Raw genomic sequence first — 56,145 nt, forward strand, 5'->3', positions numbered from 1 at the left:
TCAATGTCCTTTATGAATAGACAAACACGTCTTACAACATGATCAATATCAGATTTCCACACTGAGCAAGTTAGTTTACATACCAGCTCTAAAGAGTAAACCAGGAGCAGCATTTGGGACCACAGGGTAAAAACACATCACTCATTTTGGATACTTACCAATCAGGAATTCTGAATTACATGAAATAAAAAAAGCAACATCCCAAAACTACGTCTGCTGGGGGCAGGAGCTCAGAGCACTTCCCATGCGGGGACTTGGGTCCTAACTTGAAGGCCACACAAGCATTACCCACTAGGGCTTTGTCCACAGAGGCCTGAGCCTCAGAACAGGAACACGCCTGTTCCAGTCCCCGGGACATTGGCCCAGCAGGGCTGACAAAAGCACTGGGGGTGTTAAAGGTGGGAATGAAGGAAGCAAAAGAACTCATTCAAACTCTGCCCAGCAGTGCTCGGAGAGGCTGCTGCCTGACGGTCCACACTAGGAACCATCCCAGCTCAGGATTCCCTCTTCACTAAGGTGCGAGGTTTCTGCAACTCCCAAAGGGCATCTGCAATCACAAATCAAATCCCGAGGATGACACTGAGCAGGACGGCCACTGCAGACCTTACGGGGGAAGGTGGGTGGGCACGGGGAGACACGGACAGAGGGAGCTTAGCAGATCATCTTCAAAATATTTTATTACAAAATACAGTACAGGGTTCGTAGAAGGTTTCCCAATGTTCTCTAATACATACACTGCTGAATGAAGCACTGCAAAATACCTGGCAGTTGCCCACATGGATCTAAGAACTTCTATAATAATTTCAATCCCCTTAGAGTTACAGATGACATCTGTAACCGGCAGTGGAATGGACAGACGGAGTCACTGTGGCCGTGGGGCTCCTGACTGCTGAACAATGACATGGTTTTCTCCGGGGGTTGAAATCCACATCCATGGCTGACAACCCACCAAAAGCTGAGACCCAAATTCGTGCAGAGACGAGGCAGAGTGGAGAGAGGACCCCGGACAAGCCCCGGGCCTCCAGCCACTACTTCTTATTCCTGGGCTTTAGCTCCTCGGCTGCATTACGCAGGAAAATGTAATTTTTCTTTTGGGGATTATAAAATTCATGTCCCTAAAGGGGAAAAAGAACAGGATCTTAAAAAGTGATTAAAAACCAAGTTCGCATCCTGTGGCCACTTTGAATACGGCCAGTCTTGTGCTCTGCTGCCCGACAGCGTCCAGCGGGGCTGGGGAACCCTTACCTTTGACCAATCATAGCTGGACGCATATGCAAATATGTTCCCATTGTGATTGAAGCAGCAAGCCGATATCGGCTGATCTAACTGTTCTGAAGTTTTTAGTTTTGTCCTGGCATCTTTGTCCCAAAAGCTGAATCTACCATCAGATCCTACAGTTGCAAGGGTGCCATGAACTGGATGGAACGCAATTCCATTCACCTGCAAGGATGGACACACACAATGAGAAGCAGAGGCAGGGGAGGGAGGAGAAAGCAGGTTTTTGACAACGCTGACATCCTGGTGGAGTCAGGAAACAAAACATACAGTTATCATTTCACCAGAGCTGGCCGCCCGCCGGTCACAGAAGCTGGCCAGGCTTCCTGAGTCAATCAGCAGCCCGGGACCCAATCTTGCCTCGTTAAGAACACAAGTCAGCAGAAGTTAACAAGTATGTAGCTAGTAACACCAAGAAGCAAACCTCAGGAAAATGCCTTTTTCTTTTTCAGCAAACAGCAATTTCTCGGTTTTAGCAAAGTGTATCAACCGTCTGCCAGCACTCATGAAGGTGGAAGACACTCCCCCAAAACTCCTAAGCTCGCGTTCCGAAGCAGAGAGAACGAAGACAGTCAACATGTTCATAAAAACAGAAAACTGAAACCTCCTGCGTAAGCTGTTTATCTCCGCACATGACCACACACAATGACAGCAATCGTTTCTGATCCCACAATGACTCAGCCATCCACCACCGAGCCTCGTTTCTAGACACATTCTCAGGGTTAAAGTTTCTAAAAACGTACCGCGTAGATGTCTTGAGGAGCTGAAGTGTTGGTTCCGTTAGATCGATGACATTTAAAGGTGAAGTTATCTTTGGCACTGAAAACACAAAGGCCCAACTTAGTTTTCCTTTTAAAAACACAAAGTGTCCTGTGAGAATCACAGGCAGGCTGCTGGGGCGGCACTTACGGGTTTGGGGGGTTGATGTAGTGAATGGCAACTCTCCCCTCGATGCTTCCCAGGGCAAAACCCGTCGGCTTGTTCTGCTTGTCTTTAAAAATAGCCACACATCGATGCTATAGTTTGGGGGAGAAAAGTGTTATCATCACACTGTAAAATATAACATTCCATAATGAATGTGAAGGTAAACAGCTTTTACCCCATTTTGGGTCTTAAAAGAATCAGAAACATATTTCTGAAATATGGTGAAGTAGATATTTCCATTCCTCCAGTAAACATTTTCTTCCTCCTTGTATTGTGCCGCGTACCGCAGACCGGGCGCTTCCATCCAGGGGCTGTTCCTCCTCTGCCGCCCTGACGGCCTGCTGTCACCGCAGCAGGGCACAGGGCTTTCAGAGCCCCACCAGGTCCTATTCAGGTGCTGGCCCTTGGTGGGGCGGGAGGAGGACATGTCACTGATTTGCAGCCCATCATCGACTAGGCGGGTGCCCTCCAGCAAGTCACACCATGTTCCCAAGCCGCTGCTTCCCCAGCCGGAAAGGGGAAGTCGTGTCTGCCCGGCGAGCACAGAGGAACACTAATGTGGCAGTACCTTCTAAGCTATGAACATGCCACACAAAAGCCAGACACTGCACTTGATCCAACAGAGTCTGAGGGGCCCAAAGGAGGGTCTCCTGGGCTCTACAGAAAGTCCCGTGGGAACAGCCCACGGCCCAGCCTCCAGGGACGGAGCAGCAAGGACTGGGGCCCATCTGGGTCTTCACTTCCTCCTTCCGGTGTGACAGCTTGGCCTGACCCAGGGGACCACCCACCCTGCCCAAACTGGACATCTTAGCTCCTGGGAGTTCAGGAGGTGCTGGGAAGGGGTCAGGCCCAGGGCTAAGCCACACAAGATGAAGAAAAAGAGCAGCTTGTTATCATGGTATTTGCTAGAGCATGCAAGTTTCCTAAGTAAGTCGAAAGGCATAGGCTAGTTCTATTTCTGTATCATTTGCCACCTCTGCCCTTTTAAAAAATAGCACATCTGTTACTTTTCTGAATAGAAAAAAAATACAGAGACAAAAGTCTGTAAGTCCTTAAAGGACAGGAGGGACCATGGCTGGTCAAGCTGTCCACCTTCCTGCCCTGCTCAGCACAGGGTCTAGTATACAGCACAGACCAGGAGCCACACAGCCTCAAGGGGCGCCATTTACGAGAACACACCCGCACAGGGGCCTTACGCCAAGGCTAGTGGCATCCTTCAACAAACAAAAAGCCAGGTACATGGCGCAAGGTGGGAGAGGCAAAACCAGACGAGGTTTTGTCAAGAAGTTTGGGGCTGATCCAAGGGGAACTGAGGAGTCACTGCCGGGTCATAAGCAGGGATATGGCAGGGTTGTACATGCCATCTCAAGGAAGAGCCCCTGACTCATGTATGGAGAATGGACTGAAGAGGGCACAGAGCTACACTTGTGTTGTCATTCAAGACTCGGGTCAGATGTAGAAGGCAGGAGGAGAGAATCACGTACAGAGCAGAAGTGAGATGAGAGAGGAGGGAGAGTGAGTGAGGATGATGCCCAGAGTTCTGGCTTAGACAACTAGGCGCTGGAGGGCCAATGAGGGAGAGGCAGAGCACATGGGAAGAGCAGGCCGGGGGCAGGGGGCAGGTGACTATGTCTATTCACTCAGCAAGCAATACAGAGTACGTCTGTGAAAGGCCTGGCTCCAGGTGCCAGGAATAACCACGACAAACACAAAAATCTCTCAGTTTACATTCTAGTTGGAAAACAAGACCTATATGTATGTGAATGTCCAACTGACGCACAAATCTATATACACACAGCATGCAGAGAGTGACCAGAGAGAACCCTGACAAGAGGTAACAACTCAATAAAGATCTGCAGAAAGCAGCCCCGGGCCTGGCGTGGGATACCGCTGGGCTGAGACATCGGGAGTCATGCAGAACAGCGTCACTGTGGGTGTCCTTGTCAGAAGCACAGGGGCAAGGTCTGTCGGGACCCAAGTCTCCAGCCCACAGGTGTGACTGAGCAACAGCAATGGATGGCAGACGGGATTCTGCTCAGGTAGAGAAGGCATGGCCAAGGGCAGACGCCTGCAGAACCTCCACGTGCAGCAAGAACCAGCAAGGAAGACTAAGCAGCAACCAGAGGGGCAGGAGGCAAAAGGCAGCGCGACAGAAACCAGGGGCACAGTTTTAAGACCATGTAAGGACAGTGGTGAATGATGCTAAGATGAGCGCTGATCAGTATCTGCCAGAATTACTGACCAGGAAGCCGTCAGTGGCCATGCCAAAAAGTTTCAGTGGAGAAACAGGGGCAGAAGTATCAAAGAAGCAGGGTGAGAAATGAGTGGGAGGTAAGGCAACCGAGAAAGCTCACGAAAGACACCTGTCTTCAAAGGGAAAAAGGGACCTAGCTGGCAGAGGATGTGGGGGTGAAGAGGTGTGTTTCTAGGATGAATGAGACTTGAGCTCGGTTCAGTGCCACCGAGCAGTACTCAGAAGTCAGGAGATGAGATGGAAAAGGGAGGTGGGCGCCTGATTGCCTGAGGTTCCTGAGCAGGCTGGAGGGCATGGAGCCCAACCGTAAAACTGGTCTTTGGAGAGCACAGACTCCACCTAACAGGTGGGAAAAGGCACGGAGAGATGCAGGTGTCACCAGAGTTCTAGACTCAGGAGGAGGAAGATGAGGAAGTTCCCGACCGTTAGCTGCTATGTTCTCAGATCAGAGGCTGATCTGATCTGCTGAGACAAAGGCTAGAGGAGGGAGAGTCTTGGGGTTTGAAGAGAGAGAAGATCTAGGAATCCATGGCAAGTGAAGACTGAGCTAAAAACAGAAGCTATAAATTCATGATGGAACCAATCCACTGAGACGTGCATCCACTTGGCTCTCAGTGGGGATGTTCGGAGAGGACAGTCTCTACTCACTAAGTGTTTTTGTTTATATACTTAAATTCGCTCCCTTCTGATGTCTGAAAGTACAATGATTTCCATATATGGGCACTGACTACCCATGACAGGTGCTAAATACAAGCTTCTTGATTTGACTTATGACTCACCTGGTGTTTCAGGGGAGATTCTATCCTCCTGAATTCAGAAGGTTGATTCTCTAACTGATAGACGATCAGTCCCCTCTCTGCAGTGGCCACCACAGCCATAGGATAGATCTGGGAAAAGAGGAAAGCAGAGACATGCTTAAACCAGAGTGTGCTCTTTTTTATGCCGAAGAGTTAAATCGATTTTTTTGTCACAAAAATAAGACTGAATTTTTAAAAGTTTAACAATCCAATGATATGAACATGTTTCAAGAAAACCTAGAGAAATCATATTTGAAAGTAGAGCATTTGTATCTTTTTTAAAGACTTGTTTTTTAAAACTATAAAATACATGACTATTTAGAAGATATACTGAGGGATAGAGAAGAAATTAAAATCACCTTTACCACCCCTTCAAAGGATAACTGTTGTTAACATTACAGTATGTTTACTCCTGTCTTTTTTCTGAACATTATACAGGTATACGTGTATGTACATTTCTATGTAATTCACATCCATCCTTTAATCAAAGCGTGTTTAGTGAGCACCACTCCATACATTTCCCCAAGAACACTAGCAGTGGCCACCTAACATCCCCAGATGGACCTCCCACAGGGTTCACTTAACCATGTCTGCCTTACTGGCCCACTGGGTCACTTCCAGTGTTTCACTATAGTATACTGAACAAAGAACACGTGCATCTTTACTCTTCTCATGATAAATGCCTAAGAGTGGAATTACCGGGGCAGCTAGAACAAAACTTTAAGACTTATTGCTAAACCAATGGAGAAAGTTCTTCAGCTTCTATCCCATTCAGAGTCACCAAAGATCTCGCACCACATCACAAAGTTATTGCCAGTTTTCCTACTGCCACAAAGTGTTATGTCACACTGGTGACAACACGGCATGCGGCTATCTGCGAATGTTCACGTAACAAGTGACTAAAAAAGGCACACCCAGTTTTTAGTAATTCTAGAACAAATGCAGCATGAAACTCTCCAGACTTAAGATGACTGAGGCAGTCCAAACTACACCCCACGTCTAGTTTGAGAGATTTTTGGGTTACTGTCTAATTGCAAGACATCGTTAAGTTAAGTAGTATCTTTTTTTTTTTTAAGGAAATACATATTGTTAGAAATTCCTTACCACATCAGCACAGTAACACCTTTCAGGGAGTTGCAAAACCATCATAGGATTTGACGATCGTGTATCCCAAAACTAAAAGGAAAAAAAAAAAAAAAAAAGCCAGTAATTGACTATTCAGAGCTAAAGTCCAAACAGTGTAAGAATAAACATCAATCTTGGTCAGGCCATGCAGTCCCTTAACAGTGTGCCATACCTTCAGAGTCTTATCCCAGCTCCCGGTCATCACACAGCTGTAGTTTGGTGCTTTGATCCAATGTATGGTTTTCACAGGAGCATCGTGCTTTCAATAAGACAAAACAAAAAACAGATCAAAGTAAACGTAATAATATGCTACATAGCTTCGGTTCTGGAAATTCAAAGAGAAGGAACTCATTTAAATATTGAGTTCATACCAAACACAAACCAAAACATTCAATGTAACATTAAGGGCCTGTATCTACCTTCCATGCTAACAAAATCAGATTTGATTTGAATCATAATTAACTAGTATGTGAGGGTGAGTGCAAGCCCTTCCTTAGGGGGTAGATATTCAGAATAACTGGTAAGGAACTACATCACAGTTGTATCTACTTAGATGACATGAATTAAGAGGTCAACGAGATGCTTCTGGCACAGAGTACTGTGACCTCAGAGTATGCAACACCTTCCTGAAAATGTTTCAGGGGCAAGAGGCTCCCCATCACCAGGTTAGACCCTCTGGTTCTAGGTTCTCTCACCTTCTGCTTTTCCGAGCAGTCTTCATACAAGAACCTGCCTGCTGTCCTCGAGCAGACTGTAAAAGCTCCATGGCAGGTGGAAGTGTCCCTCTTGTTTACCCCTGTATCTCTACTCCTAAGGACAGTGCCTGGTGTATCGTGGGCATTCGGATATATACTTGTCATGTGAATGAGTGACCAAATGCGGGTAGTACAAGGCAAGCCGCACATGGGTGCTGGAATGTCAAAGACGGGGATGTTGAGGACCAGCAGCTGTGACATTCTCTTTTATAGATTTTAATATCACTAGCTCCTTATGATGTCATCCTCATCTACACGTATGTGGAAGGCCCATGACAGAACAATTTGCGAAATACTAGTAAGAACGAGAATGGTTACACAATTGGTGTTTCTTTCTGTGCCAGTATATTTAAGTCTAACTGATTTGGCATAGTCAAACTCCATTTTTCCTATAAGAGAATTGTTATAATTAAAGAATTGTAATAACCTGGGGCACCAGCCTTGCCCAGCCGTTTTGCAGAGGGTGAGTTTTCATTACCTGTGCAATCTGTATCGCTTGGTTACTGTTGAGGTCCCACATTTTGGCAGTTTTATCACATGATGCTGTAAATACTTTGCTCCCATCCTAAAATAAAATGGAAGAAATCTGGCATTCTAAGAAAAACAAAATCTCTATATGTACATTTAGCTATCAGGCTGAAACACTGAGGCAGGTTTTATTTTGCAATTTTTATTTTTCCAGTTATGTGGGGGCCAGTGTATTGCAAACTATAATGTTATCTACAAAACATATTTTCAGCTCAATTTTTAATTATTAGTTAATTTTTCTAAGAGATAATATGTAAACAGGTTTAAAAAAAATGTAAACAGCATTATGAGTTATATGGTGAAAACTAAGCCTTTCTCTTGTCCCTGACCCCAGCTCACATCTCAGAGGCAGCCATGGCCACTCGCATGTCCTCCAGAAACAGCCTTTGTATATGATACACCTGTGTAATACCTACCAGGAGCTGCTTTAAAAGTTATTTTCTTATTTTCATCAATTTCAAGCCTTCACAAAAGTTGCAAAAATACAATGAATAGCCCACAAACCTATCACCTAGATTCACCAACTGCAAACATCTTTCCACATTTACTGTATCTCTTATTCCCCTGCAACTCCTCCTACTCTATACACATATTTGCATAATTATTGCTTTTGTTCAGCTCAGTATTTCATAGCATTCTAAAGTATATACAATAAAACTACATTAATTTGCAATAATCATTAGTGAAATGTAAATTACAGTATAGCTTAAAAATTGGCAGTCACTGTGTAATGGTTTTTAGAATATTCACATATAGAACTCGTAAAGTAGTTCAGTCAAATAGGAAGTGCAAGACAATTTAAAAAGAAAATGGACTGAGCTGAAAACCTGGACCAGTCATCAACATATTTTTTTCCTTAAAGGGCCATACAGTATATCTTTTAATCTTTGTAGGTCAAAAGGTCACTGTTTCAACTCCTTAACTCTCCTGTTGTAGCCTGAAAGCAGCCAAACACATGTAAATAAATGACTGGCTGTGTTTCAAGAAAACTTTATTTATAAAAATAGGCAACAGGCCAGATTTGGCGCATGAGTCACAGTTTGCTGACCCCTGGCCTAGACGACTTCATCTCTGGTTCCAGAGCGCAAAGATTTACCACTGTCTTCCCTTAGCAAAAACTTCTTCCCGTTGAAGACACCAGTTCTCCATCTGAAAGAAGAGATAAAACCTTCTTCTCTATTAAGTTATAAGGAACTCCACAGATCCTTGAAAAGATGCTAATGCACGAAGTGAGCTGCCCTGAGGTTGAGTGAACTGGCATTTACAGAAACAGATACAGCCTGTTTCGTTTCTCCGAACTGTACACCGTCTAGTGGAGGAATCAAAACATGGCAATGAAGAGGTGCAGCTCAGCGAGCTGAGTCCTGAGACCTGCAGAAGGTACTGCGTTGGGTGGAGAGAACCCAGAAAGCAGCTATGAAGTTTGGGAACGGTGTTGTGAATGCTTCACAGAAGAGGTAAGAACTGAGCTAAATCTTAAAAGGAAAGTAAATCACATGCGTATAGTTGTATGTGCATCATCTCCACTCCAGGCTTGCGGTCAAGTTTCAGCTCTAGCTCCTCCATTTCTTGACTTTGCCAAGTTACCTCATCTCTGAGACATAAGATCACAGCACACTGAGAGGTAGGAAAAGCTTTAAAAAATTATCTAATCCCCTGCTGAAGGAAACATGTCAATAAATTAATGGACTTTTTATGCAAGAAAAGCTTTTATAGAGTAATTCTGACATGACTCAAGTTAATCAAGTTATGAAAATCAATAAATAACTATTTCAGTCAGAAACAGCACTTCTACAATTTGTGTACATACATGCTATTTGTCTCAGGTTATATACAAACGCATATATATCCCAAGTTACACTGTCCTTTCTAGGACAACATGGACAATTGGCTGAAACTCACATCACTCCAGCAGACATCCAGCACAGGCCCAGTGTGCATCTGCTGGGCTTTTGGAATGGTCTGCCCACTATCCTGAACTTCCCAGCAACGAACCTACAGTAATGAAACAAATTAATGCAAACACAGCAATTAATGATTTATTACACGCATTTAACCCATATGTTCCCAGCCATAATCTGATAAATGCAAATTTACATACTAGACACTTTTCCCCTATCAAATCAATAAAAATAAAATGAGTAATACTTGGTGCCAGCAAGGATAAGCTGAAACTTGTACTACCGGCCGGTGTGTAAATTGGTACAGCTCTTCTGGAGAATATTCATCAGAAACCCTTGAGTTTGTACCATTCCCTTCTGGATGTGAGAAGGATCTCCTATGGTGTACTTTACATGCATTGTCTCAATTAATCGCTACAACAGCCAAAGCTCTGTGAATTTGCTGTCATCTCCATCTCGCAAAGCAGGATATGAGGCTTAGAGAGGTAAGATAATGGGCCCGGGTCCCCTATCTATGTGAGTGGCAAAGCCACGATGCGTTTCTATGATTATGAGAGTGGTTAATCATTCAAGTTTACTCTAACAGGCCCCTTGCACTTCTTCTGTCAAGTGCCTCTCAAAATCCTCTGCCTATTTTTCTACCATAGTTTTTCTTCCTTTTTGTACACTATGATTTTTTTGTTTTTGGTAAGTATAGTGTCTATGCAAGATTTATGCTGTATCTAAAGGCAAACAACACTTTAACATATGCCTAAAGAACATTTTCAGGATGTTCTCTAGAAGGGAAATTTATGTATACCGTCATGGACATTTATTTCAATGAATACTACATTTCATTTGGGAATACATGTCAAGATACTGAACTATAGAGTAGAAATTTTTTAATGATGCATATGATCCTGCTTTCTCAACAAAAATTAGTGCAACAAGCCATTCAGAATGGTTCACACTCTAAACTCGTTTCTTAAAAAAGACCACGAATAAGCCTTAACTCTGCTTCGTTCACTTGGAGGGGAAAAAAAAAAAGCTAAGCTTATCCACACAAAGAGATATGACAGAGAGAACGTGTGTTCAAGGAGCACTTACATCGTTAGCCCACGATCCTGCAATAAGAAAGTTCCCCGGCAAGGTGGGGGGGCTAAAAGATAGACAACCAATGCTATCATCAGGAGAGGACGTTACTTCAATATCCTGGGGTGGAAAAAGTCAATGTTAAGACGTGTGCATCATCACAATTTAACTCAGAACTGCTTTCTTTCTCACTAAACATCCCATGGTGGACTTCCCTTGTGCTCAAGAACTGACTAAATTAGACCTTCCGTACTCTGATAAAACTGAAAAAAGGGAAGAGTAAACAAGCCAGCACAAGTCCGGCACTGCTGGGACTACACACAGCACTCTCAAAGAAAGGCCCACCTCCTCACTCTCGCCCAGAAGGGCTCGATCACAGTTATCACCTGCCTCCATTCCCCACAGAAATTCTGATTCAACCGCTGTGGGCTGTGCCCTGGGAATCTGCAATTTTAACAAGCACCTCAGTGATTCTGGCGCTAGTCCAGGGGACACATGGTTTCTATGCTGCAATATTTGAGAAAGCAGGCTAGACAGAGCTTCAGAGTTTTCGCCCCAAAGGAGGCTCCCAAGCCCTCTGGGTTTCTCCCACTGTCACCGATGTAGGAAACCCCGGACTTCACTGTTTCTACAAACCCCGTGAAGCTCTACGTGGTACCTTCATAGGATTGTGATTATCTGTGGTTGTGCTGCCAAACATGCTGGACCCACCAGTTCCAAAACCCGAGGTTGTTCCAAACAGACTCATTTTGGCCCTAAAAAATAATGGGAAAGGAGACAGGTCCTTTCTTAAGAAATAAACATCACTGAGAGGCAATATAAAGATAATTAAGTAACAGAAAGGAAATAAAGAGTAAATAAATGATGTCAGGCTTCTGGTTTCTAAAGAACTCTATGTATTAAGCACAGTGCTTTTAAAAAACAAACTTTCTAGTTTAGTTTTTTTATGGAAAATTGTAAAGATAGGAGAGTTCCCATACACCCCACATCCAGTTTCCTTCTTAGATGTACCACCATTAATTAACCAATATTGATACATTACAGCAGAGTATTTTTCAGTCACCAGCTAGAAAATAAATTCCCTCATATTTTTACATAGTTAGAGACACCGTGCTGAGCCCCAGGAATATAAGAGCAAACCAGCAGAAGGCCCCATTCCAGGTTCCCACTCAGTGACAGATCACTTTCTTACTAATTTCCGCACTCCAGTTTAGGTCAGTATCTCGGCATGAAGTTACTTAGAAAAGCAACCAGTCCTGGCAGCGACTGTAGGAGGAATTTTAAAACAGTAATCCACTTTGGTCTGAGTACCAAAAGGTCTGGCATTATGTTATGGGCATCTGCCCAGCAAGAGTCCCCCCACTTGGAGTTTCTTCCTGGGCACCAGTCTCGTAGGTCCACAGGGGTTAGAACCATGCCTCTGCCACTCAGCAGAGCTCAGACTCTAATCTCACTGGGCCTCATTTTCCCTATTCTGCAAACAGAGAACACTAACACTTTCTCCAGGGTTGCTCTGAGGATCAAATCAGATTATCTCCGTATACAGTGCAGTGTCTAGAGCATAGTGGGTCAAAAACTTTCCCCCTTTTCCTTCCAAGAAGAAAGTCTACGCTTTATAACTCTCTGATGACTCACACACATTGATGCCACATTTTCAATTCTGTCGTTGGTTAGCAAATTTTTACACCCAGAAGTCTACCGTGTCAGTAACCTCTCTCCCAAAGGAGCCTCGCAGCTGAGTGACACGTGAGGTAACAAGAGCAGCATCTCTTAAAGAAGACAACAGAGACCGGGAAAACCACGAGGAATTTGCGGAAGGTATCTGAGTTTCCTGAGCTTCAAGAAAAATAACCAAGTGCAGACATACTAGTTCTACAAGTGCATTAGTATCTCAGAAATGACTCTGTGAGAGGACGTGGTGCTTACTGAGCACCTCTGCCTCAAATGCTAGAGACATATTTGAAACATGAGTTAACAGCATGAGGAAACAAAGGAATGACAAGGCTTCTGCAGTGGAGTCCAGGAACTAAATATATGGCTTTGGGCAAATTATTTAGCCTTCATTTTCTCATCTGTAAAAACAGACACTAATATACACTTCACAGGGTTACGAAAACCAAGTGCAGTTGTAGACACAGTAACTGAAAAACTTCTGTTTCTTCCTTCTCTTCAACCATTAAGTTGGGAGAGAGCATTTCTGCCACCAGGGATAAACTTAGGGAAAAGAACAAAGGCCATCAAGCGTTAATCACCCATGCGCACCACATACTGTGCAGGGCACTGGGAACCCTTAAGAAGTTCAGAAGACGTGTTCACCTCCAACCTACCTAATCTCTTCCTGCTTTCTCCCTCCTGGCCACACTAGCTCTGATGGCTTCCTCTGCCTGTGAACACTGCAAGCTCCTCCCTGCCTTGGAACAGTCCAACTAGCTGTTCCCTCAGCTGGGATGATTCACCTTCCCCCAAACTCCCAGCTGTCTCCGTTTGAATCTTCAGGTCCCAGTTCAGAAGTTGCCTCCTGACAACTTTTTGGGGTGACGGACATGGTCAAAAACTGCACTGTGGTGATGTGTACACGACTGGATTAAAGTTCCCAAACTCATCAAAAGGTACACTTTAAGTGACACTTCAATAAAGCTGTTAGAAGCCTCTTTCTTAAGAAAGTCACCTCCTCAGAGGCTTCCCTGCCTTCCTAACGGAACATATCCAACCATCACATCCCCGTTTTCTCCACAGCACCGGCCACCATCAATTTGTTTGCAATCAATCTCTTTTCCGGGGTAAATGCCGGCTCCAAAACGGCAGAGAGCTGGCTAGATTCTTCCTAATATACTGGCCCACGGCGGCTGGTATTTCACAGATACTTGCATGGGCGGAGTGTGTGTGCATTCGTATGAAAAAAAGACTTGGCAAAGGAAGACAGAAACAAAGAAACAGAGTTTTAGGGAGTGATAAGTGCAACAAAGGAGGTTAAGCGGGTTGACGTGGGAGGGTCTAAAAGCAGATGCCCTTCTCCGGAAGAAGCCAGGGAAGGTCTCCGGGGTGGTGCCATGTATCTGGTGAGAAGCCACTCGTGTAATAAGGAAAGTGGAGGCGACAGGTGCTGCCATCAACTCTGTGACCCTCCCCGGTGCCTTAGTTACCCCGCAAGGAAAACGAGGGGGTTAGACCTGAAGCGATTCATAAGGCCCCTTCCAGCTCTGACGTCCCTCCCAGAGGTCACTAATGAAGCTCGCCAACAGTCGGGCTCGCGACCCAACCTCGCGGCGGGGCTCTCTCCGCCCGGGGGCCCCGGTCTCGGCGGCGCCATGGCGGCGGTTAACGAGGGGAAGCGGCACGGGGCCTACCTGAGAGTCGTGCTGCGGAGGGAAGCCGGCGACAGAGAGCGCGAGGAGCTCGGGAGCCTGCGATTCCGCTCGAGCGCGGAGGAGGCGAAGGCGAGGTAGTGGGAACAGGAATTCCAAGAGCCCCAAGTCTACTCACGCCGGCCGAGGAACTGCCCTAATTACCGCGGAGACAGTGCGCATGCGTCCCGGAGCTACTTCCTGTGTCACCCGGAAGGCAAGGAGGGAAGGAAAAGGCTCCGCCTCCCTCGGGGTGATGGCACATGCGCAGAAGCGCTATTGACGCCAAGAAGGCGGCCTTGTGCCAGCGGCTTGCGGATTGGCAGAAAGTTGGTGTCGCTGACGCAGTTGCCCAGCGACCGCTTTGATAAATCCGTGGACGCGACAGCTGAAGGGTAATTAGAATTTTCTCTTGTGAATTACAAGTCTAGCAAAATTCTCACTGCTGCCGCTTCAGTGCAAGGCTGATGGGACGCCGCCTGGGTTCCTGCCCTGGCCTCCCTATTTGCGACTGAGGTATCCCGAGCCATCTGGGCTCTTTGGACCTCAGTTTCCAGCTGTAAAATGGGGATCATGATGCCTAAGTTCCGGGGCTAGTCTTAGTTTCAAGTGAAGAAACACACGTGAAGGACTTTTGCTAAGTGTAAGGTTCCATAGGAATGTTAAGGGACTGTTATGACGACCCGTGCCAACTCCGAATATTTCAGCTGGTTGTTTTTCCCCCTTTAGGACAATCTGAAGGATAAAAAGAGGGAGGTATCTCTTGAGGTCGTGGTACAAACACTGAACCTTCTCCCTTACTACTCGGTGTGGGCTGCTAACTAAAAGCCTTGATATTTGCAGGGAGCGTAAGGATCCGCGGGACTTGGTTATAAAATTAAGATTCAGAAGGTGCAGTGTGGGCCTGAGAAACCGCATTTCTAGCAAACTCCCAGCTGAGGTCGTTAGGCCACATAGTGCAGCACCAAGGATCTAGACGAGGTATTTAGAATCACTTGGGGAATCTTTTTAAAAACTCTACTGCTTGGACCTCACCCTCAGAGATTCTGATTTAGTTGGTCTCAGGTAGAATTGAGGGAATTAGTATTTTTTTGAAAGCTCTCCAGATGATTCTAAGATGCAGCCAAGGTTCAGAATCTCTAGTTTAAAAAATGAGAATAATAATATTAGCTCTTTTACGCAAAGGATGCTTAATCCCCTGTAATTTCCAGAGCAGCTCTATATGGTAGGTATCCTAATCTCCATTTTATAGAAAAGGAAAGTGAGGCTGAGAAAGGTAAGGTGACTTGTCAGACATCACACAGCTGTTAAGCAATAGAGCCAATGAAGTCTGCCCTGTACCTAACTCTTCTACCAGCAAAACCTTGCAATCATCTTTGATAAGTACTCCCTCCGCAACATCTTTCCTCATTCTGTGCCAAGTGGATCATCTCCTACCTTGTCTTGAATTTTGTAAGTAGCTTGGTTGCAATGAAGCACACATTAAGTGTAGCTTTACAAGGAATTAGGGCCATCCAAAGCCGATGATACAAGATAGGTCCCTGTCTAAAAGTACTCAGTCTTACCTGGCAGTTTTCTCTAACCTCCTGTTGTGTCTCAGACTCTTCCAACCCATTCTTGAAAACAAGGATTTGAAAATATTTTAAAGGATTTGAGAGAACAGAAGAGCTTCTACCAGCAGAGGGAGACCTTGGCTAGTTTTTATGAGAGTGTTTTCTTGGGATACCTTTAATGGTGAACAGAAGTCCAAACAGAAGTAATGTTTCTCAATATTTTACTACAAAAACACCCCATTGAAAATATTTTTAGTATACAGGTACATGTAGCTTAGTTTCAACTGCACTGGTTCTTTTCAGCACCACTGAACAGGTATCTACATCAAACAGTTCAACTGAGAAACTCATTAAGGGAAGTCACAGATGGAAATCCCAGGGTGTTTTTTGCCTATTTTGTAGGAAATGCAAAATGGAGAGTTTTTTTCCCATGAAATTATGACTTCTGAGATCAATTAGGATCATCAATGATGACAGTTAAATTTCCCAGAAACTGGGGATATTACAAGAGCTTTTATTTTACAAGAGTGATTATGAGCCCTTAAGGAAAAACCAAGATTCTCTGAACATCTTTTTGCACCAGTTTTTATTTACTTTAATTATAAGCAGATTCCAATCCAAGTGTTCTTGCTTGATTAAAATTATGGAAATATTCAAAATAAATGCAGATGGTAGAGGGGATGTCTATTGTCAGTTGCCATTTTAAATCACTGCCTATTTTAGAGTAATCCCTTTTAGAAACAAATCTTAAGAATTAGAATTCTAGATGGGTCCCAAATAGCTACTAACATTAATTTTCCATCTGCATCTAATAAAGATAGGGAGCAAAGTGAAACTACAATGTATTTTGCTCACCTCTCATTTTCATTTCTCAAATAGATGAAAATTATTTAAAGTAAATTTTAAATCATAAACTTGAAATAAATTTAATTATCCAAACTGAATGTATCTGTAAACTCTTTCAAATTTACTTTCAAATTTTAATGGCTATTGTAGATTTTTTTATTTCTTCTCATTTTGGCAGTATAACCTAATCCAGATATTTTGTGACTTAACTACATATTTTTAAGTTAGTAGTTTTTCTTCTTTACAAAACTCGTTAAAGTTCAATGATTATTAAATGTTAAGGGAGGAAGTATAGTAAAAATTCAAAGAAAAACCTGCAATTCATAAAAATTTTTCAGAATTTTCAGTAGTCTCACAAGTCAAATTAACAGTATACCAAAATACTCTCCAAATGAAATATTTGGTTCTGATGTGGGAATATAACATAACAGGCTTGACTTCAAGGAGCCTTGATTTGACACCTAGCCAACAAAAAGAATTGTAGACCTTTCCTGAACTGTGCGCACGTCCTGCCACTCGTGAAACAATTTGCATGTACCAGTATCATGGTTAAAGCGTGAACTTTAGAGCCGTATTCTCTGGGATTAGGTCCCACCTCCACTGCTTGATAGTTATATGACCTTGGGAAAGTTACTTAGCCTCTCCATGTCTTTGTTGCCTTGTCTGTAAAATGAGGATGATAAGAAAGATACCTAGTTCATAGGGTTTCTGTGAAAATGAAATTAGTTAATGCTTGTAAAGCACCTAGAAAAATACCTGGCACACAGTAAGTGCTATACAAGTATTTTCTTTTATTATTATATGTGACCTTATTTACTTCCTGAGTAGGGCCTCCTTCATGGGTGTGCCTCCTGTGTGTCACACAGGGTCCTATGCTAAGAAGGGCCCCATGCTTAGTTTACTTCTCTTCTGCTGTCATCTTGAAATTCTTATTAACTCTTGAATAAGGCGCCCTACACTTACATTTTGCACCAGGCCCCAGACGCTTGGTACCTGGTCCTGCTGTTGAGGTAAATGTTGTTATTGTCCCCATTCTGCCACGTCTGGCTGTGTGGCTTTGGACAAGCAACATCCTCAGCGTTCTCACTTGCAAATTATAAGTGTAATTACTCACCTGACACGGCTCTTGGGAGAGTTAAATTAAATGTGTAAGCAGTGACTGGCACATTTAAGTTCTCAGAAATGATATCTACTATTATTGTTAACATTTATCTTGATAAAATAACTAATTCAACATTTCTTAGTTTCTCCTATAAATACACATTTTTGCTTATAATTACAAGAAACTTTTCAGTGCAGTTAAAAGTTTAAAAGTAGAGAATAAAATCGTAAAACTCATCTCTGGAAAAGATAGGTTTATGAGGGGAAAAGATCACATCTTTATTATTATAGAAGGGCCTTATTAAAATTAGAGGCTTCTATAAATCTTAAAATTGAACAAGTTCTTTGCTCTATAAACCTAGAATAAAGAAGAATTCAGGTGACTTGAATTTCAGTGAGACCTGATAAAACCCTGGGGAAAATTTTCAAATAAGTATATTATTAATAAAAAAGCATGCTCAAAATAAAAAATTAAGCATTGAAGACTATATCAATGCAAATGTTTATTCTCAATAAACATTACTAATTTCACAAGTGAATGAATGAGGTATGACCCCTACACAATGAAGGCAAAGGAAAATGTAAGAAGAAACTGCTGGACATTTGCAACCTCTCAAATTTGGGTTATTATTTTTGTTACTAGTAATATACTACATGCCTTAACATTAGTTGTATTGTAAGAAGTAAATAAAATATTTCTGTAGACTTTGATGATATGTGTAAAATATTTTTTCAAATAAAATTTAAAGTCAAAATAACATATATTCTTTCATAGTTTACTTTTTAGAACATAAGATAGAAATCAGTCCCTATAGAGAAAGATAAAATAAAGCCTTGTAGAGAAAATTAGAGAACAGCATTTTTTTGACAAAAAGTACAATCGATGGAAAATTATTTTATTTGACCTCTATAAAATTAAGAATATATGTTCTTTTCACATAAGTATCTACTACTGAAAACAAAATTAATGAAAAGCATCTTGCAATCACAAGGTATATTCTGATATATTTTTATATCCATCCTCCAAATTTTAGTTTGTTAGGTAAGTACACTCTGGAAAGATAATCTGATGATAGGAAGGTCAAAGCTTGAATTTCTGCCTTCATTTTAGAGTCTCCCATTATTTCCATCTGTCAGTGAAAGTAAAATATAGTCATACCAGAGTCTTCTGCTGGAGTTCTGTCAGAATATTCTAGAGCTGCTACAGCTAAAAATATCAGTATGGATGCCTTCAGTAATTAGGAGTGGTCTGGGGACTTTATAATTTCCTTCTCTTTTTCCCCCATGAACTATGACACAGCCTTAGACAATAGGCATATAACTGTGATGAAGATAAAACTAAATCAGCTCCATCCCACTGATCTTATCTATCAGTATTCATAATTCAGTGTTTCAGTGACCATTTACAGCCAAAGAGCCACGTTGGTTGTTGGTTACACAAAATCTCAAAAAGGATATTTTCAAAATACTATGTAAATAGCCACTACTGAAGTAAAAGACAACAAAACATATTAACACTTGAATTTATAAAAGAAACATACTTCTTTTCTCCAAAATGGTTGGCAAGTAACATAAGGTCTCTTCAGGATACTGTCAAGTTTCATTTGGTCCCGTTTTGTCATTGGAATTAAAGTACTTTTAGGTATATTTAACCTGGAAAAAAACAGATGAAAAAAATCAGTGAAAAAAAGCGCTCCTGTAACTTTAAGGTCACATATATTTCATTTGTATATATTGCACAACTTCAAGAAACTCAGAAATAACAGATGAGAAAATTAGTACAGATCTACTTTCAAATCCAGAGTTTGAGGGATCTGGTATGTCTTAGACCAGCAAGTGTTCAAGATCATAGTAGAAGTCTGTTTTAAGTTGTTGTTTTCTTTCACATCACACTCAGCGGATGATGACAGAAAGATAGACACTGGTTATGCAACAAACGCCGACAGCACTAATAACATGTGTATCAACACCGAGGCAGCGCCAGAGCCCTGCAGGCTAGAAGTGGTGAGCACCTGTGTGTGTGGCCAGCAGCGAGATTCACTGTGGGATTTTAGGTTCCACTAAAAACTCAATTCTCTGTAATTCATTAAGAATTTTCTAGGCCAAGGAAATTAGTCAATCACTTTTCACTTAGGCACTCATGCGTGCTCACACACATACACACATCTGTCTAGTTTTAAATTTTTAAAAAGTAGACTGTAATTTTATCTTGGTATGTGTTTTAAAAATAGAGCATGAGAGGTCCAGGATTTATGCTGTGGACAGCTTTTTGAAGTCACAAATCCCGGATTTCCTAGGAGAGCTCCAGTTTCAAATAGTCTTTTTCAGTTTCCCCATAATTATGACCGTTTGCCAGTGGCAGCTCCTGGATAGGGTGACAATTTGATGGAAAGGGAGGACTAAAGGATTTACCTCAAGGCCATGTTTGTGTAGCCATCCTACTGTTTTTTCTTTGACTGTCCCCTTATTTAGAGTGGCTTTTGAGAGCACTGATGGAATTTATGAGATACAGCTAGAGTTTCTTCCAGTTCTCTACCTTAATAAAATCCTCTGTTCTAAATTTTTGTTAGAAACGATCTTCCTACAAATAGATCACCCCTAAGGGATTCCGACCATGACACATACGCTAAATTGAACAAAACTTTGAGTCACTAAAGTGTAAATATTCAAAAATCAAAAATTGAATGTTTTCTTTATGTCTTCATTTTGTAAGAAGCAGAGATCACCCCAAACCTGTTCGTGTTCCATATTTAGAAAATGAGCACCTGTCACCAAGGTTTGCTCACTGCTTAAATCCAGTATGTTTAATTTTCACTGGCCAATTAAAACAATAAAATATTTTAAAATATCACATTAGCAGAGATGATAAAGTGATAACGTCCTATGCTGAGGGACAGGTGGGCTTTTACTCTCCAGGGAAAACAAAATAATTAACCTACCCAGAGGGCAGTCAAAGCCTTAAAAATGTGCATACCCTTTGACCCAGCAATTCTGGGAATTCAGCCTATGGGACTAATTAAAGATGCAGGCAAAGATTTAGTTACAAGAGGGTCAGACAAAGCATTATCAGAACAGAAATTTGGAAACTACCCAAATGTCCAACAAGGAGGGATTGACTGAATAAACACATTCAGAATTGGAACTCAGTAGTAGAAAAAATTCAAATGAGGTCATGAGAACGTGTTTATTAAAAAGGAAAATCAATAGCATTGTGTTGTATAAGAAAAGCAGGTTACAAAAGAAAGTATGATCCCATTCTTTTGGAAAAAGTTATGGCAATGTGCAGCAAATAATCTATACGGGTAAAGCTGTTCATATGTAGGTGACTTTTATTACTTAATGATATTTTTTTCTATAATGAACATATATACATTAACATTGACAAAGTTTAGGTTCCCCAATTTGAAGTAATCTTAAAATGAGATTTTTAATGAAATAAAAAAATTAAATCTATGATAAAATTGATTCATATGACAAATGATGGTGTCAATGATTACTATTTCAATGTCTTGATACTAAGTATTAAAAAAATTACTAAATAATTTGACCATAAAGGTAAAACAAAAAATGTCTTCTAGCTTAGTTGAAAGTTCAATTAACCAAATACATTTAAGTCTTTTACTCACTGAAAGAGAAGTATTGATTAAATTTAATTCATAATTATATAATCCTGAGTCATTGTGAACAATGTAAGTAAAAAACGTTAAGAGCTTTCCCTGGTCATGACTTCTGAGGCGACTGTTACATATCACAATGAGTTATCATGTAAAATATCCTTGTTCTGCCAACTGTCTAACCTTTTGATATCAGACGGCAGGAGACCAAGCCATCTAATAGCTGGAACCGTGAGGTTATGGGCTTCAAAAGACATAGCCTAAAAGAAAGAGCAGAAGTACTTTAGCCAAGGCAGAGAACTAGCATACCTGTCTTTAAAGCAATTCTTAAACTTACTGAAAAGGACTAGTATGAAAGACTTCAGACCCCCAGAGCCCACAAAAGCAACAAAGTCACCAGGAGCTTAGCTAAACTGGACTTTCAGTGAAGGTTGTAAAACTGCTCTGTAGTATTTCTGTATTGATTTCCTGTAAAGTAAAACTACAAAGGAACCTCTCTGACCTGCATTTGTTGTTGTGATTCCATACCTTAACACTTTGCTCCACCATCCTTTTCATCTGCCCTAAACACATACATCAGGGACAAAGTGTATGCTAGTGGTTCCCAAACTTTTATCATGCATCAGAATCCCTTGGAGGGGCCCCCCCTTAGAAGGCTCAGGAGGTCTTGATGGGGATTGAGTTTTGCTTTTCTAACAAGTTCCCAGTTGGTGCTGATGCTGCAGATCCGGGACCACATTTTGAGAACCACTGATGTATGGTAGTTGCAGTCTTTGGTGATGAAATTTGGTGGTCTTTTCATTTCTCCTTATGGTTGGAATTCGTAAAGTCAGAATTCAAGGCTATATATAATTTTCAGGGTATACCTGGTGATCAGACAATGTTATTATGCTGAGGGCCCACAGTTACTTCAGCAGGCCAGGAGAGTGGAGGATAATTAATGCCTTTTGCCCACAGGTAATCTCGCTCTGTCAACTGCAGTCACACTGGTCATGCTGGAAGCTGGAATCATAGCCTCCAAAACAGAGTGGCCCTAGGCTAGGACAGTAGCTTCCCTGATACATTTTGGGGGCCTTCAGTGTACTAGGGGCTGATAAGTAAATGCAGAAATCACTCCAATGAATATAAAACATCTCAATAGTGAAAAGGACAAAATATTTTTCTTTACTTACCATAGACCCGTACTTATAGATGCACATAATTTCTATGCCTGTTAAAAGAAAGTTAACTTTAAAATTAGTTCTCTTGAATATTACAGGTTAGATAATTATATCTAACAAGTGCAATTTTTATTTTTGTGGACATTAGCAATGAAAAATGTATGATTCAGGTTACCATGGCAAAAACAACAACAGATTGCCTCAAATGATTAGAATCATTAATTTTAATCTAATAATCACATTCTTTTCAAACACTTTATGAAAGTATTCTATGAGCAGAAAAACACTACAAGTTTGATTTAATTATGACTATTGTTTCAAATAGTCCAACAATAAATTACCATGTGGATCAGCATCTACAAGACTGAAAACAGGAATGTGAAATGTGTCCCACAGCTTCTTGACTAGAAGTCTTGTGTTCAGATCGGGTACTCCCTTTCCCTAAAAGCAAGATTGAAATCATGCATTTTAACTTCAGTAGAATGAAACTGATAAAATCCTATCCGTATTTTATTAATAACTTAAAAGTGAGACCCCCTCACCTTAAGTTTCAGGTGGTAGAAGACTGATGTTGGCTGTGAAAAAATGTACAATATATACAACAGGGTAAAAAAGCCCACATAGCTCCATAACTTTGACTTAATTAGCCTAGTCCTAGGAAATAATCCTAAGGAAGTATTTCAGCAGAAATAGAAATAATAAAAATCTGACATGCATAAAGCTGTCCACTGCAGTGTTATTTAAAATGACAAAAACTACTGTAAATGGCCAAAATATCTAACAGCAGGGACATGGAGAGGCAGCACAGCACATGTGCCAGTTGGCCATCTGTATGTCTTCTCTGGAGAAATGTCTATTTAGGTCTTCTCATTTTCTGATTGGATTGTTTGGTTTTTGTTATTGAGTTATATGAGCTGTTTGTATATTTTGGAAATTAAGCCCTTGTCGGCTGCTTCATTTGCCAATATTTTCTCCCAGTCCATAGATTGTCTTTTTGTTTTGTTTATGGTTTCCTTCACTGTGCAAAAAAGTTTGATTAGGTCCCATTTGTTTATTTTTGCTTTTGCTTCTATTGCTTTGGGAGACTGTCCTAAGAAAACACTGGGAAAAGACAAATGAACTTATTTATAAAACAGAAACAGACTCACAGACATAGAAAACAAACTTATGGTTACCGGGGGGAAAGGGGTCGGAAGGGATAAATTGGGAGTTCAAGATTTGCAGATACTGACTGGTATATATAAAATAGATAAACAAGTTTATACTGTATAGCACAGGGAACTATATTTGATATCTTGCAGTAGCTTATGGTGAAAAAGAATATCAAAACGAATATATGCATATTCATTGTGCGGTACACCAGAAACTGACACATTGTAAACTGACTATACTTCAATTAAAAAACAGGAAAAAAAAAAAGAAAACATTGATACCATTTATGTCAGAGAACGTTTTGCCTATAGTCTCTTCCAGGAGTTTTATGATGTCGTATCTTATATTTACGTCTTTAAGCCATTTTTATTTTTGTGCATCATACTTATTGTTAATCTAGTAAGCCAAAAGAATTGTAAGTCGATGAGCTTTTTTTTCCTTCAAAGAACTAGGTTTTTATACTGATCTATAAAAGTGGAAGAAGGCCAGGATGGGGGAAGGGAACCTGGTGCATTCTGTTACTGTCATCACTCCACTGACCCACACCCCAAGCTTCCTTTATTCTCAGCTCTTTCTTTCCCAGTCCAGCAGATGTCATTGGTCACCCCAGTTTTATGAACTCCTCTCACATTACTGCAGCAAGAAGCTCACCCTTTGCTATCTGATGCCTGTAGTTCTCTGTGTATCTCAACATATACTTCTGTATTCTTTGAACACTTATGTTAAAAAAAAAATACCTGCGTTACAAACCTGCATGGGGAAGAACAAGGAGCAACTCTGGTTCATTCAATCCTGCCCAAAGCCCTCGTTACCATATTATAGTCAAGATGAGTAGCCCCTGTGGGAATGGTGTGAGGGTGACACCGAGAGCCTGTGTAAACTCACCACGGTATTGGAAAATCGCTGGTGGTTAGGAATCAGGACCATCACCTTGATTTCAGTCAGATTTGAGATGTTTAAATAAACACTCTGGAAATTTCTGTTCTATAATCCCAAAGGATGCATCAGAATGCTGTCCAAGCTTATAAATGATGTTATAAACCCCTCTTATCAACCACCAAAGTACTGTATTAGTCTTGGAATTGTGGTAAAGGTAGATAATATACCGTAACCATGATGCACGGAGATATTTTGTTGCAAAAATTGTCATCTAGGAGTCGCTGAAATGTTGCGTCTTTTTCTACGATTAATAGAAATTTCGCATCTGTAATTAAATCTGTGAAGTTAAGGCTGATAAATTTATGGCAAGAGTATTTCACTTTAACCACCAACTAAGTAATGGTACCATACAAATCAATTCAAAAGCAACTATAGATATAGTATTTTCATTTTTACCTTCAAATATATGAAGGTAAAGAGATTTCCATTCATGCATAGTATTTTAGATACCTATCTCTCCTACTAGGTGGTGAGCTCCTAAAAGAATCCTAAAAAAGGGACCTCGATGTGTGCATCTTGTCCACTATAGGGTTTCGCTTGTTGGGTATACATTATGATGGCTTGATTTATCAAAGTAACGAATGAATGAACATTACAGAAGTTTAAATAGCTTTCCCACTCAAAGGATACTCCGAATTCCTTGAATATTAGATGACACAGGAACAGCCTAAGTTAACAAAACAAGACAGTTTTTATTTTTTAAAAAAGTGTAACTATATTTTAAAATTTATCACAAAAATCTCATACTTTCATTTTAAAAAATATGCCTGTTATCAGAGGTCTATGCTTTAGTTAGGAAAGAGCAGGACACAGATTTACTCTTCAGTAAGAAAACAGACACACGACCCTAACTACTTCCCAGCAGGTGAGAACTTCTTGGAAACTTCATAGATATGTAGCTTAAAAAGCAGAAACTGGTGAAGGAAAGACTGCCTTATGCACGATCTCTCAGGCAGCCTCCTTGTCCTTTCCAAACTGCTGTGCTAGTTTGCTACTGTGGGCTTTTACACACCAAAGCCTAGCAAATAGTTTAGTATTAAACATGTTAATTTCAGAACCAGAAGACTTTATGAGGATTACATAATAACCATGCTGACATGGTCAAGCCATACTCTACCTGAAAACAACAGTACATTTTAAAAAGGAATGTATATATTTATTTCAACATGACATTTCACAATTGGCATATTCTGAAACTATGCAATGTACAACCTCATAAAGCACATACCTAGTCATCCTTTGTTAACAAAACAAGACAGTTTTTATTTTAAAATCTTAAGCTCCAAACTGCATAGCAAAGCAATAAATAAAATGCATCTCAAAAACAAAGGATCTGAAATGGGGTTAAAGCATGTGAAAGCACTCATGATGCTTACTGTTGCACAGGTACAATTCACCTTGGTGCCATCTTCTTCGATATACCTTAAATTGCCAGCAATTAAACCTTTTGATGTAGATAGCTGAAAAAATGATAGACATATCTGAAACATTTTTCTCATGTTCATCTGCTGAATTATGTACATTTTAGCTTAGTTTGGAATTTAAGAAATGAAGGAGAAAATATGTAAGTGTATTTAGGAATGAAAAATATTTGATAATTCATCTGTTTTGAGTCATTTATCCAAGGGATTACATTGAGAACAGGTTATTTAAATTCATAGTGAGAAAAATATAGTGTCACAAATGTGAAAAGAAGGCAGAGATTACATTTATTTTTCTTACAATTAAAAAAACCATTTATTTATTTATTTAATTTATTTTTTGAGGGGGGAGATAATTACGTTTATTTGTTTATTTTTAGAGGAAGTACTGGGGATTGAACTCAGGACCCTGTGCATGCTAAGCATGTGCTCTAGCATTTGAGCTGTATTTTCCCCACTTCTTACACTTTTTTAAATACAAACATTTTGTCTTAAAATGTTTTGTATTAAATGGTACTTACTATATGTAGACTCCTCCTCGGCACTTTTAACATACAGGAAATATCATTGATAATATTGTCCACAACAGTCTGGTTACCAAAGAGTTGGCTGTCAGTGTAATATATGTCTCTATGAAAATTTTAAAAATATATATTTTAATTAGACATATTCTCTTTGAATATGACAAGTATTGGAGTATTAATTGAAGAAAGCTTTAACTGGATGAAAACAACATACAAACAAAGTAACTCATTTTCCAAAGTCTAGTTTTATGTAACTTTTCAAAACATATAATGAAAGTTAATCCCAATAAATCTCACACTGTATTTTAAAGCATAATTTATTAGAACAATGTACTTACCTTTTGGTTGCGTAAGTGTTGCTCTGTACTAATTTATAAATCGTGGACAGTATTTTAAGAATTAGTGCTGGAAAATAAGATGCAACAAACAAGTTACTCATTTCTCTTACTAATTCAAAACATACTGCTATCAAGGATTTTAACTGTTCCCAGTTACTTTCCATAACATTACAAAAATTATCTTTCCAAAATAGAAGTATTAAGTACTGAAATAATAATTGCCTGAAGAATCAGATAAAATTAAATGCTCTATGTACAGCAAAATTGAAAGAATACTTTGCCACTGAATCATGTACCTTGAAAATGTATTTTGGAATAATAATTTACTACCACGTTTATTGACAATGCAAAAATCTGTAAGTTTAATACAAGGTGGTCTATTAAAGAATAAGTAAAATTATTTAGCTAGGAGCAACTAAAACCCAGAAGGTAACCAAAATTATTTATTTTACTACAAAAAGCTAAGAAAGATTAATTTACCAAAATTCTTAACTGATTTTGGTGAATCGCTCTTGATTTTTCTTGTGGTACAATGAGATATCATGTGAAGACCCACAGAATCTTCAAACCTGTTATTTTGTTTAAAACAAAGGACTAAAATAAAAAAGAATTGACTTCTGAACATCAAACAGTATACACTTAATGTCCCCTTCTGAACATTGTTTAAATCCATATTTCTTCTCCATGTAAGCACTGAAGTTTTAGGATAACCTTGTTTATAAACTTGGATAATTCCAGGTGGTAATTAGATAATTTGCTTTGCAACATACAGGAGCACTAAAAGAGTTTAAAATAAATCAATTAAATACCTTTGATTATGATGTGTGAGTGTGTGTGTGTGTGTGTGTGTGTGTGTATTTCTTTCCTGGGAGGACATTTATGGTATGTGAACTATTTTCAAATAGTTCACAGTAAGTATTTTGCTCACTTTATTTATTTAATATTTTACTCAATTTAACAAGTTTTAGAACATTTTATTTAATTCGCGTCTAAAAATTACATTGAATGAAACAATTATTCTAGGTTGTTAAACTGAACTGCCAAGCCTGTCCTAAAGGTGGCAGAAGGCACCAGGCAAACAGGCCAGGTTGACAGCTTGTCTCAAGGCTTAGTGAAACCCATCTTGCAAAATATGATTCAAAAGTTTATAGCTATATTAATTATATTTATTATAAAAGAATACTTAGTCACTAAGGAGCCTCAAAATTACTTAAATTATATTTCTATAACTCTTATGGAGGACTGTTCTTATAATGTTTTTTATTATTTAGTGGAAAGTGCCTATAGGTTGAGGATCTGAAAGAAACAAACTATATACCTAGGTTCTAGGACTTTGATAAAGCTGTTTGCTGATTTTACCCTCTTGGACACGTGACTTCTCAGGGGGAGATCTTGTTAGGAGAAAGAGCCACTGAAATGTGCTCTATGTTCAAGGTACATTTATTTTGGTCTCAATATTAGGATTGGTTGTAGCTCCCCTGAGCAAGTGGTTTGCTTTTGCAGTGTAGATGAGAATTCCACTGGTGATATTCTGCTCTGAGTGCTTGAAAGCTTAGATCCAAGCCTGGAGCCTATTTTTAGCAGGACTTTATCATATGCATTTTGAATTCTAAGCTCTTTTGGTGCTCCATTTTTTGTTCCTAGCATTGTTTTCCCTTTGCCTTATCTTTCACACCTACTTCTAGTTTATATAACCTGCCTGTATGGTATGTATTTTGTAAACGGCCTTAAATCCTTTTTGGCAGGGTAAAGGCAATAAAAAGAATGAAATCCAACTAGAACTCTAACTCAGATAAATTCAAATAATGACACAGATACTTCATTAAAAAAAAACACACAAAATGCCCACTTTATATTTTCCCAGCTTGATCTGTTGTCTATTGTGAATGCAGGTGCTTCATTTCTTGCCAAGCTTGTGATTACGTCTTGGATAATATTTTCTATAGATGCAAGAACCTCAGAACTGAAACAATAAATATACCATGATTCAATCTTAATTCTAAACTACACTTTTACAATATGCAACATTTCCCCAGATCAACATTAAAGTAACTTTTTATTTCGTTGGGTGCTTTTTAAGACTAGGTGATCTATGTCAATAATATTCTTTATCACTGAATTCTGACATCAGTAATGCTTAAAACAACAACCATATTTATAGTGGTCACAGAGAAATTTCATTTGCTTGTTATTTTACCTCTCAGTTACCCATTGAAGTAATATCTCCCTCTTTGATTAATAACTAGACGATATAATTTATATTTTTATCCACTCTTCCCATCAACGTACTTTAAATACAAACTCATTGACTTGAAATAGTACTGATAACTGTTTTAATTAAAATTGATGTAATACTGGCTTTGGATTTATTTCCCCAAAATGCAATGCAAAACAGATTTCAAAAGAAACACTTTTTGCTGTGGCATATTACCCAAATTGATCTTATGCTTTAAATCAGCCCCTTCGAATTTTAGTGATACAAAAAGAAAAAAGTTTAATCACTACCATAAAAAGACTTGGCAACTACTACGCCACTTTACAGAAAATTACTAAGACTTGGCCCAGTTTTCTGTCAGCTGACTTTTAATTTCACAAGCCATCAGCGTCAAAAAATGTTGTTCAGTTATAAATACCATAATATTGCCTAGGAAGGGAAATCAAGTTAAATCTAGGAAATGCACAAAATACAGTGTTCTAATTTCCACAAACTTCAGAACTTCTATTGAAAATGCATGTATCAGGAAACAAATTTCAAAACACTCAATATTTTCTAATATTGAAAGGCAAAACTGACTCAAATATCTCATTCATTTTTCCAGTTTGGGTAAAAAGGTTACAAAACAGTAATACTGTGACCAACTTTAGAACTATCAGATTTATGTCTGAAATGTAAACAAGGGGCTTCCACTCCCTCCTTTCCTTCAACCTCCTAAATTCTCCCTCAAACTAAATCCTTTCTGTAAAAATTTCTTTGTGGGTTTTTGTTCTTACAGTAGTTGATTTGGGCTTAAAAATATAAGACAGTAATTTGTTTAAGTGAAAAACTTTGCAGATCAAGAAAGCAAAACGACAGAGCATTTTAAGGAAAAGTGGTGAATAATGTAAACATATTTTCTGCAGTTAACTCCAAGTTGGGTAGCAGGAAAATCTCTGTAATTGATTTTATCAGCACCACACTCTGTGCTAACCCACTAACTGCTTTAAGTGATTTAAAGAAATGTACATTCTCTTCATTTTCAAGTCAAAACCCCACTGTCTTACTATAAACCTCTTAAAAATGTGTTGACTTCCTTGCTCATCTTGATAAAACACACTTATTGAGTGAGCACTCACAGCATTCATTTTCCCTCACTTTTTCTTCCAAAAAGAAGAAAAAAACAAACAAACCTGAAAGCTTCTTAATGTAAATTTTTACACACATACGAAAAAAAATTTTTTTAAACAAACACAAAGCCAAAACTGTTCCCCAAACTCCCCAAACTGGGTCTCAGGAAACCTGTGAACCCAGCTGTGGGACGCTCCCAGAACATTCTAGAAGACACGAGGGATCCGTCAACAGGGTTTTTGAGTTCAAAGTAAGAGCTAACAGCAGAAAAAAGGGGGGCGCTAAACAAGGGCCTTTCTGGGGGCTCAGGGCTGGCGGGCCACCCAGGCCCCTCCAGCGGCCTGGACGCCGGGAGGCGCCCTGCCCCATCCCCCAGACCGGGGAGCTGGGCAGAGCGCCCAGCATTTCCCCACAGAGCACCTCAAGCCCGGCCTGGCCCAGGAACGTCCTCGCTTTCCAACTCCCGGGCGTGTGCGCCCCAGAGAAGCCCTTATACCTCGACGCCAGGCGCGTCCCCTCGTGCGCGGGCTCCCCGCCCCCTCTCCTCAGGGTGGCCAGCAGGGAAGCCCTGTGCTGGTCCAAAACCTCGAAGAACGAGGCCTCAGGACCGCTGGGCGCAAAGGCCATGAGGACCTACAGCAATGAAAATCTTGGGGGGCAGGAACTCTGGTTCCGCCCGAAATCGCTCTTCCCTGAGGCCACAAGCACTTCTGGCCGGGTTGGGGTTGGGGGAGCGCTTTTCCCGCGCTTTCTGGAGGGGGCGGGCTGCGCATGCGCACTCCTCGCCCCTGGAGGCTGGGCTGGAGCGACGCAGGCGCATAGTGCCTCTATTGAGTGAGGTGCGCATGCGCAGGGCTCTCAAATGCAATCCCAAGTAGGAGGCAAAGTGATGGGCTGCTGTCTGGATTGCTCCTGGCAAGCAACGGGGACCAGCATCGGGGACTAGTAGGGTATGCTTGGGATGTGGGACCTAGATTTGGGAATTTGAAATGCTATCATGTCACTTAAATTTTTTTTTTACTTTGTTTTATTTTTTATTTTTTGGCTATTTAGGCAAAATAGTACTAGCGGTTTTTCACTGAGGGAACTAGTTATGTCTGTCCAGCTGTGTGCCAGGTACAGTTCTAGGCACTGGGTTCAGCTGAGCATCAAGGCAGACAAAATTCCTGCTCTTATGAACTAGTTAGTTGAGGCCTTAAAAGCCCATTTCACTCAGCCTCTCTCTTTTAATTCTCATAACCACTCCAAGAATCTCCTAATATGATGACGGTGATTTTTCAGGAGAGGAGAAAGTGAGGTCCACAAGCTCAGGCAGGCCTGGGTTAACATCCCAGCCCCGTCACTTTGTTGGCCTGCCAGATTAAGCAAATTAAAATACCCGACACTCAGTTAAAATTGAATTTCAGATAAATAGTGAATACTTTTTTTAAGGATAACTAGGTCCCATGTAACCTTTGGGATTTACTTTTACTGAAAAATTATTTCATTGTTAATCTGAAATCCAAATTTAACTGAACGTTCAGTATTTTAAGGTTGCTGGACCACATCCTCCCCTTGCAGATTTGGTGAGCTGAGCCTTTCCCTCTATTCTCTTCCGGAGCAGAAGATAGGGATTCTGGAGCCTCAGGGAAGGAGTCCTGGGTCTGGGGGACAGTGGCCTTGAGAGAGAGAGGACAGTGGGCAGAGGCCCTGGAGCAAGGTGTCAGCAGAGTCACCTGACAGCAGGCCCACTCCAGAGAACTGTTTTGTTCCCTCAGTTCCTGGTTATTGGATAGTTTTGAAACAGAAACTGCTTTCCCGTCATAAATAATGAACCCCCTCTGTTGGTACTGATAATAACGACCGCCTGTGCCAAGCGCTGTGCTGAGGGCCTCCTTATAATCATCACAAGTACTTCGTCACTGCCTACCCTGCCCTAGACAGTTGTCTACTGAGGATGCATCTGTGAACAAGGCCGGCAGAGTCCTTGCCCTTAGGGAACTTACAGCCTAGGGGGAGGGGGGATTTGCGAAGAAATAGGTGAACACTTAAATGATTAAACTGGCAGAGGCACTTAAGTCAACAAGTCTAAGCAGTAAAACTGATGATCCCGTTTTTCACAGGTGAAGAAACTGGGGCTTGGAGAGGTTGAGCAGTTTGTGCAGGATTGCACTGGGGTAAGTGGCAGAGATGGAAGTTGCATCTGGACTCCAGAGGACCTCAAGCGCTAGGTTATGAGGCACCACTGAGGTCTGGCTGGGAATGTGTCAGAATTTTGTGGGGGCTTCTTTGGTGATGGAATTACCTTCCAGCCTCGGTTTTCTCATCTTTCAGATGAAGGCATTGCTGCAGGTGGGTTCTCAATGAGACACAAGCAAATAAAAGGCCTTTGAAGGGAGAGGCCAAGTCAATGTCACCGTTGAGGCTTTTCTGCTGGGAGGTGCCTCTCTCCTGGGACTAGAACCATCTGTCCACTTGTCTCTGTCTCTCACGAGGCAGACCCTTCGGTATCTTATGGTGCTGCGCTCGTCCAGGAGCCACGGCCTCACTAGACCTGACATGAAATGAAAGGTCCTGATCTGGGTGGGGTCCCAGGGAGAGGATCAAAACAATGAAGGGAACAAACCCATAATAAAGCTGGCATTCCTGCAGAGAGAAACCACAAGGTGCAGACTTGAAAGGGCCTCCTGGGGTTCCCACTGTGCAGACCATGGAGGAGGCGTCGGCCCTCCTTCCAGGCGGCTGCAGCTCTGCCTTGAGGTATCCACCTCCACTCAGGTAGCTGGCCTGCCCGCCCGCACCACCTCCACATCAAAGCTGACTGTCCCAGCGCCCGGCCTGAGCGGAAACCAGAAAAACAGTTTCCATCTCTAGCAACAGATTGCAGAAGAAGCTGGCAGATGCCACGTTGCAGGGCAGTCCGGGTACCAAGTTCTTTCTTCCTGCTGGCCAGCTGGGCTCAGCACAGAGATGGGGAGGGGGGGCTCCCAAAAGTGCCTTCAGGCTGCTGTCAGTTGGGAAAATGAGAAGCTTTTTCCAAACCTTCTGTGTGGGTCTTTCCCCCGAGCTCAAACTGTCACTCAGAAACTTGTTTGAGTAGAATTTAGTGAAGAAACCTAATGGTTCTTAATTTTTATATAAATGAACTCAGACCAAAGCTACAAGGTTGAAATTTTTGTTGCTGTTTTTTTTTAAGGACCCTACCTGTATAACTGCATCAGAATTCCCTCCCTCCCGCCCCTCCGCCCCTCCGCCCCCCGTGTTTGTGTTTTGGGTTGGTTTACACTTGCGCCTGTCCAGTTTTCAGTTTTCCCCCTTTACCTTCTCTCCTCACCTGCAGGACCTTCCTCCTTTTTAAAAAATACACCTCTGACAAGTTTGAAAAAAACAGCAACTTGTTTGAGGACCAGAACCTCCATGAGGGTTGGAAAGAGCGTTGTTTAAATTAGGTGCAAGGATCATTTCCATTCTGACGCCCCCCAAAAGGGAAAGGAGGTAAGGGCGGGGAGGCCCTTGCAGGGAGCCAGATGGGAGAGGCTACTGTGCTTGTCACATTTAAATAAGGTGGGGTTTGTTTTGGTTTTCTTTTGTTTTTTAGCAAACATGAAAAAAAATTTAACATATTGTAGACTCTTGAGAAGAAAAGAGTGGAGAAAATGCTATAATAATTTCTTTGCTTCTTGGGACTTTGTAAGGTGTTTAGTATGTGTGTGTGTTTTTTTTACCTTTTAAAAAACTAAGAAGGATACATGCTTCCATAAAATATTTACATAATTCAGAAGATATGGAATAAAAAGGAAAGAAACCTCCTGCCCCTGCAACCCCTCACCGCCCCCCTTCCTTGTGTCCTGCTCTGGATTCTGCGATCCTTCCGACCCTGGAATTTTTCCTTCTTGCCCCAGGGCCTTTGCACTTGCTCTTCCCTTAACAGCTTGGAATGCTTTGTCCTTTTTTTCTCTCCGTGCTCTCTGCCCTCCCTCCCTAAATCCAGCCTGGCTAATGCCCCTGGATCCTTCAGATCTGGTCTGGACATCTCCCTGCACTGCCTCCAAGTCTTGACCCCTGGTTTCCCCCGCACCCTTTCTTCACATGCCTGCCTTCCTCTCCCCAGGGGAGCAGGGCCTGAGCTCCACCAGTGCCCCCAGTCCCACTGTGCCTGGCCCATAGAAGGAACTCAGCTGTGTTTGTTGAATGAATGAATGACTCCCTGCAGGGTTATCTCTGTTATCTCTGTAGTATTTCACCCCACTCATCTTTCTACAAATGCCCGAATAAGGATAGTTGTTTTATATGAATAAGACCGTACTCTGCATTCTTCTGGTATTGCTGCCACTGGTCATAATAGTCACTACCATCTTCAGACAGTCAGACACTGGGCCAAGCTCTCCACACGCAAAATCTCATTTACTCCCTCCCATTTTACAGGAGAGAAAGGAGCACAAAGTATATGTGAGCCTGTGCGTCATCTGACTGATGAGGGGAGGTTTGTTTTAGGGAGAGGGTACCGTGATCTGCTACCATAGACCCAATGCCAGCTTCCACGACTTGTCAGTCATGGCCAGACTTTTTCCATCTACACCCACCATCTTCCGCATTCTCATTCCAGGTTATTTAGAAGCAAATCCCAGGCATCATGTTATTTCATCTATAAATATTTGAACAAATACCTCTGAAAAATAAGGATGCTTTAAAAAATAACAATAATCCTGTTAGCATCCCAAAAACCAGCATTCACAGCTCGCCCTTTAAGATCACCAAATGTTCCACCGCTGTTGAAACTTCCCCAGTCATTTCATGAATTGTTTTCATAGTCTGTTCTTGTCAAAATGCAAACAAGGTGCTTCTGTGCGTGGCTGTTGGTTGATATGTCTCTTAAGACTTCTAAATTCTACAGATTTTTCTCTTTTCTTTCCTTGCCATTTATTTGTTGAAGACACCGAGTCCCTTGTCCCAGAGATTTTTGTGCAATTAAGAGTTTGTGGATTGCATCCCTGTGGTGTCATTTAACATGTTTTTCTGTCCCTGGTATTTCCTGTAAATTGGAGGTTAGATTTAGGGATTCGACTGTTTCTGGTTTGATTTTTAAAAAAATTTAATAGGTTGTTGGAAATATTTAGGACCTCCAGTGTGGCCTTCTAGGGCCCCTATGGCTGGGGCCTCCAGATTGAGAAGTTCCAAGTGAGCCTGAGCCTCTCATTAACAGAAGGAGAAGCCAAGGCCAGGAGACTTAGTCGTGCTCAGCAAAATTCCTGTGGAGTTCAAAATCCCTTCACAGAAGACCAACCTGGAGGAGGAACTCCGGGGAGAGCTTTAGAAGCTGCAGTCCCCTTGCAGTGCCTTGCGTTGTCCTGTGGCTTTGCAGGGAGGGTTCCCTCTCTGCTTGCTAGCACACAGGGTGGCCTATAGCCCAGCCTGACTCATCCTCTCTGCTTTTTAATTCTTTCCTCCTCACACCCCAAGTGGACTGCTAATCTCTCTCCTCCACCCCCATTGGTGGAACTGCTGAAGCTGGGACCTGGAGACACCAGGCCGCAGCTGCTTCCCAGCCCTGCTCCAGCGTCTAGGCCCTACCTCTTTGAAAAGTCAGCTGACACTAAGGAGAGACTTGGTTTAAGATGACTTTAAAATTTCTAAAGTAATTCTTGTCTTCCTTCTTTGCTGTTCCTTTTTCTTCTTTCATTGTTTGTTTTCTGTCTTAAAGACATCTTGGCAACCGGTTTTAGAGAGAGACTTTTTACAAAAGGCGAGAAGGCTTTGGTTCTCAGAGCCAAGGCGGTAGTACTCCTACGGCGTCTTCCCCTCCAGCCCCCAGTCTTGGCTGTCCAGGCACGCGCCGGAAGGGCTTCCTGGTTCACCTGTCGGCAGGTTCGTGATTCATCCAGCACAGAGACAAGCAGCTGTCTGGTACCCAGGCTCTTCTTGGCTTTGGAAATTCAATGAAGAAGATCACCAGGTGTCCACACACCCATTGCTGGCATTTTGGTAGGGAAGACAGATTGTAAGGGAAAAACCAAATACACATCATGAATTCAGTAACGGTGTGTTATAGGGGAAATGAATTCGGGTGTTAGATGAGTGAGAGGGTAGAAAACAGCAAAGAAGGCAGACAGAGGAACCCTGAATAATGAGAAAGAGCCAGCCTCAGGATGGAGGGAAGAGGGCGTGCAAGGGGCCTGCAGAGAGATGTGCCTGGAGAGTTTGAAGATCAGAGAGCAGGCCCCTGTTGTGGGGGTGCATGGGTACCAGAAGAGGGTAGGAGAGGAGGTGGGCAAGGCCAGATCCCTGGGGCCTGTCAGCCAGGGTGAGAAATTGGGACTTTATTCTAAGGCGGCGATCCTGCCTGGGTGACTGGTCCCCAGGAGCATTTGGCAGTGTTGGGAGGTGTTTTGGCTGTTCAGTCTGAGGAGAAGATGCTGTTGACATCCAGTGGGAAGAGGCCAAGGATGCTCTTAGACACCCGATAGGGCACAGGGCAGCCCCCGCAGCAGAGACTGAGCCAGTCCCAGAGGCTAACAGTGCCGTGGCTGAGAAAGCCTGGTCTAAAGACAGTAGGAGGCCACCGGGAGAGCTTGGAGCAAGGGAATGATGTCATCAGTATTAAGAAAGGAGAGTAAATTGCAGGGAGGGAGGGTGGAGACGATGAGACTGGGGAAAGGAATTGCATTTGTCCAGGTGAGAGGCGCTCCTAGACCAGGGTGCTGTCCTCGAAGCTGAAGAGAAGGCAGATATTTCGGGGTTCTTTTATTTAAGTAAGCCATGGTCAAACGCGTGGAAATGCTGTATACTGCATCAAGATACGCAGTCAAGCGTGAATCTCAGAGCAAGACTTGTTGGGTTGAAATCTTGGCTTTGTCGCTCACTGCATGTGTGATCTTAAGCAAGATTCTCAACCTCTCTGGTCCTCAGTTTCTTCATTTGTGAAATGAGGATAATAACAGTACCTACCTCATAGGGTTAGTAAGAGGAGGAAATTGGTTAATATGCGTAAATGAATTCGGGTGTGTCTGGCACATTGTGAAAACTCAAGCATTGTCTCTTATTAGAACATGTTCCTCTTAGTAGTGTCGCTGTGCAGATCTATAAATTCAGGGCTCTGAGAAGTCCTGCATCAACAGTCTTACTGAAGTTGTTCAGCCCACATCTGCCAAACTTCCTTTTTCATGACCTTTCCCCATGAGCACTCAGAAAACCGGAGAGCCTTAGAGCACATTTTAAAACCACTGTTATTGAGATAATAATTCACACATCATAAAATTCACCCTTTTAAAAGATACAATTCAAGGTTCTTACTATATTCACGGCATTGGGCAACCATTGTCCCTATCTAATTTTGGAGCATTTTTGTCCCTTTCCTGAGAAACCCTGCACACATTAGCAGTCACTCCTCTTCTTCCCTCCCCCTACCTCTGCAACCACTAATCTACTTGTTGCCTTTATAGAGTTGCCTATTCTGGACAATTCTTACAATGGACTTACACACTATGTGCCCTTTTGTGACTGACTGCTTTCACTCAACATGATGTGTTAAGGGTTCAGCCACATTGTGGCATGTATCTGTGCTTCATCCCTTTTTGTGGCCAAATATGATTGCATTATATAGACAGACCACATTTTATTTATCCAGTTATTAGTCAGTGGACACTTAAATTGTTTTCACTTTTATGAGTAACGCTGCTGTGAACATTCCTGTGGATGAATGCTGTGTGGTTGTATATTTTCATTTCTTTTGGGTGTATACCTGGGAGTAAATGGCTGGGTTGTGTGGTAGCTGTTCAGCATTTTGCAGGAGAGAGTGCTCTTGGAGATGCATTGATGCTGTCATTTTGCCATTTTCCTTCCTCCCCCTGCCTCCCTCCCTCTCCCTCCCTCTCCTCCCCACCATCCAGGGTCCAGGTCAGAACTTTGTCCCTTCCCAGCTGTGTGTGGTCTTGAATGTACACTTCTCTGAGCCTCCATTTTCTCATCTGTAAAATGGAGATAAAGATGAAACAAGGTTATTGATGTAACATCCTTACTCTTGAGCGTGGCGCTCAGTTGCAGCTGTATCCTTGCTAGGAGCATCTGTGAGTGTGCTTGGTGAGATCTTGTTGAAGTAAACGGTACATGTTGGTAGAGGTGGCAGACGTGATTGCAAGCAGTGTTGTGACCAGGTGTCCTGTACTTGCCTCCTGGAGGACACAGGACAGGCAATCTTCACCTCTGCAAGATTTTGCCGAATGAATCTCTAAGGTGATTGCATCGAAGTGTACTCCCAGTGGAAGTCCCTGTCACACCCATCCTTGCCTACCCTTCATAATGTCGGCATTTTTTACTTTTCGCCGATCTGACAGCATGAAACAGTGTTGCCTTAGGGTTTTGATCTGGGTGCCAGGCACATTACCTGGACTATTTCTCAGCACCCACAGTCACCCTTTGAAGCAGGTACTAATCTTCTTCCCGTGTTGCAGATGAAGAAACAGGCCTTGAGAGGCCAAGGGGCTGGCCCTTAGAACATGAACTCAGCTCTGATGTCTGGACTCTCGATCTTAGCTTTACTCTGCCTCCCATGGAGCCAGGGCTGCAGATAAACATGAGAATGACCTCGGGGTGACTAGTTAAGACCATTAAGAAATTTAAGAAACGTGTTCTTCCCTTCATTCAAACAAATATTTATTGAGCATCTACCCTGTGCCAGACTCAGCAAACAAAATAAAGTCCCAGTCCCCAGGGCTTAGAGTCTTGTGGAGGAGACAGAGCCAGTCAATCTGTAAGAGCACTTCAGCTCAAGGGAGAAAAACGAAGCAGGGTTAAGGGGCTGCTGAGCGATGGGGGTGATGATTCTCATGGGAGCTTGAGGCAGGCTTCTGCAGGAGGTGTCGTTTGTACCTAGACCTGAATGAATTGAGGGGCGGGCCATGTGGCCACCTGCAGGGACAACTTTCTTGGAGGAGGGAACAGCAACTGTGAGCCTTTGAGGGGGAGCTCTGTTGGGATGTTTGAGGAACAAGGAAGGTGTGGAAGGCAGAATTCTAAAACCAGCCTCCCACCCCCTCCTCTGGGCATTCGAGTAAACATGAATCCAGCTACTGCCACAAAGGGACTTTGCATTTGAAATTTAAGTCCCTGGTCAGTTGACTTAGATGTGGAGATGAGCCCAGGTGGGCCTAGTCTAATCAGTTGAACGCTTTAAGAGCCAAGAGTTCTCTCTGGCTCCTTGCAGGAGAAGTCAGAGAGGGGATGAAGCATAGGAAAGATTCGATGTGATGCTGTTGCTGGTTGAAGGTGGAGGAAGCCTCATGACAAGATGGCCTCTAGGACCTGAGAGCTGCCCCTGGGTGAAACCCAACAAGGAAATGAGACGGCAGTCCTACAACCACAGGAGCAGAGTCCTGCCAGTTAAAGGCAGAAGCTCAGAAGAGAACAGCTCCTGACAAGAACACAGCTGCCTGACGCCTTGATGTCAGCCTGAGCGAGGGGCCCAGCAGCCCTGCTGGACTTCCAGCCACCAGAGCTGTGAGCTAATAAACAGGCGCTGTCTCGAGGTGCTGCCGTCAGGAGTGACTTGTTATACAGCAGAGAAAAGGGCTGCAGAGGCTGCACGGCTAGAACGGAGGACAGAGGGTGGGAGGGGGAGAGGGGAGACAAGGCTGGAGAGGTAACAGGCTAGCTGCTACAGGGTGGAGTAGGCGGTGGTGAGGACTTTGGCGTCTGTGCTGAGGGACACGGAGAACCGCTAGCTCTCAGCCCCCTCAGCCCCTGCTCCCACACTTGCCTTCTCTCATTTTCCACCCTGCCCAGTGTTCCTTCCACCACCACACCCAACTTCCTGGCGACCATCTATCCACGTGTGCATGTGAATCGATTAGGGTGCTGTTAATTGGGAGTGACAGGAAACCAACACAAACTACTAAACCCCCAAGTCCAGGGACTTCAGGCTTAGCTGGATCCAGGAGCTCAAATATTAACTTTCAGAACTCTGTGTCTTTCTGTTCCTTCACCTTGCTTTCTTCTACACATCTTCATGCTCAGACAGACTCCCCCATGTGGTGGCTGAGGTGGTCATTGGCTGCTGTGGGCTCACATCCTGCCATCTTGTCAATCCCAATGGAGAGATCCCATCTTTCCTGCTCAGTTCCCCTAGGAGTCCTGGGATGACCTGCATTGGCCCCGCCTGGGTCACATGACCACTGCAGAGCCGGTCACAAAGGTGGGGGGGGCGGGGGGGTAGAAGAACCCACCCTCAGGTCAGGTACGTGTCCCAGGATGTGGATCACAGGGGAAGGTTGGGGAGCAGGGGGCTTTAGGCCTTATCTTGAAACCCCCTGAATTGAGAAAGGAAGGGATGGTCCTTTGTGGTCTTTTAGGGAGTCATGGGTGCTGTGAGCAGCAGAAGAGGGTCTGAGTGCTAGCGGGGCAAAGCCAGCCAATGTTCACTAGAGGGGTTGGCTCTGCCTGCACTCTGGGTGCTGTGAGTGCCTGCATCTGAGATATGGCTTCTGCATGGAGATTCCAGAGCCTCACACTGTGTTCTGCTCAGATCACAGGGCCCTCGTTTCTCCCCTCATTATCTCTGCATCCTATTAGGTCTTGGCACAGGCATCAGGAGTTATGGAAATACCACACAACCCTGCCTTGCCCCGGTTGTTTACTGGAGAAATAAATAGAGAGAGAAACTCAGCTGAACAGATGCATGGACCAGCAGAGCAGCCCTGGGAGGCTCGTGCCATGGAGAGCCATCGTCATAAACAGATGGGGCGCTGAGAGGAGCATCTTGGAATGTCTGTCCAAGCCCCACACAAACGAGGACCTGCAGCCAAGCGCGAGGCCAGCTGGAAGGTCCCTAGCCGGGGAGGAGGAGAGCCCCTGGGGTGGGGGAGGGCCCAGCAGGATGCTCCAGTCCATTGCCGGCGTGGGGGGTGGGGGGTGGGCACCGTCGGCAACATCTTCTCCCCGTTACTTTTTACGGGCAGTATTGGAAACAGGTCTGGAAGGACAGGTGTGCTGGCCAGTTTGGAGAGCCTCCCCTCCCCAGACACCAATAATCCTTGTGCTTGGCCTTACAGTGGCCTGTGAGGACACCATTCGGCCCCCTCTCCCAGCCACACTGCTGCTGCAGGGGCTGCTTCAGCCGCACCGGCCTCCTTGCTGTCCCCGAAGTACACCAGTACACCCCCGGTCTCAGGGCGTTGGCGCCTGCTGCTCCCACTGCCCGCAGCACTCCTACCCGTGGGCCTGCGGCTTGCTCCCTCTCCTCCTCTAGGCTTCTGCTCAAGTGCCCCCGTCAGACACAGGGCTTTTAGGTCAGGCTCGGTCTGCTGCAGTAACAAACAAGCCCCAGTCCTGCATGTCCAGGCACAGCAAAGTTTCATCTCTCTCACATGACACATCCAGTGTCATCCCTGGGAGCTCTGATGGTCACTCGGAGGCTCCGGCTGACTGAGGCTCTGGCTGACTGAGGCTCCATCTCTACTTGTACTGTCGTGGTCACAGTGGCAGTGGGAGGGGCACACGGTGGCTCTGCAGCTCCACTGGGTAGTGACACCTGTCACTTCCATTCACTTTTCGTTGGCAAAAGCAAGTCACGGGTGTCTGGAAGCAGCTCTGAGTGTTACCCCTTTTCTTAATCACCCTGCATCCGCGGGCCCCCACCCTGCTCTACTGCTCCACTCCCTGCCCTATGCTGTACCGTGTTTACCTGTTTATTGTTTGCCACTTTCCCTAGCGTCTAAGCCCCACAAGGGCAGGTTTGTCTGGTTTTGTTCGCTGCTGGACCTGCAGCATTGCCTGGTGTACAGAAGGCACTCAGATTTTATTCAAACAGATTGACAGTAATACGAACAGTTGATATCTAAGGTGCTTACCACGTGCCCGACGCTGCTCATGCACAGACTCGCTGGCTCTCATTTCAGTCCTAAGGGGGTGTAGGTCTATTATGACTGCTGTTTTCCATACAAGGAAACTGAAGCTCAGAGGAGTTGAGACCCTTGCCTGAGGTCACACAGCCATTTCGTGGGCAGAACCAGCCCGCTGACCCCTGAAAGTTCCTGCTGGGCCCAGCCATTTATGACCGGGGGCAGAATCACAACATCCAGGCCCAGCAATTGAGTGTCCATCACGCGTGGGGACAGGGCCTGGGAGCAGGTACAGAAGATAAAGTAACAATGGCAAAAAGCTATAAAAGTATCACCGATTATTGTATGCCACATACTGTGGTAAGGGGGGCATATCCTACTTCATGCTCACAAAAATTGCAGGAGCAAGTGTTGGAATCCCCACCACGCAGTGATAGAACTTTCCAGGGCACTGCTCGTCCTGAAGGAGTGCAGGGACTTTGGCTCCAGCCATCCAGATGTGGAGGCTGGAGACCTAACGCACCGCGGTCCTGCCTCCCAGCTGACCTGTACACCCGGGGCACCAAGAAAGACGCGTTTATTTCCGTCGGAGCTGCGCCTGCGGCCCTCGGCAATCATCTGGAGCAGCTTTCCTCATCAGACTTTCTGCAGCCCTGAGGCAGAAATGTAAAGCAGGACGTTGCATCAGTGTTTTGCAGGGGCAGTTCTATCTTTCTAGCCCAGAAAAGCAGAGTCATTTTCATGTCTTCTTCCCACGCATGCTTGCATACCTGCCTGTATCTGTGAGTAAGCTCCCCTCGGGCGTCGCCTCTCACTCCCCACCCCGGCCTTACCCTCTCTCATGCCACAGGCCACATGGTTGCAATCATTATATGGGTTAAGTACGTATGTGCAGCGTTTCAGTCCCAGCCCCACCACTTACAGCTCTGCAACTCAGAGCAAGTGTCTTGGCCTCTCCCTGCGCCTCAGTTTGCTCATCTGTCACATGGGGATAAGCATCATGCCGAGCTCAGAGGGTTGTGAGGATAAAATGCGCTCCCAGTATTTAGACACATACAGTAAGTGCTCAGTAAATGGCAGCCATCGTTACATCTCAGGCCTGGCTGGGCATCAAGTGTCTCTGCTGAAACATTCGGTGTCTATAGAAAGCAGCAGTGCTTTTCATTGCCTCACTGTTGGGAAATGCAAAAAACCTTGCAGTCACCCAAGTATTCTCTAATGCAAGTCTGACTCAATGTTTTCCTTATATACAGTGGAAAACTCTACAAGCTGATACCAGGAACAAAGTGTGTACTTCCTGGGTTCATTGGGTGAAAAGGCTGGTTGTGACACATGGTCCCACTTTAGTAGATTGTATTTTGGGAGACTGCACCTTCTGTATTGTGTATGTCTGAAATGTTTGCATTGTTTGGTAAGGCAGGGATTTTTTTTTTGTCACTAGGAAAAAGGGAAAGAGACATGAGTCTCACACGATGAAAGTCAGCAAGGATCTTTGTATTTCTGTGACTTTGTTTCCCTCCTCCCCCAACCTGGCTTCAGAGAGTTTGGCGTTTTTAAAGCGGAAATCCTTATTCCTGGTGTTTTTTGGCACTCTTGCTTTGCTGCTGGATCTAAGTAGAGGAAATGGGTCTTGTAGGTTTGATGACGGTCTCACTGTAAGGGCATCGCTGATTTCTCTTCACTCACCCTGTGCCGGTGCCCAGCCTCCCCCGTCTTTAAACGAAGTTTGGGGCCGCCTTACTTTGTGGCTTTAGTGGGATTCGTCCTCTCACCCCTGCTGTGGCAGGAGCCACAGGTGAGGCCCTGTCCTCTCTCCTCTTGTCTCTTTTAAGTGCCTTGAAAACCGTGCCCGTGTGCTTTATTAGTCCTACGTGTGGAGGCGGTGCTGGGGGCTGCACAACCTTGAACTAAGCCGTCCTGGTACCGCTCGGCCTCCCTGTACGGTCCTGTCACTCAGGAGCATTGCCAGTCCAGCTTTCCTATCAAGCAAGTGGATTTCATTAAGAAACACTACCAGCAATGCAGACCTTCTCAGTTAACTCATTAGCATGTTGTCTAGACAAGGTAAATTCTGGAAGGAAAACAGCAGGGAGGCAGGCAGGGAGGAGCAGTCACCAAATCTGTGGTTGGGGAACCTCTCAGGTGATTGTCCCACAATCACAGGGATGGTGACCAATGTTTTCTCTTTCTACCACATTTGATAGGGAATTGATTTGACGTCTCTTTCAAGAGATTGGTTCGAGGCTCAGCAGTCAGGACTAGGAGCAAGAGAGCCTCCTTGAGAGCAGCCCCACTGCCCAGCTGCAGGCACAGCTCACCTTGGTTTTTGTCGTGGCTAATGGCATATGGTCTGTGGCCAGAATTCCTGGGTTCACACTTGAGTTCTACCAGTTACTAGCTGTGTGACCTTGGGCAAATTATCGATCTCTCTGGGTCTCACTTTCTCTATCTTTAAGATAGGGATGGCACAGTACTTTCCTCATAGGTTGTTAGGAGGATTAAATGAATTAATACATGTAAATTGCTTAGAACGGGGCCTAGCACATAGTAAGTGCTCAGTAAAAATGAATCATCATTGTTACCACCACTATTATTACTATTACTATTATTATTAGTATCATCTTTCAGTTGTGATGAAAATGTAGATCAGCATAAGTACGTGCTCAAAACTCTGGTCGCATCTTTTCTGTGTCCATTTTCATCAGTTTGATTGTAAACGCATCTTCTTGGCTAAAGGTTCTATTCTGGGTCCCTTCAAGATCCTGGAATTTGTCAGCTGTAGCATCAGCCTTGCCTCCCTAGAATTTGTGAATCCCACCCATTTATTTTGCTCCAGCCATGGTCTGCAGTCTCCCACATCATGCTTTTTCATCCTCATGCAGAATGCCACCTTCCTCTTCTGGTTGGTGTTGTCCGTTCTTGGGGACAGTCTCCACTATGAGCCTTCCTTATCCCCCTGCCCGCCCTGTCTCTTGCGGCTCCTCATTCCTCCAGCTCCCAGTTCATCACCATTCCTGTGGGTACTCACCTGGAATCCCCTCCAGAGACCCAGCCACCTACTCAGTCTCTGACCTGTAAGTGGGGCATTGAATCAGCTCACCTGTAAGGTCCTTTTCACTCCAGTGTGGGTTTTTGGAATATAATTAAGAAAATATTGATGAGGCCTTTACAGAGAAAAATTACAAAACATTATTTAAGGTCATGAGAGAAGACCAGAATAAATGGACATGTGTGACATGTTTGTGGATGCAAGACTCAATATTATAAAAATAAAACTGTCCAAGTTAACTGAGGTCCAATGAAACGCCAGTTAATATTTTTGGATTTCACCATCTCAGTGGAGCTTAACACATTGATTCTAAAACTTGTATGGAGAAACAAAGGGCAAGAATAATTTAGATAAATCGGAAGAAGTTGGGGCCGTTGACCTTACCAGACATCACGACTTGTTATAAAGCTCTAGTCATTGAGAGAGGCTAATAGTGAAACAGTGATGGATAAACAGAGTGAAACAGAGTGGAAACATGCTCCATGACTCAGGTGACCTTGAAAATGAGGGGAAAGGATGGGCTACTAAAAAAAAATAAATAGTGCTATGACAACCATTTTTTCCACGTTAAAAATTTTAAAAATTTCTACTGAGTTTCATACTCAAAATTCAATTCAAGGTGGATTAAAGACCTACGTATGAAAAACAAAGCTTTAAAAATGAAAACATAGGCAAAAATGACTTCAGATGGGGAAGGATTTCTTAAATACTCTAGGTGGGAAAGGTAAGGGAGCCTAGCAGCTGGGCTGTGGGTCTGGAGTCACCCGAGCTCTGCTACCTGCCAGCAGTGTGACGTCAGGCAGGCTGCTTCATCTTCTGTGCCTCGGTTTACTCCTTGTAAAGAATGGGTAAGCATTTGAGAAGACACAGTCAACTGTCTCCCTCTCCGAATTCCTTTTCTCACTGGCAAAGCCCAGCTCCCGCGGTGGGAGATGAACACTCTGGCTCATTCCTTGCCAGTGAACCACGGGGTTAAGTGCAGGGCTGTGCCCTAGTCCTGGCAGATGACACCCGAGGGCCTGGCTGCCACCGGCTTAAGGGAAAGGCTTCCCTCCCTGACAAAGAGAGACGGACGAAACAGACATCATTTGTCAGGGTGTTGTCCCATCTGCGTGTGACACCTGGAGCTATAGCAGTGTGTCATGACCGCGAGGGGGCAACCAGTCTGCAGTCGATGGGGCCCAAGAAGATGGAGAGAGCCTGGGTCCTCAAAGAGTCCATGGGGGCACCGGCCCCACCTGGGACAGCCATGCCAGTGGACATCACGTGCTGAGAGAAAATCCACTTTCCTCCTTGTGCAAGCCTCTTTCAGTCGGCTGAGTTGTGACCTGCTGTGACCTACTGTCAGCCGTATTCTGACCAATGCAACAACGGTCCCTGGGTCATAGGCTTGCTGTGAAGATTAAGGGGGGAAACGACGTGTAAAGCGTTTAGCGCAGCCCGCGGTGCCTGACAGCGCGGGACAGACGGCAGCCCTGCAGCTGCAGGAAAGCCAGCGGGGCCTGGGGCCGCTCGCCGAGCACCGACCGCGCTTAAGGCGCTGCTGTGTGTCCTGTGTGCACTGTCTCACTGAGTCCTCGTCAGGGTCATTCGGGGCTGGTGCTGTTACTCTGTTCATTTTACAGATCAGGAAACTGAGGCTCAGAGAGGTTAAGGAACTTGCCGCAGGGCTCCCAGCAGGGAAGTGGTGGAACTGGGACTCGAATCCAGGCCCATGTCCCAAACTCCAGAGCTTGTCCACAGTGCTGAAGAGTCTCCTGGGACAGGAGTCCTGCCGTTTCCTGTCCCAGGTAGAAGCACTTTTGTGCGATCAACAAACCCTGCAGAGAGGAGTGTCCCTCCGCTCCTGGAGATCCCGGCTCAGGGCCTCCAGTCAAGCCTCTTCTCCTCCCTGGGTTATGGCTGATCCTCACGTGCTCCCCGGAGAGGCAGGGAAGAGCCAAGAACGCCTGGCTCAAATGCCTCCCTAATAGAATTAGAATGTTCTTGTCAAGATGGATTCTTTTGGGGTGGGCCAAGCAAGTCACATACTCAGCTGCCAGAGGCAAAGGACAAACATGATGTGTCATCACAGCTGACACTTGGTCTGCAGGGCTGGGCAGGCGAAGAGGGGCCTGTTATTTGCGCTCCAAATCTAACTTCGCTGGGGAAGTTTGGATCATTTTTGATTACTTTGGGCTTTCCCCCCACTTTTCTGTCATTTCTCCCCTTCTTCTGAGGCCACTCTCAGTGTCAGCTTGCAAGAGCCCCATCTCCGGGACGTGGAGTGGCAGAGTTGGTGGCCTCTATCCTCTTTGGGGGTCTGATGGCCCACGAGGGGGAGAGCGAGGTGCTGATCTGAGGGAGGGGACCCCTGGTGTCTTCTTTGACCATCTTACCATCACCAGCTTCCACAGATGGTGGGGAACCCTGGGTCAGAAACTGCTGCTTCTGTTGGCTTTAAATTCCATCCCTGGCTCTCTTCCTGGATTTCCTTGGCTACCTTCAACCTGGACACTGCGCAGTGGCTTCCCTCCAGAACACTAGGACTGGATTAATGACGTCACCACTGAGCTCCCGGGGGCTTCAAAGAAGGGAGAGAGGCTAGGAGGCAGCAGCTGAGTCCCGTCAGCCCTCAGGACGCTGCTCATGTGCCCATGACTCAGTGTCAGGGGATAACCGCACGTGGATCTGCGCGCTCTTTCTCCTTGTCCAGCTACCTGCCATCTAAAGTACCCACCCCGTTTTGCATGATTTGAGGTAATGGGTGTAACACACTTAGAAAGCTGCCCTGTGCCGGATACAGGCTCAGCAAAGGCAGCTGTCCCTAATCCCTACAGCAAGCAGCCCTACTAAGCAGGAATCACTAGAGTCCCCATTTAGCAGATTAGGAAACTAAGCAAGCTTGTGAGCAGAGCCAAGACCCACCCTGCCCCTCAGGAGCTTGCAGTTTAGTGTGTGTGTGTTGGTGGCGAGGAGACAGCTGCCCAAAAAGCTCTGCTGTGCATCGCACCACACTCAAGAAAAGTCAGATGCAGACAACGGAATTCATTTCCACCACTCCGATCCCAACCCTTACAGAAGCCCTGGCTCCAAAGCCTACACCCAGCTCACAAAACTGTATACCGTGACTTCCAGAATGCCTTGGACTGATCTGTGTCATTTCAAGAGAATCCCAGTTATGCAAGGACACTTGGGGTGTGACCTCAGTGTCATGTGGTGGTAAGCATCATACACAAAGAGCAGGATGTTTGAGGAGTGCTCTGTGAGTGGAAGAAGCTCCAGTGACACATATCACAACCCGGGAGCATCCCCAGGGGTGGTCGAGGGTGGAGTGCTGCTCCAGTCGGTTCACAGGCTGAGTTCAGTCATGGCGTTTCCTAGTATCCTCTAGCCGAAGTCCATTCACCAACTGTGTTCCATTTCTGTTGTAAAAGCGCGGACCCCAGGCCTACAAGGACAGGTGGCAGAGTTCTCATGGGCTTCTTATTCTTTAAGCCGAGATGAAGTGCTCCCTGCAAGGCGAGGCTGTTGCTACGGCCTCACCTGAGAGCAGCTCCAGGCCCCGCAGAGCAAGCTGGAACCTGCCTTAGACTAAGGGCCCGTGAGGGGTAGTCATTGCCTGGCCCTGGCCTTTGAATCTTGCCGATGGTGGTGTTTGTATTCTTAAAACCTGGCTGAGCAGGCAGGCATCTCACTGGGGGTGGGCCTCGTTTGATGAGTTAAGTCACCAGCTAGCTGTGTCTGCTGATGACTTCACGGAGACCGCCAGGGAGATGGCCAAGGGCTGGTCTCTTCAGTCCTCAAAGTCACCAATGGCTGTGTGCACTAATGGGCCAAGGACTGGGGAGAGGCAGTAAAGGTTAATAATAGTAAAGGTTAATAATAATACCATTGACGAGAACTTCCTATGGGCCGTGCATTGTGCACGGCATATTTGTAAGGCTCGTGGGTAAGAATTATTATCCCCATTTTACAGAAAAGCAAACCAAGTATCAGAGAAGTTAAGTAATCCGCCTTGGTCACGTAATTTGATGTCTGATGCCTGGGCTCGTATACAATTCCAAATTCTGTACTCAGCCTTGATTGGTCCCCAATTCTTCCTCCTAAGAAAACAGGAGAGAAGACAGCCTCTGAGGAGGAAAAGGGGACAGGAGGATCAGGGGAAGAAAGGGTTTCAGGTGTTAGGGAGTGAGGTTGGATGGCCTTGATGACTTGCCGCAAGCCTCCCTGAGGAGCCGAGCCTGTTGGGCAAGAGTGTCAGCTTGCAGCCAGCTACAGAACTCCGAGGGCAGATGGCAGGGGTGTGGCACCGAAGCAACTTCAAAAGCAGTTCTGTGTGTTCTGCCTGGAGATCAGCAGGACTGTCTGAGTTGCAAGTGATGGAAAACCTAATCAAACCAGCTTGACAGAAAAATAAATGTTGGCTCACATAACTTGAAAGTGCAGAGTCAGTGGCTTCAGGCAAGGCTGTATCCAGGTGCTCCAGCAACACTGCTCTCTTTGTTGTCTCCTTTTTCAGGCAGGCACTCTCCAAGAGAGACTGTGATCAGCAGCCCCAGGCTCCCGTCCAGTGCTCTCAGCAAGTCCAGTGGGTAGAAGCACCCCCCTCACAAGAGTTCCAACAGAAACATTAGGACCGAGCGGCATTGCCTCTGATCAACCTAGCCTGCGTCCATCGATTGCAAGCTCACGATGGGCCAGTCACGTTCCAAGTGCCTTTCTTGTACTAGCCCGCCTCATTCTCCTGGGACTCAGTGAGGTAAATGGTGTTCTTATTCCCATTGTACAGAAGGGGAGAAGGAGGCTTAGAATAAGGAAGGCCCTTGCCCTTGATCACCCAGCGAGAGCTGCAGAGCTGGGATCTGTAGGCTCCGGAGGAGACCACACACTGCGGCTGCAATGCTCTGCCCACTGGCTGCATCTCCCAGCGCCTCCCAGGCCATCAGTGCTCGTGTTCCTCACGGCTGAAGGAGTTTTCATACAACAGGGGCCCTGATCCCAGGGCCACTAGTGAGTTGGGGCTCTGTGGATGATGCAGTGTCTTGACAGTCACTAGGGGACAGTCTGGCTGTCCTGGACTCCAGAGATGCAGTGGATGGGGTCTTCAGCATTATAAGTTCCAGAGAGATTTTTTAAACTAGGTTTTTTGTTTGTTTAGTTTTTTTAAAAATTGAGGTGAAATTCATATAATATAATTAACTTTTAAAGTGAACAATTCAGTGGCCTTTAATACAGTCACAGCATTGTGCCTCCATCACCACTGTTAAGTTCCAAAATCTTTCATCACTGTAAACAGAAACCGCACATCGAGGGGGAGGATCTAACTCAGTGGTAGAGTGCCCGCTTAGCATGCACAGGCCCTGGGTTCAATCCCCAGTACTTCCATTAAGAAAGAAAGAAAGAAACCTAATTACCTCCCCCTCCAAAAAAAAAGAAGCCCTGTACCGTTAGGCAGTCACTCCCTGTTTATCCTCCCCCTCAGCCTCTGGCAACTAGAAATCTACTTTCCGTCTCTATAGATTTGCCAGCTCTGAATATTTCATGTAAGTGGAATCATATAATATGTGGCCTTTTGTGTCTGGCTTCTCTCATTCAGCATACTGTTTTCAAGGTTCATCCATATTGTAACCTGTATCAGTGCTTCATTCCTACTTACAGCTGAGTAATATTCCACTGTGTGGCTCTTCCACGATTTGCTTGTCTGTTCATCGGTTGATGGACATTTGGGTTATTTCCACCTTTTGGCTACTGGAAATAGTGCTGCTCTGAACCTTTGTGTTCAGTATTTGTTTGGATCCGGAATTAAACTTGCTTTCCACTCTTTCCTATACAGACCTAGGAATGGAATTACTCGGTCACATGGTAGCTCTATGTTTAACTTTTTGAGGAATTGCCAAACTGTTCTGAACGATTTTCGTTTTAGTTGAGTTACAACTTTTACATCGTACACACATTGTTAGTGTACAGCTCGATAACTCTTTCTATATACGTGGACCATTTCCATCACCCTGGAGTGCTTCCTAGACCTCTTCCCGGTGGGTAGCTCTCCCGTCCCCCAGCGTTCCCACCATAGGTTAGCTTTGGGACTTTCTGTAAATGGAATCTCACAGCATGCTCTCTTCTGTGCCTGGCTTCTGTTTCTCAGCATAATGTCTGTGGGATTCATCCGTGTTGTGTCTTAGTTTATTTTTTTATTACTGTGTAGCATTCTACTGTATGAACATGCTGTAAGTTACTTATCCTTTCCAATTTTGACAGACATTTGGGTTGTTTCCAGTTCTTGGCTCTTAGGAACAAAGCTGCTCTAAGTCGGCCTAGGCTTGTCTTTTGTGGGAACATACCCACATTCTCCTGCACGTGCCATGAAGAGAGTGGCTGGACCATGGGGGAGGCGCGTGCTCAGCTTTAGGAGAGGCAAAAGGATGAACTTGGCTGAAGATTTCTAGTCTTGGGACATGAGAGGTACAAGGTCCTTTAAAGGACTTTTAAAAACAGAAAATGTTTTCATGTGTCCTCTTGCTCCCAGTCACTGGCCCCAAGGCAAGGAACGGTCTCTCTGCTGAGAGCCTCTCAAAGCCTTTCCCGGCCCTGGGGTCCCCAGGGAGCATCCCGAGGCTGATACAGCGCTGAGACAGGCAAAGTGACCTAAGCCAGCGTCTCCACTATTCAGTCATCCCTCCTCCCAACCTTCAGTGAAGTGCAAAGAGTTGACCAAGTCTCCGCCAGCTGAACAGTTGATTTCTTCACATGAAAGTCTGGATTTGGGTTTACCCTGCCAGATGGATTTTCTTCAAGATTTTCATTTCACGTGCTCTTTTGAGTCACAAGATAAAAAATAGACGTTATAATCAGTTAGCTCATTAAGAGATAGACATCAGCATGAGTAATTACAGGGACACTCCCTTGAGATGCTGCTCCCCAGGGAAGTCCAAGTTTCCTTTTCATATGAAATTTTTCAAAGATACAGAAAAATGGAAAAAATTGTACAGTGAACACCCATATCCCCATGGCCCAAGTTCCATAATTAACATTTTGCTAAACTTGCTTTTTCTCATTATCTGGCCATCCCTCCATCCCTCTCTCCACCCATCCTCCCATCTGATTTTTTGGAATTATTTCAAAGTACGTTGCAGACATTAGTATAAGGAAGTCCAGTTTTAAAAGTTACGGTGAAAAGTTTTAGATAAATACTGACATGCAATTTAATAGATTGAGGTTTTATAAGATTAGGGTGGGGAGTTATTTTTATTCACTCATTTAAAGTTTTGAACTGTGTGTTGTTATAGTCTTCTAGGGCAAGTCTCTCTCTTTCTCAACTCATCCAAAGCATGCATCTACCAGATTTCTGACCCAGGAATTTTAGGGTAGCTTTTCAATGTTAAAAGTATGTGCCAAAAATTGTCATTCACATTTATTCAGTCACTCACTCATTCATTCATTCACTCATTCAAAAACACTCGTTGAGGGCCTTTTAAGGGCCAGGCACTGTTCAAGGTACCAGCAGGCATCTCAGGACTGGGACAGTTGAACAGTGTGTTGTACGTAGAAGATGCCCAATTGGTATTGGACAGTGAAGTGAATCTCTCAAGAACTTCCCAGCAATTCATTCTTGGGTGGTGGTTGGCTTATTTATCGAGGATGTGTGTGTGTGTGTGTGTGTGTGTGTGTGTGTGTGATGGTTTTGACATACAATGAGTTAAAATTCCAGCATTTACAATTTGTAAAAATTATAATATGTACAAAAAGATGTACACATTACAAATGTATACATTCCACCATTTATGATTTGTGTGGTATGGGATAAATTATTCGTATATGAGCCTCAGGTTCTTGACTGTATAAAAGGAGATACTCACCTAACCCACAGACTTGTTCAGGAAATGAAGTAAAATGAGCCTTTCAAAGTGCTTGGTGCACAGTGCTTGCCCGTAGACAGCCCGCATTAGCACTCGCTCTGCTTATGCTGATGGCCTGGGCAGCTCTGTGGGGTCTCATGGATTCTGAATGATTGGGAAGGAAGGAGTGCCCAAGGGAGATGGAAAGGAAAGGAGCACTATGATCACCTGGACCCATTGTCCCTCTGTCTGCTCTTTCCTCTCCCCTTGAAGCTGCCATGTCCCAAGGTGGAGGAACCTCGTCTGCCAGCTCCGAGCCCGAGGTCTCCCTGGTCTGAGCTGCCAGTAGGTCACTCCAGGTGGCCAGAGTGAGCTGACCCAGGACACTGCAGGTCCCATTCCTGCACCCCCGAATAGCAAAGTGTTCCCCAGCCCGGCCTGAGGGTCACCTTGGTCCAAGTCACACTTGATGCACTGAGGTTCCTCTTGCAAAGTATGTGACAGCCCTTTCCAGGTCACTGCAGTGGAATTTGACCCCTGGAGCCGGGCTCTCCCCTTTCCCCGAGTCAGACTCAATCCGGTCTGTTCCCAGCGCCTCTGGGAAGCTCAGTGTGTCTGCCCTCCTCTGAGGAGTGTGACTGTGGCTGTTTTCATTTCAGTCTGTCTTGATTGTTGTATTACTGCTTTTAGATTACAAAAGCCATATCGTCTCATCGTAAAAATATTGAAACATGAATGTCATAGTAAGTCCCTTTCCCCAGAAAGTAGCAGTTTGTGAAAATTCTCTTAGAATGGTTTCGCATATACCGAAAATATTTTTAAAATAGAAATGGGATAACACTGTGCATATTGTTTAGTGACCTCCGTTTTTAACTTCAGGGACATCTTAGACATCATCCCAGGTCAAGTCAGTCTTTTTCACCAGCTGCAGGTAACCCGCGGTGTGGGTGGTACCTGTATTCATTGTTTCCTCCCCTTTGGGGAGATATTTAGGTGGTTTCTAGTTCTTTGCTGTTAGCTCCTGCTGCAGCAAACAGCCTTATGCAGACGTTGTGCGACACGAGGCATCCTAAAACTGAAAATTGGAATTAGAATCAGCAAAATAGAATCATTGGGTTAAATAACCATCGTAACATTAATCAAACACTTATTAGGTCCCAGACATTGTCCAAGGTGCTATTCATTTATTAATTAACTGAATGCTTACAGCCATCTTTGAAACAGTCACTGTTAGTCCTATTTACAGGTGTGGAAACTGAGTCACAGAGAGGTTATCTGAGCTCACACAGCTGGTAAGAAGTGTGTTTTAGATTCTGACCCACATCCCAGTACTGACCAGCATTGACCCAAGTACGGTCCTGCCGTCAGGCATTGAGGACCACCACTCACGTTCACCCCGGGCTTCGTCAGTGCTCCCCAGGCGTCTTGTCCTCTTCACAACCATCACAAAGCAGGAACTGTCATTCCGCCACTTTACTTGTGGGCGAGCAGGGCACAGACGTTAAGTGGCTGCCTAAGGTCGCCCAGCTGGCCCAGAAGGACTGGGGATTATGATACCTGCCTAATTTTCAAATTAAAGAAAATTTATACGAAAATGGTCTTAAAAGTCCACAGCCACCCAAGGGTTTCCTGGACCCCTCAGGTGTCCCCTCTCCCCAGTCATTCCCTGCGCCTGTTGTTGATGTATTCGTGTGGTTGGTGGAGGGCAGGGACGTGCCTTTGGACGTCTCTTGGGGAGACTGGGAATGATTTGAGCCCAGAGCTGGGCAGGGTTTCATCCACCCCTGGACAAGGCTCTGCTGTCCCTGAGGCAGAAGGTGTAGGGGGCAGAGAATTCCTGCAAAGATGAAGAAGCAAGATGGCTTTGACCCCTCCCTTCCAGAAAACAGCCAAATGAAGTCTTTCTGGGAGCTTTTAGCACTCCTGGGGCGGCCCCTGTGCTATCCCGCTATCCCCTCCCCCTCTGCTGTCCCCTGCCCTGCACACTGGTCTGGACTCCTCAGCCTCCCTTTGTGGCCTGCGGACATCCCCCTCCAGGTGAGGCTTCTCCCTCACTCACACCTGCGTGTCGATTGCTTTACTTGGCTAATTTGATCAGCACCTTGCCTCCTGGATGCCCAGACTTCTCCCAGTGCTTATCAGAGAGGAGACAGACTTACTTCTGTGGGAAGATAGCCCAGGGCTGACTGGGGGGAGACCAGGTGGTGAAGGTGGAGACACAGCTGCCCTCAGGAATTCCTGGAGGAAGAGAGGGGCCCGGGCTGTTTCCTGGCCACTGACAGGGAGGTTGGGGTGGAGTTAACCTGAGGGAGTGGACTGGAGGAAGGCACTGGCCCTGGGGATGGCTTGGAGGAGGTGGGGAGTGGCTTGGGCCCTGGGTGGCTTGCAGAGACCTCAGGGTGTCAAGGTCACTGCCTGCACTGTGTCAGGAAGGCCCATGGCTGCTCCAGCTAGGCTGTGCCCTGTGGAGCCCACAAGGATGGACTGGAACCTGTGTTGGTTCTTGTCCGCTCTGACCATGGTGATGAGGGTGACCTGCATGGCCGGGCCCTTCACCAGGGAGCTGAACACACGCCAGGTCCAGGGGCTGGAGGAGCTGAAGGAGGAGCCAGGGGAAGAGGCTGGAAGGTAGTCCTTGGTTACGGGTCGAATCGTGTCCCCACCAAATGATTCTTCGAAGTCCTAATGCCCAGAATCTCAGTGTGTGACCTCATCTGGAGATGGGGTCATGCGGAACCTATTTAGGAATTTGCTGAGGTAGTAGGATGAAGTCATACTAGAGGCGGGTGGCTCCTCACCCAGTGGGACTGGTGTCCTTGAAAGGGGAGGGATAGTTGATCACAGACACACAGAAGGGAGACGGTGTGGAGGTGGAGGCAGAGACTGGAGTGATGCAGCCACATGCCAAGGAAACTGGGGCCACCAGAAGCTGGGAGAGGTGAGGACAGATCCTCCCCTGAGACCTTGACTTTGGACTTCTGGCCTCTAGAATTGTGAGAGTAAATTCCTGTCACTTTAAGACATCAGAGTTTTCGGTGCTTTGTTATAGCAGCTCCAGGAATTGAATGCAACCCCCAACCCAGGCACCAACAGAGAAGAGAATCCAGGAAACGTGTACCGGCCTGGCTACACAGCCTCTTGGATGAATCTCAGCACCTCAAGCAGGACCCCTGGGCCGGGTTCCTGCCCGGCTCTGTCCTGGTGCCGTCCATGCGTGATTAAGTAGCGTTGGGTCACTGGGCATCCTTGTCCAGCTCCCCCAGGAACCCATTTGCTCTGGGCAGATGAGCCACCCGGTTCCTTCTCTTTGTTGTCTCAGGCCTAGGAAAGGACCAGGCACATTGTCGGGCCTCCTGTGACTAACAGGAGGAAGGGGGTTTGCCGGGGGTGAGTACTGACCATTGCTGGGTTGGCATCGCAGCCTCGGTGGGCGGGAGTGGGGGCCTCATCTTCCCAGACCCGCACTGGCCAGTAGATTCACGTCTCAGGGAACCCAGCCTTTCTTCCTTGCTCCTGTAGGAC

The 56,145-nt window shown here is 44.5% G+C and overlaps 2 protein-coding genes and 1 long non-coding RNA gene across 4 annotated transcripts; 1 reads left to right on the forward strand and 2 right to left on the reverse strand.

Annotated features, from left to right (window-relative positions):
- Positions 1–659: 659 nt before the first annotated feature.
- On the reverse strand, positions 660–14,164 carry RAE1 (ribonucleic acid export 1). The gene is made up of 12 exons (XM_010991600.3): positions 13,978–14,164; positions 11,289–11,385; positions 10,646–10,750; positions 9,561–9,653; positions 7,609–7,695; positions 6,548–6,634; positions 6,355–6,426; positions 5,233–5,340; positions 2,185–2,291; positions 2,019–2,094; positions 1,246–1,440; positions 660–1,115 (listed from the first exon to the last, which is right to left on the reverse strand). The coding sequence occupies exons 2-12, from the start codon at positions 11,376–11,378 to the stop codon at positions 1,029–1,031; spliced, it is 1,107 nt and encodes a 368-aa protein (XP_010989902.1). The 5' UTR covers positions 11,379–11,385; positions 13,978–14,164; the 3' UTR covers positions 660–1,028.
- A 110-nt stretch (positions 14,165–14,274) lies between these two features.
- LOC135323410 (uncharacterized) lies at positions 14,275–49,541 on the forward strand. Its single transcript, XR_010385003.1, has 3 exons — positions 14,275–14,369; positions 32,050–32,103; positions 49,308–49,541. It is a non-coding gene; the product is annotated as an uncharacterized LOC135323410 (long non-coding RNA).
- SPO11 (SPO11 initiator of meiotic double strand breaks) lies at positions 18,075–30,595 on the reverse strand. Of its 2 annotated transcripts, XM_010991601.3 has the most exons (13): positions 30,444–30,574; positions 28,472–28,585; positions 27,103–27,191; positions 26,623–26,689; positions 26,282–26,390; positions 25,716–25,799; positions 24,970–25,006; positions 24,507–24,616; positions 22,590–22,689; positions 22,261–22,298; positions 21,272–21,348; positions 19,016–19,127; positions 18,432–18,604 (listed from the first exon to the last, which is right to left on the reverse strand). In XM_010991601.3, the coding sequence occupies exons 1-13, from the start codon at positions 30,572–30,574 to the stop codon at positions 18,485–18,487; spliced, it is 1,188 nt and encodes a 395-aa protein (XP_010989903.1). In that variant the 3' UTR covers positions 18,432–18,484. The 2 variants fall into 2 exon arrangements, with proteins under 2 accessions (XP_010989904.1, XP_010989903.1); XM_010991602.3 differs by lacking the exon at positions 28,472–28,585 and having other exon boundaries at positions 18,075–18,604; positions 30,444–30,595.
- Positions 49,542–56,145: the final 6,604 nt, after the last annotated feature.

Source organism: Camelus dromedarius, chromosome 18 (genome assembly GCF_036321535.1).
Source record: "Camelus dromedarius isolate mCamDro1 chromosome 18, mCamDro1.pat, whole genome shotgun sequence".
NCBI lineage: Eukaryota > Metazoa > Chordata > Mammalia > Artiodactyla > Camelidae > Camelus > Camelus dromedarius.

What these genes read in the sequence shown, in the direction of transcription:
- RAE1 (XM_010991600.3), bottom strand. Translation starts at nt 11,378, where the DNA reads ATGAGTCTGTTTGGAACAACCTCGGGTTTTGGAACTGGTGGGTCCAGC. An exon ending in CAGGATCGTGGGCTAACGAT is followed by an intron (nt 9,654 to 10,645) that starts GTAAGTGCTCCT and finishes TCATTACTGTAG; the next exon opens with GTTCGTTGCTGGGAAGTTCA. An exon ending in GCTGGGATAAGACTCTGAAG is followed by an intron (nt 6,427 to 6,547) that starts GTATGGCACACT and finishes TTTTCCTTTTAG; the next exon opens with TTTTGGGATACACGATCGTC.
- SPO11 (XM_010991601.3), bottom strand. Translation starts at nt 30,574, where the DNA reads ATGGCCTTTGCGCCCAGCGGTCCTGAGGCCTCGTTCTTCGAGGTTTTG. An exon ending in TCAAGCTGGGAAAATATAAA is followed by an intron (nt 27,192 to 28,471) that starts GTGGGCATTTTG and finishes ACAAAATAACAG; the next exon opens with GTTTGAAGATTCTGTGGGTC. An exon ending in AAAATCAGTTAAGAATTTTG is followed by an intron (nt 26,690 to 27,102) that starts GTAAATTAATCT and finishes CTTATTTTCCAG; the next exon opens with CACTAATTCTTAAAATACTG.